The following is a 72,089-nucleotide window of genomic DNA, read 5'->3' as shown; positions in this document are numbered from 1 at the left end:
CTGGGGGTGGCCATTTTGCAGCCAGATCCCCCTCTAGCCCGCAGGGGGTGTTTGGATTGGATTCAGCAATATTTGGAAGGCCAACAGTCCCCAACGTCTTGTTTCTGTTTCGGTGGGGTGGTGTTTCTGTTTCGGTGGTCTTGAACATTCTTGAAGCAATGAATCTCTCCATAGCAACGAATCAGAAAACTCCCTGGGGAAAGTTGCTGGCTCATGTAACATCCAGCATGGGATTTAGAAAGGTCTAATAACCAAGGAGCAGCTTTAAAAACTGGGCATGTGGTGGGGGCACGAATCTTCAGGATGTTTCCCTTCTTTCCCATGACTTCCAACTCTACAATTATCTGGTGCAGGCTTGTGCAGAGTTTTAGGTATAAGTTGGATGCAAGGGGTGCATAGGATTGCAGTCCTATTGAGTAGTGGCTTTTTATGTGGCAGAGAACGAACAGAGAACTCACGAAGTAGTGAGACTAGACTTTAACAAGGTTTTATTACAGTAAGTGTAAATCAAGTCAGACTTGTCTCTCTGTATACAAAGGAACGTTCCATCAGCGCTCACGACAACCAAACAGAACACGGAACTTACCAGACACAGTTCTTAAAGCTATGAGCACTCCAATTGGAGAACAGCCTTTATCAAAGGTGTCATGGACTTTGGAGACACTAAAACTCAGGACGCAAGGGAGAAACGTGGAAGGCACACTTGGCAAACCCTCACCGTGATCAACTCCCACCCGGAAACCTATGTCTCCACTGTGGAAGGACGCATGGATCCAGAATTGGCCACCACAGTCACTTATGGACTCACTGTTAAAACCGTGTTCATAGAAGACAATCTTACTTGGCTACAAGTGATCGCCAAAGAAGAAGGGCAGGAACATTGTTGTCATGGCTCCTATGGGAGACGTTTCCATTGTTATATCGAAGACTGTTTTGTGCTGACAGGCCTATTCAGTTGTTTAATTCTCCCCTTTTTGATGAAATAGTCATTCTTGTGATTATTTTGTATTTCTTAACAATATTTTATATTTTATTGTGTTTCCATATTTTGCTGTATACCACCTTGATATTTTATGTGAATATATAGACATTTATGAATGAATGAATGAATGAATATTAGCTGACTTTTCCGATCCTAGAACCGTCCTTTTTACTTTGCTGTTGGGGAGCACAGATCCTTCAAGTGTCTATTTTCCAGGGACATCCCTGATTTATAGAAGCCGTCCCGGTTTCTGATTTGATCCTAGAATGACCCACTTTTCCTCAGGATGTCCCTTATTTTCATTGGAGAAATGTTGGAGGGTATGGAGTTATCTGACCCCTGAGCCGTCTAAAGGCAATCCTGTATAGGGAAGGTTTTTTTTAACGTTTAATGTTTTATTATGTTTTTATTTATGTTGGAAGCTGCCCAGAGTGGCTGGGGCAATCCAGTAAGATGTGTGGGATATAAATAGTAAAATTATCATTATGGAATGGGACATCCCTATTTTCATCAGAGAAATGTTGGCGGGTATGGGACCATAGGAATCTGACCACATTATTTGCTGGTATAAGCTGCAGCCATTATAGCTGGAACATATGATTGCAACCTTTCTGTTCACTCTAAAATAGCTAATCTACCATAAAAACAGTTGCTCGATTTGCTTTTTGTATAATGGAAGCCAAGTTTAGTAACATTTTCCTCTGCCTAGAGTTAATTGCTTTAATTTTAGGCACAATACAGTCTGGTGGATTATTATATAACTTGTGGCATTAAGTCCGTTAAGTAAACGGGCGCTAGAAATAGAACAATTAAACAAAATTACACAAAAGGAATTTGCAATGTGTCATTCAATAGAAGGGATTTACGTTTCTTAATAGCTAAAGTGCAGAATTTGGCCACATCATATGACACTGGGCTTGAGGAATCTTCCAGAAGGAATTTTCGTAAGATTTCGGGGGGGAATTCCAAATAATATTGTAAGGGTGTAAATTTTGATAAAATAAGTCGAGCTCGTTCTTCACTATAAAATTCACAAAATAAAAGAATGTGTGTGACAGATTCTATCTTGTTAGACATGTTAGGCAAAGGCGCTCATGAATTGGTACCCGCATAAATTTGCCGTACAGCACCACTGAGGGCATTGCCTCAAAGCGGGCTCTAGAGAAGGCCCATCTATAAGCTTCGTTAGTGATGTTAGATAAGTAAGGGGCAGCTGTAAAATTAGGCCACGATTTTAGACATCTATATTTCTCCGGGAGTAAGGCATCTTCTTCTTGTAATTCGACATCGTAAAGTCTCTGAGTAATAATTATTTTTGCCTTGTTCAGAGTTCCATTAAAAAGATCTTCAGGATTTAGGCCAATTTGTTTGATCTTGTTAGTTATTTGCATAAGCCAGGGTGGATAGGGAACTGCGGCCAGGAAATGAGGTAACATTCCCTTTGGATTGTACATAATGGATTTTCAACCAGAGGGAAATTGCTTGCTCCCAGACTTCTGTAGTATTCTAACTATGTATAATTTTAACTACTTCAAAGACCTAAGGCTGCAATCTTAGGCATACTTTTCTGTAGGGTTGCCATATTTCAAAAAGTAAAAACCAGGATACCCCGAAGGTGTCCTTTTTTTTTGGAAGACCCCAAAATTGTTGACTTAAAAAAATAATGAAAGTGTTTTTTTCGGTTTACTTGCCAAAGACACAGGCCTTCCATAAATTCCACCGGACGTCACTTGTGCATTTGAAATCCCAATAGTGTCCAGCAAATCCCGGACGTATGGCAGCCCTCATTTCTGGAAATCAGGGTTGGACTAGATGACCCTCAGGATCCCTTCCAGCTCTACATTTCTATGATTCTAACACTTCTTTATTCTCCCAGGGCTAAAATATATTATGTTAATGTTGAACCACTGTTTAGAGCAGGCATCCCCAAACTCCGCCCTCCAGCTGTTTTGGGACTACAATTCCCATCATCCTTGACCACTGTTCCTGTTAACTAGGGATGATGGGAGTTGTAGTCCCAAAACAGCTGGAGGGCCGAGTTTGGGGGTGCCTGGTTTAGAGTCTATTTTTTTGTTATTTTAGTAATTTTTATGCTGCAATATATTGTTTTGTGATAATAAAAAGTACAATGGCCAATACCACTCGTTTTCGCTTGTGTAATTTCCATTCCTTTTCCTCAGATGAACACATGACTTGCAGCAATTTCCACTATGCTCCAAAGACTGGAATTTGCATTTCCTTCTCCAAACAGAATCTTGGAACTGTAGTAAAGGTTTGTCTAGTCCTTGAGGAGGAAAGAGAAGCTAGCTCTTGCAGACTTATAGCACATTGGTTATGATGTTTTATTTATGATTTGTGTTTTTATAGTTTCTTTAATGTTGCTCTGGGCTCCCTTAGGAGAAAGTGATCTAGAAATGTAACCAATAAATAATAAGGGTTGTATCCCTTGTCAGGCATACTTAAGAGTAGACCCATTGGAATTAATTGGTGAGAAAAAGTGGGGGTCTCTTAGTTTCCGTGGTTCTATTCTTCGTAGAACTTAGCAGGCTACATCCAAACCACTTTAACAGGAATGACTTCCCTCAAAGAATCCTGGGAGTTGTAGTTGAACCCTCACAGAACTACAATTCCCTTGATTCCTTTGGGAAAGCAGTGTGCTTTAAATGTATGGTGGGTGTGACTGTAGTTAATAGTTATCTACTCGTAAGGCAGGTTTTACTTCCAGTTTCAGATCCCCATTTATGTTCTGGGACAGGGCCAAGCCCTCACAAAATTCCTTACATCCTGTCTCTGATGCAGAACACTTCCTTGGACTTAACTTGCACAGCTGGAAAATTTGCTCACATAATTTCAATAGTCCGGAAGCTTTGGGATGTTAGCACAGTAAGAAGCATCCCAGAGCATCCAGGGATGGTGTTGTCATGACAACCAGGCATTTTACTCTTCCCCCTTTGCATTATTCAGGCACCAGAGCACTTAAAGTGTTGATTCTTTCCCCTCCATTTCCTCGTCTTAATATTGACTGGCTCTTAACTCTTTGAAAAAGGTAGGTAAACTAGGGACAGCTACCACAGATTACCCTGCTGCATATTTACCACTGGCAAAAAAACAGCAGGGAGAATCATAGAATCATAGACTCATAGAGTTGGAAGAGACCACAGGGTCCATCCAGTTCAACCCCCTGCCAAGCAGGAAACACCATCAAAGCATTCCTGACATATGGCCATCAAGCCTCCGCTTAAAGACCTCCAAAGAAGGAGACTCCACCACACTCCTTGGTGGGGTACTGTCGAACAGCTGTTACTGTCAGGAAGTTCTTCCCAATGTTTAGGTGGAATCTTCTTTCTTGTAGTTTGAATGCATTGCTCCGTGTCCGCTTCTCTGGAGCAGCAGAAAACCACCTTTCTCCCTCCTCTATATGGCATCCTTTTATATATTTGAACATGGCTATCATATCACCCCTTAACCTTCTCTTCTCCAGGCTAAACATACCCAGCTCCCTAAGCCGTTCCTCATAAGGCATCGTTTCCAGGCCTTTGACCATTTTGGTTACCCTCCTCTGGACACATTCCAGCTTTTCAGTATCCTTCTTGAACTGTGGTGCCCAGAACTGGACACAGTACTCCAGGTGAGGTCTGACCAGAGCAGAATACAGTGGTACTATTACTTCCCTTGATCTAGATGCTATACTCCTATTGATGCAGCCCAGAATTGCATTGGCTTTTTTAGCTGCTGCATCACACTGTTGACTCATGTCAAGTCTGTGGTCTACCAAGACTCCTAGATCCTTTTCACGTGTACTGCTCTCATGGATCAGAGAATGGATCGGAGCTGTGTGGTCTTACTGGATATAAATACCGGTATGAATCTGGATATAAATATGAATCTGGATTTATACTTTCCTGTCATATATCTCTACATGCTCTTTGAACTTAAAGGCCTGTAATCTTCTGATCTGGCTGAACTGATTACAACTTTCAAAACAGATGACTCTCATTTTTTTCTGCCAGGATGCAAAACTTGGGAGCGTATGTTCAGCACACAAAATCTCTCGCCTGGGTGATCCATGTTTACTCTAGCTGTTTGCTAAGGACAGGTGGTTCTAGCTAACATGCTGTTGTTAAGAAACTGAAAAGCTCTCCTCGGGTCTTATACTGATCAAAGGTCTGTTTGGGGAGAGGCAACGTGAATCTGGACTAAGTAGTCTCTTAGGTGAAGAGCTGGAGACTCTTCTACCACATGCTCTAGTTAATAAATAAAGAGGCTGGTCAGCAGAAAACATAGTTCAAGCTTCTTGCAGAAAAATATGCTTATTGTTATTTCAGTGGCAAAGTACTCCTCTCTTTGCTGCCACCTTTTTTTTTTGGAGAAGAGCAAAAGCCATCTTGGGACTCCTAAGGACTCTCAATATTTCCTCTGCCTCCTTAATCCCCCTTCCCTGAGAACAGGTACGCAGGTAGCAATCAGGAAGTTCTTGAAGGGATCCCTCTCCTATATCTATGAACCTCCTTTGTATTAAATGTCATTGTTTGCCCAGATGCTCTGTCTGAAACTATTTACAGGTAGGTAGCCATGTTGGTCTGACGCAGTCAAAATAAAAATAAAAAAAATCCTCCCAGTAGCACCTTAGAGACCAACCAAGTTTGTCATAGGTATGAGCTTTCGTGTGCATGCACACTTCTTCAGAACTATGTAAAGCTTGCTAAATCCTCAGGAATATTACCCCTTGGCCTGCCTGAGCCACAGTAATCCCACTTGTGTGTTGTAATTTCTGACTGTTTGTGAAGCGGATTGTCCTTCTTCTCCGCGTGAAAATGGAAACCCTTAAAAAGAGATGTTTCTTCTTGGTTCTGGGTGACTCTTGCCTCCTTGCTAGGAGGGAGGGAACTCTGTTGCCACAGAAAAATAAAGACCTGCCTTGTTTTCACTGCATCCTGCCCTCATCCAATCATCTCTGACCGATCATGGACTTAGGGGATTCAGTCCCTTGGGGAGTTGGGCAGCAAAAGCCAACCACCCCTATTTTTCTGTATCAAGCTCAACTCCCCATCAAGGGACTTGGGATCCCTTGAGTTCCACTATTGGGCTGTGGGGGAAAAGCCAACCTCAATTTTCTTACAACACCTCTTACCAAAACACTCAGTCAACGAAGGCAGAATTAGAGGTGCAGCACAGTCCAAACACGCCAGGGTCAAGCGCAGAGAATTAGTCCTGGTCCAAAAAAATGATCCAGAGGCAAGGTTAGGCATCCATCCAAGGTTAATATCACAGAAAGGCCAGGCAAGGTGCAGCTCAGCAAGGTGACAAAAGCCAGAGAGGCATTTGCTATTTCCAGCAATTGCAATGCTCAAGACCAGGGCCGTCTCGAGCAGGTTGGGCGCCCTGGCGCTGAGGCGCAGAGATCACTCCGGCGCCCTCGCAGCGCGGCTGCAGCGCGGCTTCGTCGCGCAGCACCCCCCCCTGCTGGCCCGGCGCCCTGGCGCCCCGCGCCACCGGGAGTGCACCTAGAGCCGGGCCGGCTCAAGACCTTATATATTCTGGCCTCCTCAACAACGCCCTGCAGCCAAATACAGCCAGAATGTATCTATTTTATTTTTTGCCTTTATGTCCCACCTTTTTCTCCAAGGAGCTCCAGGTGGGGTACATGGTTCTCCCCCCCCCCCCATGATGCCTCACAATGAGGAGCAAGTGCTTGACTCTCGTTTTATCGATCTGCATTAAAATAACACATGTCTGATAGATGTATAAAATGATGCATGGAAAGAGAGGGCTCTTGTCAGGAGTATGGACAGGAGTCAGGCTCTGGGGCCTGTAGTGCTTTGCAGGACTGGGGCCTGCCTCAGCTTGTGCTGGAGAAGCAGGGAGTGGCCACTCAGGTGAGACCACTTGATATCTCACTGCACCTGGTGGCAGGAGCTGGGAGGGATAAAAGCTCAGCATTTCCCTTCAGCTTTTTGCCACAGCAACGCTATCACTGCCTGGTTGCATCTGGCCTCTTGCTCCTTGGACCCTTGCCTTGCCGACGCCTTGCTCCTTGGACCCTTGCCTTTGCTGACTCCTTGATCCTCGACCCTTGGACCTTTGCCTTGCTGACGTCTTGCTCCTTGACTCCCAGACCTTTGCCTCTGCCTTGCTCCTTGACCCTGCGACTTGCCTGCTGCTGGACCCTCAACCCTGCACCTGTTCCTGCTTCTACACCACCATCTTGCCTCTGGTCCTGACGTCCTCAGCCAGGGCTTCAACCACCCGCCGACCGGACTGTGACAGCTCTCTTCTGCTCCTTCCTCTCTTCTTATACTCAGACTCCAGGGTCACCCAGTTAAGCTGAGAAGTAGGAGATTTGAAGCAGGCAATTGCTCTTCACATAGCCCATAGCTGACCTTGAGAATTCACAGCTACATGATAGATTTTTAACCTCTGGGAGAAACTTTGGAAAATTTGCAGCATGTTATTCTTTGAAGGAGAACTAACTGAAAATGATTCACTGATGGTATTTAACTCCGAGTAGGCTTGCTAAGATTTACAAAACAGAATCAGATAAGTGCTGGAAGTGTAAAGAGGTGGAGGGAACGTTATTTCATATGTGGTGGACATGTAAAAGGGTAAAAGAGGATTGGGAAATGATTCATAATGAATTGAAAAAAATGTTTAAAATTACTTCCCCCCAAAAAACCAGAGTCCTTTCTCTCGGGGATAATTCAGACTGAAATTCCCAGGTGTCAGAAAAGGTTATTTATGTATGCAACAACTGCGGCCCATGTTTTGTTAGCCCCAAAATGGAAAATGAGTGAGCTCCCAACCAAAGAAGAATGGCAACTTAAATTGACAGAATATGCTCAACTTACAGACTTAACATAGAAAAAGAGAACAAGAAGAACATATGTTTAAAGAAGATTGGGAAACGTTTATTTAATATATGGGGAATAATTGTGTGCAGCTGAAAACTCTGGCAGCATTAAGATAAATTCAACTGTGTAAATAATTTTTGGTGGATGTAATGGAAAACCGATTGGTATAGTTGTTGTAAAATATGCAGGGATATATCCAATGCTTATGGCGAGACAAATTTGTAAATCCTTGGTCTAGTAAAATCCATGCCAAACTCTTATTCTATGGAATCTCACCATCAGGATTCCTAAACTTAGATCTTGCCGTAGCAAAAAGACTTATTAAACAAATACTGGATGATGTGGAGCTACAACAAAACTTTATAACGAGCCGGGGGGGGGGGTCTGTTCACCGATGAACATTGGCATTACAGTGGTACCTCTACTTACGAATAACTCTACTTACGAATATTTCTACTTACAAATGGAGCTCCGTCCGCCATCTTGGATGCAGTTTAGATAGGATTTTTTTCTACTTACGAATTTTTAGATAGGGTTGCTTCTACTTACGAATTTTTTCTCCCAATGCATTCCTATGGGATTCGACTTACAAATTTTTTAGACTTACAAATGTGTGTTCGGAATGCATTAAATTCGTAAGTAGAGGTACCACTGCACCTCTATTTACCAGGTTCCATCTTATCTAACCTCCCTTTCCGTGGCGTCACACAGATTTGCTTTTATTAAAGCGAGGTTTAATGTTTTTGCATCAAATGTGCTGAGACCCAGATTTACCAAGGGCCAAGTCTCTGTTTTGTGTGGTTGTGACAACAAGTCAACTGAATCCCTCCAGCATATAATGTTCAATTGCCCCATGTATAGAGCGGCTTGGGTTAGTATATTGAACCTGATAATCCAGAAACTAGCTGATAAGCCAGTTGAGTCTCGCCTTACATACGTGCTGCAAGACACGGATCTCTACAGAACCTTGCAGGTTGCAAGGCTTTTAACCTCAGTTCTCTCGCACAAGAGACGTTCTGGAATGCTGTTTGATTACTGAAAGTTTTTATTTCTATTAATCTTAATCGAAAATTTGACCCTCTTGTATATTCTTTGTCTCCCCCAATCGCCGTGATGCGTTTTATGATGTATTTTGTAAATGGTCTTGTGATTTTGTAATGGTTTTGTCTGGTTCTGTTATGGTCTTGTTTTATTTTGTTTTGTTTGTTTATATGGGTTTAAAGCCGTAATAAATATCTACCGGTATCTATCTATGCAGGGATATAAGATACGCCAAATGATGGAAAGAGAAGAAGGGAAGTCATTGATGAGTATGTAAAATGTTTATCTGAAACTGTAAAACAGAAAATTTAATAAAAATCATATTTTATTTTTAAAAAGAGAATTCACAGCTACAGGCTGTAGTAATGGCGGACAACTTGGATAGCTTTAAAAGGGAATTGGACAAATGCATGGAGGATAAAGCTCTCAATGGCTACTAGTTTTGATGACTCAATTCTGTTATGCCCAGGTTTAGAGACAGTATACTGGGGAACAATAGCTGGGGAACAACAGCAAGAGAGTGCTATTGCACTCATATCTTGCATATAGGCTTTCCACGACATTTGGTTGGGAAACAGGGTGCTGAATTAGATAGGGCTTTTATTCTGATCCATCAGGTCTCTTTATATTCTTATGAATGTTACTGATTTGATTAAGCTTATTTACATACCCTTTCCACAGTGAGCTGTGCCCAAAGGCTTAGAACAGCCACCCACTTATTTTCAAATACAAAACACTGAGGGACTAGAGGTTGGAGAAGAAAGCAATCAACAGAACCTATCAATACATTCAAAGACAACAAAATCAAAAAATTTGCAAACAGAGAGTAAATTCAGTATTACAAAAGGAAATAATCTAGACTTGATTACAAAAGTATGAAGCAATAAAGAAGCTAACAGCCAGTAAGGTTCCAGCTTCTACAGCTAGTTCAGAGGAGGCAGGTGGCCAATTATATTGTGGCAAATATAGCAAACTTTGTAAATGCCTGAAAACTCAAAAGATATACCAGTGAAAGCCAATAGTTGCCTAAAATACCATTGTCAGCATGCACTAGCAGGCTTTTGTTGCTATGTGCCAAAAGCAGGGAAATAGATATCTATTTTTGGACATGCATAAAATTCATCTGGGATTGTCAGCATTTACATATGAAGGTCGGTTTTCTTCATATTTTGTACAATCGTTGTAATATAAAATGCACTGGCTGGAAAAGGGCTGTTGCTCCCCCTAGTGGGACAAAGATTACACAAAGTGCATGAAATTAACTATTGTGGATTTTATTTTTTGCTAAACTGGAACATTTTTTTAAAAAAATTCCTGTTTTTGTGCCCAGCTTGGTGATGCGAAATGGAAGCTTAATGGACAAGAAGTTAAAGAGAATGACTTCTGTAAACCTAAATGTACAACTGGACTGCTGAAACATGCCTCCAAAGATAGGCTGGGAATTCCCAATGCAACATTTCATTGAGAAATGGCTAGAAAGGGAATTTAGATGTCATCTATGCTGCGTGTCATATTACAGACAAAGTACTAATCAAGTGTTATATTTAAAAAATTGACATGGGTTATTGGTTCATGTTTACAGCTTCCACGGACCTAAATTGATTGAGACTTTCCAAATGATTCATTAAGGGGTGAATGAAGCATGAAATGACAACCATCAAACAATCTCTAATTTGTTTTCATTGATAATTTAGTTTTACTCTACTGTGTCCGACATATTGAACATCTTTCTATGTAGGTCACAGATCCCATCCACTCTTTCCCCTCCTCACACAACCAGATCTGCCTCCCTCTGTTTTGTTCGCTGCCTCTCCTTCCTTCTCAGGTTAGTGACACCACTCCCACTTCGGGAAAAGCAGGCAATGATCATTTTACTCCACCAACACAATCTTTTAACAGCCCTTGAACAATCTGCACCCTTACTATGCCTTGGGCTACTCCCCCTTGTTATAAGAATTCTAAGGTATCAAATATAGAATAAATATTCATAAATTCACACATATCTAAATATATAAAGCACGTGTCTGAAATAGTATGGGAGAGCAATCCTGAAGCCATTTTGACTCTCCCAATGACCTCAGATATTCCTCTGCAGTAAGGGAGGCAAATGGGGAAAGCCCTCCCATTGTCTTTTCACTTACAAATCCTGTCTTAAGGGCGTATTTCTGTATGAATAGGGTGAGCCTGTGACCTGGATTCAGGAACTGAAGTATTAACCATCACAAAAGAATGGCCAGGTTGCCCAGGTAATGCAATCAGTGACCATTATCAGGTATCCAGGCAGACAGGATTTCTGCTGTAGATCGCCTCCTATGAAGTATGTATGATGATTTTGGGGTGGTCTTTGGCTAAGGGGGTTGGGCAATGTCAAAAGCCTTTAAAGGCTCCTGAACATTTTTGTTCATGGTCTCTCCCTCCTTGGAAGGAAGGGAGGCAACTCTGTTGCAACAGAAAAATAAAGATCTGCCTTGTTTTCCACTGGATCCTGCCTCCATCCATTCTTCTCTGACAAATCATGGACTTAGGGGACTTAGAGTTCCATGGGGAGTTTGGGAGCAAAAGCCAAAAGCCATTTTTTACATCACCCTCCAGACAACCCTCACTCCAGAAAATAAAAATAAAAAAATTCCTTCAGTAGCACCTTAAAGACCAACTAAGTTTTTAGTTTTTAGCTTCGACTCAGACCAACACGGCTACCTACCTGTATCTAGAAAAGAAGAATTTCTCATAGGAAGTTGCCTTATATGAAATCAGATGGTTGCTTCCTCAAGCTCAGTATTGCCAACCAACAGTGGCTGGGGTTTTTAGTCAGGGTTCTCTTCCAGCCTTAGACTATTTTCCTTATTGCATGGATATCCCACCTTTTTCTCCCCCTCATCATTTAATCCCTTCAAAAACACTGTGAGGTAGCATAGGCTGAGAGGTGGTGACTGGCCCAAGGTCACCCAGTGGGGATTTGAACTGATTTGAACCCCGGTCACCCCAATCCTAGTCTCAAACCCTAACCACTATACCACACTGGTTCCTGGACATGTCATGAATTAAACCAAGAACCTTCTGCAGAAAATGCTGGAGTTCTACCACAGAGCTATGGCGGCATAAATAAATGTTAGAACATTTCACATGGAAGAGGATCTTTTAAAATCTTTGTATACTTAATCTCTTCCAAATGGCTTACAGCAATTAAAACCATCTTTAAAAGTCTGCAGTTGTTTAAATTGCATGCTCTAGTTATCTCCCGCTTGGACTACTGCAATGCGCTCTACGTGGGGCTACCTTTGAAGGTGACCCAGAAACTACAACTAATCCAGAATGCAGCAGCTAGAGATTGGTGTCTGGGAGCGGCCACCAAGACCATATAACACCGGTCCTGAAAGACCTACATTGGCTCCCAGTACGTTTCCGAGCACAATTCAAAGTGTTGGTGCTGACCTTTAAAGCCCTAAACAGCCTCGGCCTAGTGTACCTGATGGAGCATCTCCACCCCCATCGTTCAGCCCAGACACTGAAGTCCAGCTCCGAGGGCCTTCTGGTGGTTCCCTCCCTGCGAGAAGTGAGGTTACAAGAAACCAGGCAGAGAGCCTTCTCGGTGGTGGCCCCCACCCTGTGGAACGCCCTCTCACCAGATGTCAAGGAAATCAACAACTATCTGACTTTTAGAAGACTTCTGAAGGCAGCCCTGTTTAGGGAAGTTTTTAATGTTTGATGTTTTATTGTGCTTTTACTATTCTGTTGGGACCCGCCCAGAGTGGCTGGAGAAACCCAGCCAGATGGGTGGGGTATTATTATTATTATTATTAAATATTGTTATTATAAATATAAAAAGCAATATGTACCACAGTGCTGCATAACAAGAGAAACTGTCCTATACAATTAGAGTCTGTTATGAAATTCCCATCTCCTTTGTTTTCCTGTTATTATTACTTCACAAGCTGCACTGCGAAAATAAAAAAGCAGAGTTGGTTCTGCCTCCAGACCTACAATCTAAAAATTGTACAATTTACATTCAAGCTTTCCCCCCCCCCTTACATTATACTCAATAACTCCAACCGTCCCTATAAGGGACAGACAGACAGACCCTCATTAAGACCAACTGTTGTTCTTTTGTTTGTGTTCAGCTACATTTCTGAAATGCACAAGAATGACAGGAACATTGAGGACATTCTCTTATGGCTTGCACAAGTAGCCCAAGCAGTATTCATCTTCACCTTTCCAGTCTCATCACACACTTTTCAGTGCATTTCTCCATCGCTTTCCTAATCGCAAGAAGTCCATTTTTAAAATAATAAAAAAATTAAAAATAGACCTGTTATGTCAACAGTGCTTTAATCAATTAAGCAATCTTACATTTCCAGTATGCACTCGAATCCCTCCTGCAAAATTCTGATAGAATGAGTTACGCTAGCCCAGCCCACTTCCCACAAAAGAGGAAGCCGTCTTGGGTGTGGAGGAGAACTGCAGTCTTGGCAGAGTTAAACGAAGCCTCCAGAATACTTAGCCACAACAACATGAAGCGTTCCTCAACTTTTTAACAAATGGTAAGGCTGATGGTTAAAGAAGGCAGGCGAGAGGAATTAAGCAGCCCTGGGTATGGATGTCAGGGTTTTTCAAGGGGAACCCATTAGAGGAGAGGAATGTGGCTGTCAAAGAGAAAAATTAAGTCGGCGGCATTCATTCTGTCATTTTGATTCTTGGCATACGTCAGGAAAAGTTATGTATTCTTTCCTAGAAGCAATTTCATCACGAAAATAAATCATAGAGCACATGTGTTTTCTTCAAGGTAAGGGGAAACAGAACATATTTTGTTTTTGGAAGAGGCATATCTCTTTGGTCATATAATGTCTTGGGGCTGCCTCTAGGAATGGCAACTGGGATCACAGAATCAAACCTGCTTTTGAGCAGGCATGTACAGGATTGTGCTATTGATCGGTTAGTTGGCTATATCTGCACGGGCTCGCATATAAACAAAGCAACACTTTTGAAGCAAAGCCATTCTTGGTTTTTAGGCAATCTATGCACGTTTCCTTGCATAACCATCTTAGAAAAGACATTCCCTCCTATGTGAGACAGAAACAGAAAGAACTGCTTGTCATGTGGAGTTTTTGGAAGTGCTTGAATTAAACCTTAATCAAGTAGTATTATTTAAATTTCTTACCTGCTTTTCACCACGAGGTCCCAGACTGGGATGCAACTATATTTAAAAATACAATATTAAAACAGCTGAAATGGATTATGTCGAATGCCAGGGTAAAGAGTTGCATCTTCATCAGCATACAATAAAAGGTACTTAATGAAGGTGCCGGAAACACCTCTGTGGAGAGGGAATGGCACAACTTGGGGGCTGTCACAGAGAAAACCTTCTCCGAGGTCGCCAACCTCCATAGTTCTAGGGGGGTGGAACTACCAACAGGGGCCCCTCTGTCTATCGTAATCCCCAAGAGAGTCTGTAGGGAAGGAGGCAGCCTTTCAGATACATTTTAGTCAACTAAAAGTTTTAGACTAAGCCAGAGATGGACGACTGAAGGCTCTCCAGATGTTGGATCTCCAGATGTTGGATTCCATCCCACCAAGATGGCCACTGGTCTGGAGTGATGGCAGTTGGGAGTCATAGAATCATAGAGTTGGAAGAGACCACAAGGGCCATCCAGTCCAACCCCCTGCCAAGCAGGAAACACCATCAAAGCATTCTTGACATATGCCTGTCAAGCCTCTGCTTAAAGACCTCCAAAGAAGGAGACTCCACCCCACTCCTTGGTAGCAAATTCCACTGCCGAACAGCTCTTACTGTCAGGAAGTTCTTCCTAATGTTTAGGTGGAATCTTCTTTCTTGTAGTTTGAATCCATTGCTCCGTGTCCGCTTCTCTGGAGCAGCAGAAAACCACCTTTCTCCCTCCTCTATATGACATCCTTTTATATATTTGAACATGGCTATCATGTCACCCCTTAACCTTCTCTTCTCCAGGCTAAACATACCCAGCTCCCTAAGCCGTTCGTCATAAGGCATCGTTTCCAGGCCTTTGACCATTTTGGTTGCCCTCCTCTGGACACGTTCCAGCTTGTATCCTTCTTGAACTGTGGTGCCCAGAACTGGACACAGTACTCCAGGTGAGGTCTGACCAGAGCAGAATACAGTGGTACTATTACTTCCCGTGATCTAGATGTTATACTCCTATTGATGCAGCCCAGAATTGCATTGGCTTTTTTAGCTGCTGCATCACACTGTTGACTCATGTCAAGTTTGTGGTCTACCAACTCCTAGATCCTTTTCACATGTACTGCTCTCAAGTTCAGTGGCCAAAGATGAACAGTCCCAGAATGACAGTCCTTCAGAGCAATGCAAGATTTGAAAAAGACTGCATACAGAAAAAATATGCTTTGAAAAAAAATATGCAACCTTACAACCCAGAGATTTTGCAAATTTGTCTTGGCTAAAGATTTGATCCCAAACAGTTGGAGACTGTTTTTCCCAACTTACGTTTTCTAGTGAAAACGTATTTTCAATACAGAACATTCTTGGGACAGCAACTGCGGCAGGCTATTATTTGGAGAAATGGGGCTTCTCTCTCAATGGCCTGCCGGAGATTTGATCTGTCACCTTTTCTGATGTGTTTTGCAAATCCCCTCTAAGAATTTGGCTGGGACGGAAGCATAAACTGGACAGTGGTAGGATTGAATAAAAATTGGTTGTTTTCACTGATTTAAGATGAGCCACTAGCTCTCAGAACAGAGACAATCCGTGTTTTAAGCACCTTGGGGGCTATGATCCCAGTCCCAGTCCCTGCCTGGAAATATAAGCCTCTCACCAAAGCAGCCACCAACACAAGCAGTGTTACAGTTGTAGCACAGGCCAAACAAAACCATGGTCTGAAAATAATCCAAGTTCAGTATCACAGGACGTTTAGGAAACCAGGTGACTCAAGAACAAGGAGGGGACCTGTGCCATTTCCAGCAACTGCAAGGCTCAAGAAATTGTATATATTTTGGTCTCCCAGACCACACCCTAACCACAGCTGCTGACGGTAATGGAGTCTCAGGGAGTGCTTACTCACAAATCACATCAATTCTGGGTCCATAGGTGCATGTTGTGTCATTGTTCTTCAGCCTGGGCCTGGACCTTTTGGTGTCCATGTTATGAGGCCTGAGGGGTTGTTCCAACTCCTCCTCTGACATCTCTGCAGGTTCTTCAGTAGGTCTTGCACCACAGCGCCCCTCAGATGGGTCCTCAGCACTGATTCCAGGACACCTTGCCTGCTCCTCAGGGTCCTTGACTTCTGGAGTGCTTGTTCTTTGAGGATTTTGTGTCTGCCCCCAGGCCATGGCTAGGCATGATACCCTGTACCCATTACTGCTATAGTCTAATTTGCTATTTCTCCCCTTGGGGCCAGGATCAGGAGCCTGTGTTTTTCCAGTTGCTGACAGACTACAACTTCCACCATCCTTTATCTTTGATGATACTGGCTGAAGCTGATGGGATTTGGGGTCTAGCGACATGTGGAGGGGCACAGGTTCCCCATCCCTGCATTAGGGAAAACTGAAGGGTAACTTATCACAGATCACGGGGGTTTAATCTACATTAGTCCTAAGTGTGCATGGAATTAGAGCCTAAGAATTGTCTTGCCAGATCAGGCCAAAGTCTTACCTAGCTTAGTACAGTGCAACCTCGGTTTATGAACACCTCGGTTTACGAATTTTCGGTTTACGAACGCCGCGGACCCATCTGGAACGGATTAATTCACTTTCCATTACTTTCAATGGGAAAGTTCGCTTCAGTTTATGAACGCTTTAGTTTAAGTACTCCGCGGACCGTCTGGAACAGATTAATTCACTTTCCATTACTTTCAATGGGAAAGTTCGCTTCAGTTTATGAATGCTTCAGTTTATGAACAGACTTCCGGAACCAATTGTGTTCATAAACCGAGGTACCACTGTATTCTGTTTCCTACAACAGCCCACCAGAAAGCTCACAAGCAAGACCCTCTTGTTTTGGGGATCTCAGTATCTGATACTCAGATATACTGCTTCTGTTTATAGAGGATTCAGTTAAGAGCCGTGGATGGACCTGCCAGCTACCCTTAATGAATTTTGCCTTATCCTTTTTGAAAGAGCCATCTGAGTTTTCAGCCATTAGCATCTCTTGTGGTAGTAAATTCCTTATGAATCTGCCTGGAGCAGGTCTCAGTTCCATAGTACGTACCAAGTAGCCACAGGAAACCAAATCATTATGAAAGTTTATTTTACAAAAACATCAAAACGATCAGAAGCCAATGTTGCATCTTCCAGTGATTCCCTTTGCTGCAAAGCTATGAAGCTGCAGCGTTGTTCGTTCCCCACCACCACCTAAACCAAACAGCACTTAACCAGTAGCATTTAACATGTGTATAGATTTTGCACACTATAAAAATACACAAACTTTGCACGTAATGGCCAACAGAGCACATGGAAAACTTTATTTAGAAACACACACACCAAATAACAGCAAAGTGCAAAAGAGAGAGAGACAAAAATGAAAACACCTGGCTAGCTAATTCCCAACCTTTGCAATGTTCTTTATTTTAAAAATAAAAATTCTAATTCATGCCTTAGTGTCCCATCATTCTTGTATTTGTGAGCTTCATATGCTTGGAAACTGACCTTAGAACAAAGCTAGATCCAATACTAATGCCCGAAAAAGAGCAGGTGAGTTTGCATTCAGCTGGACAATGGAGGCTGGTGCCCATTGGCAGGCAGTGGTGGAGCCAGAGCCAATGATAGGCAAAGCCAACAGATTTTAATTATGTCCTCATCCTCCTCCTCCCTTCTGAGTTCTACAAAGGGAACTGAAGCTGATAGCTAGTGGTACCTTCTGGACTGGATGTAAGAAGGCAGGCAGGTAGGGGCCGGCTGAGGGCAGATTGAGGGGGGCAGTGCCTCATTTTCCCTAATGGACCAGTATTTGGATGTGTTCCTGCTGGATCTCGCAAGAGGAGGCTAGGAATATCCCGTCCTGTGTAATACGTAGCATACCTCCCTTTGTTGGTTATCAACACAGCATGTGCTTCTGGAAAGTGTTACAGCCAGGGTGCAGAGGGTTTAAAGAGCCTTCTCCATATCTTGGGTGCAGCTGTGGCCCTTGGTGAGAAATAAATTTCGTCCCTATAGTGTTAAGAATATTCAGCTGAAGGTCAGTTGGGTGGCCTGGCCTGACCTGAAATGTTTAGTCAAGAGAGCAAGACACCTAAGGAAAGCTGTCTTTGGCAAAGAAATCACTGTAGAAAACCCTAAATTCTAAGAGCAGTGTTACACAATCAACAGTATGGTGCAATATTAGGGATGGGTGGACCTTATCAGTTTTGGTTTTTCTCCGTTTCTTTCTCCGCCCCCACGCCACCTTAAGTTAAATTCTCCACATTTCTCTATCAGTTTGTGATTTATTTTTTAAAATTCCTATGGAAATTCATGAGCATTTCATTGAGAATTCTTCCTGACATGGATTACATTTGTACAACACATTCTACCCCACCCCACCGCAACATGATGCATTTTTGGCATGTTATTTTAACTAATATATGTATTGCGATGCATGTTTTACTGTAGGGTACACAGTTTGGTACACATCACCAGGCTTTGGAGTTGTGTTGCAAAATTCAAAGACTTGTGGATTTCAAAGGATGGCTGTTCCTCTGCTCTCTCGTTGTTTTGTGAAGTGTGTATGAGGGTTAAGTTTGCATTTAAATGAGAACTCAGTGAAATTTATCGCTCATTTACTGGTTGCTGGATTGCTCCATTTCAGACTTCAGGTAGGAGGATGCATGTTTGAAACTGCTTGCACTTAACAAAACCAGCATGTCAGGCAGAAGGCTTCCTCTTCAGCCCCAACCTTAACTCTGTACATTGTTTACAGGTAGGTAGCCGTGTTGGTCTGACACAGTCAAAACAAAATAAAAAAATCCTTCCAGTAGCACCTTAGAGACCAACTGTCAATTTGCTGATTGTCTATCTTGGATCAGTGGTTGGTAAGCTCCTGGGAAACAGTGAGGGTTTTTTTTTTTAATAACCCTCTTCCTTGGGTGTCTGGGTAAGGGTGGATGTGTGGTAAAATTCCTACCATTTGGATGGATGTTACTTGGAGCCTATAAGGTAAAAAGGGTAAAGGGCCCCTGGATGGTTAAGTCCAGGCAAAGACGACTATGGGGTTGCAGCACTCATCTTGCTTTCAGGCCGAGGGAGCCGGCATTTGTCCACAGACAGCTTTCCGGGTCATGTGGCCAGCATGACTGAAATATACTCGGAGTCAAGAGTGAATTTCATGCTCTTTATTCAGCTCATAGTCATCAAGGAGGAGAAGAGAAGACGAATGGCTCTTTTCCCCAAACCGTCTGCTTATATACATTATTTACACAATGGGCCTTGCGTGATTGGCTACTTCAGGGCTACACCTGTGGGCCAATTATATTGTGGATTGACTTCTGCCTGCAGCCTGATTGGCTGCTCCTACAGGCCAATCAGGTAGCAGATTCACTTCTGCCAGCCGCCTGATTGGCTGCTCCAGCAGGCCAATCAGGTTGAGGATTCACTTCCACCTGGAGTTGGATTGGGTAGCTCCCGCTGATTCTGAATCCTATTGTTCTAGGATTCAGCTCAGTACATAACACCCCTCCCCTCTAAGTTCCAGTCCTGCCCGGGAAGTTGCATTCGTAGTCCCCAAGGTCTGCTGGCCGCCTCCGTGTGCATTGTGGCCTGGGGTGTTCCTTGGTCAGGGGTTCTGGTTCTGGCTCGTGTTCCGAGGCTGCTGGCTGTGCCAGGGCTGTCTGGTCTGGCGCCACTGAACCACTAGGTTGTAGCTCTGGTTCCGGTGTCCTTCCAGCCTCGGGGCGCCCCTCTGTGCCTACTGCTTCTGCTTCCCCTGCCCACCCCTCTCGCTCTACAGGCCTCACTGCCCTGCTGTCCCCTTGGGACCCCTCTGTCCCGCTCTCCTCCCGGGTTCCTCCTGGGAATCGTCGCCGTAGCTGGTCGCAGTGGCGGCGCCAACCTTGCCCCCCTTCCGTTAGTACCTCGTACGACACGGGACCGGTCACCTTGGTGACTGTGGCGGGTACCCATGCTGGGCCTGCCCCAAAATTCTTTGCATACACTGGGTCCTGGGCCACAAATGTCCGGGGGTTCCTGCCTTTCCCCACCACTACCTCATCCTGAGCTCTGTCGGGGTGAAGTCGGTCCAGTCTAGTTGCAAGGCGCCGGCCCATTAGTAATTCAGCTGGGCTCCGGCCCGTCGTTGTGCTTGGGGTGCTGTGCTGTGCTAGAAGAAATGCGGCAAGGCGGTATTCCCAGTCCCCTTGTGTCATGCGGCGGAGGCTGTCCTTGGTGGTCCGCACCATGCGCTCCGCTTGGCCATTGGTGGCAGGGTGGAATGGTGCTGAGCGGATGTGGCGGATGGCGTTCTGCGCTGTGAAGGTCTGGAACTCCTCTGACGTGAATGCGGTTCCATTGTCCGAGACGAGGGTGTCAGGGAGCCCGTGGGTCGCAAACAGCTTACGTAGTACCCGGATGGCCGCCGCCGTAGAAGTGGATGGTACCAGTGCGACCTCCAGCCATTTGGTGTAGGAATCCACCACTATGAAGAATGTTTTTCCCTGGAAGGGGCCAGCGAAGTCCACGTGCAAGCGTGACCATGGATGTCGGGCGGACTCCCAGGGCTGGACTGGGGCCCTTGGGGGATCCGGGCGGGATTCTTGGCAGGTCTGGCAGTGTTGGACCCAGGCCTCTATCTCTCTGTCAATCCCCGGCCACCACACATAACTCCTGGCAAGGGCCTTCATCCTCACTACCCCTGGGTGTGTCTCGTGTAGGGCTGTGAGGACCCTTTTGCGGAGGGGCTGGGGAACAACAACCCTGCTTCCCCATAACAGGCACCCCTTGTGGGCCGACAGTTCATGTTTGCGGTTTGTGTAGCCAGCGAATTCTGGCCCGGGGCTGCTGCTGGGCCATCCTCGCCACACCCAGTCCAGGACCCGGGAGATGACCCTATCTTTTGTGGAATGGTGCGCAACTTCTTGTGCCTGAATGGGTCGGTCGGGAAGCAGCTCCAGGGTCATAACCTCTTGCGCAGGCGCTGGGTCGGGGCCTGTTTCTGGTAGTGGTAGCCTGCTGAGGGCGTCTGCGTGGCCCATCGCCTTCCCAGGGCGGTGGATTAGTGCATACTGGTAGCCGGCAAGGAAAATTGACCACCTGAGGACACGTGGAGACAACACTTGGGGGGTCTGCTTCTCAGGAGCAAACAGGCCAAGCAACGGCTTGTGGTCAGTCACTATGGTAAAGGGCCGCCCGTACAAGAAATCATGGAATTTTTTTACGCCCTTCACGATTGCCAGACCCTCCTTGTCAATCTGTGAGTAGTTTCGTTCGGCTGCAGCAAGCGTCTGGGAGAAGTATGCCACCGGCACCTCTCTTCCATCCGGGAGTTGGTGTCCCAGGACAGCGCCGATGCCATAGGGAGAGGCGTCGCATGCCAGCACCACTGGCAGCCTCTCGTTGAAGTGTGCTAAGACCGAGTTCGAGACGAGCAAGTCCTTGACTGCCTGGAATGCGGCCCTTTGTCGCTGGCCCCACACCCAAGGGGCCCTTTTATCTAGGAGTCTGTGTAGGGGCTCCGCTACCGCTGCCTTATGGGGAAGGAAGGCATGGTAAAAGTTCAATAGTCCCAAGAATGACTGAAGTTCGGGCTTGCTCTTGGGCGCTGGGGCCTCACAAATGGCCCGTACCTTGTCACCGGTTGGATGGACCCCTTCTGCGTCCACCTTAAATCCCAGAAAGTCCACCTGCGGCACTCCCAGTAAACACTTTTCCCGCTTCACCTTGAGGCCCGCCGTCTGGAAACGGTGCAGGACGGAGCGGAGGCGGTCCTCAAATTCCTCTGGTGTGGGCCCGGCGATCAGTACATCATCGAAGAAGGGGGTGACGCCAGGAATCCCTTTAAGGAGAGAGTCCATTAGATTCTGGAATATGCCTGGTGCCACGCTAACGCCAAATTGCAGCCGCTTAACTCTGAATGCCCCTCTGTGCGTCACAATCGTCTGAGCCTCTGCTGTGGCTTCGTCCACAGGCAACTGTTGATACGCTTGGGCCAAGTCCAGTTTGCCAAAGATTTTTGACCCAGCCAGGGTGGCGAGGACATGGCTGACCACTGGCACTGGGTATGCATGGGCCGTGAGAGCCTTGTTTATGGTGCATTTGTAGTCTGCACAGATGCGGACCGAACCGTTAGGCTTGACGGGTGTGACAATTGGAGTTTCCCAGGGGGCGTTGGGCACCGGCTCCAGCACTCCTTGCTCCACGAGCCGGTCCAATTCCTCGTCTATGCGGGGTTTCAGGGCGAACGGGACCCGGCGGGCCTTGTGCCTGATGGGTCGTACAGCGGGGTCTAGCTGTAGGGCAATGGGGGGTCCTGTATATCGTCCCAATGCCCCATCGAAAACCCCTGGAAACTCTTTGCATATGGCGTCCACGTCCACTTGTAAGCTAGTGCGGTTCACCCCGGTAACGGCTAGCCCCAGAGGTCCAAACCATGCCAGTCCCAGTAAGCTAACGTAGGGGCCCTTAACTACCAGCAAGTCCAATTGTTGCTTTCGCCCTCGATATTGCACCCTGAAGGTCCCCACCCCCATAGTAGGGACCTTACGTTTCTGGAAGTCCCGGAGGGTGAATGGGGCCGGCCTTAGTTTGGGACCCCCATTAGGGCACAGTTCCCTTAATGTTCGGGCCGAGATTATGGATAGAGTTGAACCCGTGTCCAGCTCCATGCGGCATGGGGCTCCCTCTATCTGTACCTCTATATAAATTTTCTCTGTGCTGGGATGGGGCAACTGGAATACCTGGTAGTCCGTGATCTCCGTCGAGTTGCCTTGGTGCATGGTGCCGTGTGACCTGGGGCTCCTGGGTCGGTCATCTGATGCTTGTCGACGGGTGAGTCGAGCCCGACACACCCGGGCGATGTGTCCCAATTTTCTGCACTGCCTGCACTCTGCGTTGCGGAAACGACAGGTCCTCCTCTCGTGGTTCTCCCCGCAGCTTGCACAGTTCCCTCCTTCTCGTCGAGGCTGCTGTGGTGTGTGTGCTGCTTGAGTGCGCCGCTGTACTCGGTGTACTTCCTCCCTGTCAGATTCGGATTCGTCGGTGAGGTCTTCGTGGTAGACCCTTGGTTGGGATGGCGGGGCCGGTCGTGCCTCTTGCGTTGACCTCTCGGCGGCTTCGGTTGCCAGGGCTTCCTCCAGAGCAATCTGGAACGTGAGGTCTTTTTTGGCGTAGAGGCGTCGTTGCAACATCTCGTCCCTCAGGCCACCGACGAGGCGGTCACGAAGCATGTTCTCCAATTCTGAGAAGTTGCATAACCGGGCGGCTTGGCGGAGGGAGGTCACAAACCCAGTTATGGTTTCCCCCGGGGCTTGCCGCTTTGCGTAGAAGGCATTTCGGCAAGCTACCACCGAGGGCTGTGGTGAGAAGTGCTCCTTCAGCCGTTCCATTATTGTTTTGTAAGAGACGGTAGCGACATCTCTAGGTGCAAGGAGAGCCCGGGCGATTTCAAACGTCTCCTCTCCACAGACGCTGAAGAATGTTGCCCTCTTCATGGCATCGTTGGTGACTTCTTTCGCTTGCAGGAGGAAGTTGAAACGGGCGGCGTACCCTTCCCAGTCTCCTGATGCTGGTTTGAATGGCGAGAAGCTGCTGTCGGTTGCCATTCTGGGTTCCTTGGGTCCTGGAGCTGAAGCCTGGATGCACGGTGCGATGCAGCGGTGCAGCAGGTGGCGGTCAGCTCAGCAGGATCCCACCTTCGTCGCCAGTGAAATATACTCGGAGTCAAGAGTGAATTTCATGCTCTTTATTCAGCTCATAGTCATCAAGGAGGAGAAGAGAAGACGAATGGCTCTTTTCCCCAAACCGTCTGCTTATATACATTATTTACACAATGGGCCTTGCGTGATTGGCTACTTCAGGGCTACACCTGTGGGCCAATTATATTGTGGATTGACTTCTGCCTGCAGCCTGATTGGCTGCTCCTACAGGCCAATCAGGTAGCAGATTCACTTCTGCCAGCCGCCTGATTGGCTGCTCCAGCAGGCCAATCAGGTTGAGGATTCACTTCCACCTGGAGTTGGATTGGGTAGCTCCCGCTGATTCTGAATCCTATTGTTCTAGGATTCAGCTCAGTACATAACAATGACTAAATGGCTTCTGGCACAATGGAACACCATGGTGGAAGCCAGAGTGCACAGAAATGCCGTTTACCTTCCTGCCGCAGCGGTACCTATTTATCTACTTGCACTGGCTTGCTTTCGTACTGCTAGGCTGGCAGGAGCTGGGACAGAGCAAGGGCAGCTCACTCTGTCATGGGGATTCGAACCGCCGACCTTCTGATCGGCATGTCCAAGAGGCTCAGTGGTTTAGACCACAGTGCCACCTGCGTCCCTATCACTTGGAGCCTAATAGAGACAACCAAACAATACCAGGCTGAGCCCTCTCTCTCCAGAGGAGCTTGTCATCATTGACATCAAGCCAAAGTGATGATAAGAATCATGTATTCAGATATGTGGAGAAGCAGTCCCTTGTAACTACAGGCTACCAATTAGCTACATGTACCTACCAGCTAGTTGCAATATTTACTAGGGCTGATCTTTGTATGTTTGGTTGTACAACCCTCTATCAGCTCACCTGAGAGCAAGTCCCATTGTCGCCAGTAGAACTTACATCAGGGTAGACATGCATAGGATAGCACTGTTGGGTGATCATTTATTTTATTTATGTCATGAAATTTATACCCCGCTTGGTTGTTTTAAAACGTCAAAGCAGTTTACAAAGTGAATAAATAATAAAAATATGAAGAAAACAATAATTCTAAAGGGGAGAAAGCACACTTCCTTTGTTTTTAGGAGAGGCATACATGGGCTGTGGTATATTTAAACAGCATTCCCCTTTTAGTCATCATCTAAATTTTTTGATACATATTAAAAATTATTTTTAAATGCTGACTAACTGGAGGCACCTCCTACCGGGTAGTTGATCAAAATATTTCCAATCAAATAATCTAATGATGAATCACTTAAATCAGGCATCCCCAAACTTCGGCCCAGATGTTTTGGACTACAATTCCCATCATCCCTGACCACTGGTCCTGTTAGCTAGGGATCATTGGAGTTGTAGGCCAAAACATCTGGAGGGCCACAGTTTGGGGATGCCTGACTTAAATGCTCTGTCTCCTGTATTTCTTTTCCCGTGAGTGCAAAAAGTCTGCCAAGGAGAAATGAGAAGGAAGATGAATTGGGCCACAAGGCTGGGTTAAGCAACAAAGCAGAATCTTCCAAAATGTTGCTCACATGTGCATAATGATATACCCATTATATGGCTTGGATCAAAAGAGATACGCAACAGTGACATTTGACACAGAGTTTTAAAAAAATGCAGACAGGATGCCCAACAGAATGACCACATGCAAGCACAACATCATATATACAGAGGTTACAATTATAATCACACTCTTGGCATTCAGGTCACCCTTATCAAAGAAGAATCAATTAACACACTACCTTGCTTCATACATTTAAGGATGTCCCTCTCAGGGTGACCATAAGGAGAAAGCAATATATGAGCCAGGGCATCCTTGCTAAGGCCGGATCCCTATTCATGGAAGGTAGTAAGCTGCCTAAAACCAAGTCAAGCTCTTGATCCTTTTGCCTAATCAATGAAGAGGAAGCTTTTCAGCCTGGTGGGCTGGATCCTTCCCTCTCCCACTCGTACCTGTGGGCCACTTTGACAGGTGGGCAGGGCCGTCTCCAAAGAGAAGGACTATCACTTTGCAGCCACGGTATGCACCCCTACCACACCTGCAAATGGGCAACTTCAAAGCGACTTGCTGTCAGGGCTGATCAACTGGTTGTTAGTGAGCCCTGTTTGCCAAGCAGCAACCACGAGTGCAATGGAAGCACCCAAATGTGGCTCCTTCACAGCCACATGTTTGCCTGTCCTTTACCCGACTTCACACATATCAGGTGTGGGTGGTTAGGGGAAAACAATTCATTGAATTGCATCTTCCAAAGTGATTTTCCAGTTCTAAATATATCTCAAGATCCTGCCCTGCTTGGTCCAGACCTTGAACCTGAGGTCTCCTCTGCGGAGCAGCAAGACCCTCCAGCAGACCTTCACACTGCCAGTGAACCTGAAGAGGCAATGGATGCAGATATCTCTACCCAAGGATCCACAGGATCTGCTTGTGTTCCTGGCCAGCCTCAACTACCCCTGATCTCTCCCAGGGCCACAGGACAAAAGCAGAAGGAAGTGAGCCAGGCACAAACTCCAATTGCTGTGTCTGGCTAGCTGCAAAGGAGCTACTCAGGAGGAAGAAACACAAGGAAGCTGTTGATCAGATCAGGGTGGAGCCTCTCACTCCTGCATATGCTCCCAGTCTGAGTTCTCTCCCAAGCGCCCGTCTTCCTGACCTGGGGGAATGGACAGCATATTGCAGCTGATTCATTTCATGCATTTTACTGCCTTGAGCTTTCTTGGCTTGGGGTCAAGATAAAGGAACTTAAACTGAACACTGCTAACTGCAACACAACAGCAAGTGTGCAGGAAGGAGGGTTGGTAGATATCTCATGTGTACTTTGTTGAATGAAACTGATTTGCCAAGTAACCAACTTCCAGGAAGAGCCACATTTATTTAACTCATCTCCAATGTGCATAGAATTAAGAAAACAGCATGGAATTTTTCTCGAATCCAAACACTCATACCAAAACTTACGTGTGCCAGTCAAGGGCAAATAAGGATAAGAGTTGCTTTGCAAATAAATTCACACAGGTGACTAGACCACAAGATGAAGGTTTACTAGCAGCCTTCCCATACGCACACAAGTTAATCGCTTTTGGACTACAGTGGGATGCCAGAGAGCAAAATCATTTTTGTTAAAAATTTCCTGGCCTGGTCATGCAAGTGACAACTACTACCTGCCTCACAAAATCAGGTGTGTAAATAGTTACAAACCTGTCTAAAGAGTCCTGCTATTGTTATCTGAAATCTCATTTATCCAAACACAATCCTCACTACACAAACAGCTGATTCAGATATCTGAACAGCCAGAGTCTGCCCACCTCTTTACTTGTTTGTGTTTTGCTGGTCAGCGTCAGATATTTCAGGCAGAAACCAGGGAGGGAGGGGAGATTGGACAAACCAGTTTTTCCCGTGTTTGGCTTCCGCTGATTGGTTGCAGCAGTTTCAGGCAGAAAGACTGGCGAGAGAGAGCACAGATTGGAAATGTTCCCATAGGAAACAATGGAAATCATCTGCTCGTTATGTGAACGTTCGCATAACAGACAATTTCCTGGGAAGGCATTGTGTTCAGAAAGCGGTACCGGTGTGTAAGGTAAAAAGGTAAAGGACCCCTGGATGGTTAAGTCCAGTCAAAGGCGACTATGGAGTGCAGCGCTCATCTCACTTTCAGGCCAAGGGAGTCGGCGTTTGTCCACAGACAGCTTTCCGGGTCATGTGGCCAGCATGACAAAACCGCTTCTGGCACAATGGGACAACCTGACGGAAACCAGAGCGCATAGACCTTCCCACCACAGCGGTACCTATTTATCTACTTGCACTGGTGTGCTTTCGAACTGCTAGGTTGGCAGGAGCTGGGACAGAGCAAGGGAAGTGCACTCTGTCATGAGGATTCGAACCACCAACCTTCCAATCGGCAAGCCCAAGAGGCTCAGTGGTTCAGACCACAGCGCCATCCACACACCCCTGGGTGTATTAGAAAGCAACTCAACTATAGGGCTACTGCACTTTCAGAAACAGAAGCTGCATCCGTGGGAATGCTCAACAGAAGGCTGGTGTGCCACAGACACACAAATATTACTTTGCCAAGTTGCCACAGGCCAGGCAAATGTTATGAACGCACAGTGCTCAATTACCTTGCATAGCATGAATTCAGAGATACATGTTTGGAAATCAGTTGGCCCCAGAAGGAACATGGTAGATTAAGTGACCCAATGCCCACTGCTCTCTCCTTTCCCGATTCCACTATCCTGACAATCTTCCACCAGGCTATCCCCACAAGGGCCTTGCAGGAAGTATACTACATTGCCATCCTGTTTCTGCATGATTTCTGCTCATTACCCTTCCATGAGTGCAATTGGGCCCTGCAGCTCTTGCCCGGCTAAAAGGCAGCTTGCATTTTAAGAGCATTTTAGGTTAATGGGGAGAAAAGGCATTGACCCAGTTAAACCTGCTGGGTTCCATAAGAGCCTAAGGAGAGCCCTGGACTGGTGGAACACCCCAAGGGCTCCTCCTGGGCATCATCCTGTTCTCACACCAGCCAAGCAGATATTTATGGGAAGCCCACAAGCAGAACCTCAGCACAACAGCGCTTTTCCCCACTTAGGACTCCCAGACTGCCTGTGACACTGCATTCCAGAGATTACAAACACGGCCATGAGTCAGTCATAAGTTACTACCCTGAGGGTGAGCTCACAGATGCATATTCATTACTGGAGAACGGCAATATCAAGCGATCGTTTGCATGCAAGCGAAGACCTCGGCTGAAGCAAATGGGAGCTGCTTCACAGTGCCTGGACCACAGTTCCTATTCCTTCTCGCAGACTGCCTGGGAGCAGAAGGGAGCCTGGATTTCAGGACCCACCCCACCTGGAATACTGTGTACAGAGTTCTGGTCATCTCAGCCCCCCCAAAAGTGTATCGTAGAGCTAGAAAACCTGAAAGAAGTGGGGTGGGTGACAAAAAAGTGATCCACCAACCCCACTCTGAGGAAAGTATACGATGTTAGGGGGCTTTTAACTCAGGGAAAAGGTGAGCAAGGGGGGTAGGGGGACATAATGGAGGTACATAATAATATCCATTCTGAAAGCAGACAGGGAGATGTTTTTCTCCCTCATAATACTAGAACTTGGGGCCATTTGATAAAGCTACTTACTTACGCTTTAAGTGGTAAACAAATTTTGTTAAATAAAATAAATGTAGGAAGATTCAGGACGGACAAAATAAAGTGCTTCTTCACCTAACACTTAATCCCTTCCCACAAGAGGTAGTGACAGTCACCAGTTTGGGTGGTGGTAAATTAGGATTGGACCAATTGATGAAGAATGAGATTATCAAATGCTATTTATTAGCCACAGTAGCTGTGGTCTACCTGTTGGAGTCAGTTTGCTCCTGAAGACCCAAGAGCTAAGAATCACAAGAAGCGAGAGCACTGTTGTTTCAGGTCCTGCTTGCAGGTTTCCAAGAGGCATCTAGTTGGTCACTGTGAGAACAGGATGCTAGGCCAGGTGGGCCTCCAGCCTGATCTAGCAGAGGTCTTCTAATATTCTTAAGAATGGGTGGGGAGCAGAGAGAGGAAAGGGGTGCTGGGGGTGGATTCAGACCTGCAGCAATTTAAAAATGCCAGGCTGTGTGCTAGCTTTGGTTTTCTATTCCTATTTATTAAACTGAGTTTATAGCAGCAAATGGGTGATTACATTTCCTCTCCTTGTTTCCTTGCGGGGATCAAGAATAAGCTGCCATTCTTTCAAATAAAAGATGGGGGAATCTGGTACACAAGGTTATTTTGCAGACTATAAATTTCAGACTATAAATTTTGCAGACTATAAATTTCGTGCATGCACACAAAAGCTCATACCAAAATAAAAACTTAGTTGGTCTTTAAGGTGCTACTGAAGGAATTTTTTTTTATTTTGCTTCGACTCAGACCAACACGGCTACCTACCTGTAACTGCACACACAGAGACACACATATCTAAATTGCATTTGGAATTTAGAAAGCTTTTTTTTTCACAATCTCCCCACAGCCAAGGAAAGAGTTTTGTTACTTTCACTGCTGTGGCTCTGCCAGCTTTTTGCTGGACCATGGAAAATGTGCTGATTTCAGAGATTAAAAAGGTAAAGTGGGCAAATGCCCTTTTCTAGGCTTCTTCACACATTACGTTTGAAGCATCTTACCTATGTGCCTAAGATGTTTGTAAGGGTGCACCAACAGATGCGAAAAGTGAAAATGTTAGCAATGCGTTCTTGCAAACAGGTGGATCATACAAGATAGACACATCAGGCTTGGCTGCAGGTAGGGATGGAAGTGTGGAACCATCTCATTTTTCCAATCTTAAATTTAGTTCTCCGTATTTCTGTAGCAATCTGTTTTTTTTATTAAAAAATCCTCATGAAAATTCCTCAGCATTTTAGTGCGATTTTCTCCTAATAAACCCGTTCCTGTATGTAGTTTTCACTAATGAACACACTTTTTGCAAGCAATTTCTCCTAATCCCATGCATTTTTGTGCGTCATTTTCATTAACACATTCATTTTTAGATATACACTTTATAACCTAATTGATGCATTAGTTTGATAATTACACTACAGAATTCGGGTAAGGGCAAATCTGAAAGCATGCCTGTGTTTTGGTTCTCATTATTTTGGAAAGTGCCAAGGTGATAGATTGGCTTTTAAATGTGAACCAAACCAAATTTCTCCCCCTATAGCCCAGGATTCACCCAGTGTCAAACAGGAGTGCGCCCCCATGTAATTTGTGAAACAGCCCTTAGCTGTCTTCTAACTTCCGCCTTTTTCCATTCACTGGCAAGAACTGGCTTTTGCTGCATCAACTATTTCACAGTACAATCCTCTCTACTTGTCTCTTTAGCAAATGGCAGACTCTCCCCCATCCCAGGTAAAGGAATGTATGATTGCAGCCCTAAGGACATTTATGTAAAGCTTCTTAGAAGGGAGACTCATTGATAGAACTGTGTCTTGAGTCAGGCTTGCCTTTGAAGCGAGTGTACATTAACAAAAAAGGTAAAAAGGTAAAGGACCCCTGGAGGATCAGCTCCAGTCAAAGCCTGGGGTTGCATTGTTCTTCTCACTTTCAGGCCAAGGGAGCCGGCGTTTGTCCACAGACAGCTTTCTGGGTCATGTGGCCAGCATGACTAAACCGCTTCTGGTGCAACAGTACACCATGATGGAACCCGGAGCGCACGGAACCACCATTTACCTTCCCGCTGGAGCGGTACCTATTTATCTACTTGCACTGGCGTGCTTTCGAACTACTAGATTGGCAGGAGCTGGGACAGAGCAATGGGAGCTCACCCTGTCGCAGGGATTCGAACCTCTGACCTTCCGATCGGCAAGCCCAAAGGGCTCAGTGGTTTAGATCACAGCGCCACCCACGTCCCTACATTAGCAACAAACCTACCCCCCACCCCTTGCAATCTGGTATCTCACTCACTGCTCTTCTGCTACTCACAGATCAATCTACAGCCACTATTTGGGAATCTCTGCATCTCACCAGCCGGCAATAGCAATAAATGCAGGTGTCAGTAATTAAACACACACACACACACACACACACAACCACATACATGAAATGGCTTGAAAAACACAGCACCTTTGCTTGTTAGAACACTGCTCTAAATTAAGGAGACTGTTAGTGGCAACCCCGGCTTCCTGAAATAACAGCAATAATAATTTGTAAAAGTATTAAAGGTTTGGCAAAGCTAGTGTTTGTTACATGACATCACCCAACAGGACAAAACAGATTGGAACGCTAGCCCAACTTCCAACCTTTGTAAACAAAGTAGGCTTTGACAAGACAGATTGCACAGATGGGGTTCACACAACATAATGGTTATATGGGACAGGATGTTTTGGTGGTATGAAGATGTGCCCAATTCAATTTCTCTTCGCATTGGCTGGATGGAGGGATTTTCCCTTGTGCTCCGGGTTTGAATGACCATTGTTTGGGTTCTGGAAGGAATTGTCTCCAGGTGATGCCTAGGCTGGGCAGGTGGTGATCTCAGCCTTACAGCATGACTTAACGTTCAGAAAACACCAAACTTTGGTTAGCGGTGATGTCTGAATAAAGAATGGTTTGCAATCAGTCAGCAAACCAGGATCAGGAGCCAAGATTTGACAGAGATCTGCAAACCATAGTTTGAGCTAAGTATGTTTGTGTGATGCCTGAATACTTAGTCGAGCGGATGGAATGTGGTTTGCTGACAGATGGGAAATGAAAGCAGACTAGCTCCTCTGAACTGCGGTTTGTCTATATGTTTGGAAGCTCACACCAAACTTTGGACTCTAAACTATGGTTAGTGCAAACAACGTTGTCCTGTCCACATTGAGCCTTTGTGTGACTTAGCACAAACTCCTTTGTTCCGTAACCTCTTCTCTCCTCACTGTTTTTTGGCACGTTGTAGTCTGGATTTCAAAGGCCGATCTGTTTGGTGAGTGGGGGTTGCTGGTGGAGAGATGGTCCCATCCTAATGCGAGAGGTTGCTTTAAAAACGACCTCTTGGTCCCTTTTATGATCCACACAGAGCTCCGCTCAGGAAGGTAGCTAAGTGGATTGTATGGGAACAGACCAGATCCTGCTGTACTACGAGGCAAGATGAACTGGCAGGTTTCAGGAGCGGGAAATGGACAGTTCTGATCCACGAGGAACAATTCACCAGGCATCTCCCATTCATTTCAATGGGGAGACCTTCCTAGTGGACTGTGTGCCCTTGTTAATTTAATGGGGACAGAAGGTCGCCATTGGGCTTTTTCATCCCAGGCTCTCCCATTCTCGTCTTGGGCGGGGCCCAGGACCAGAGGCTCAGAACCACCTTAATTCAATGCATGGTTATAGATTGCTAGGGCGGAAGGAAAGAGGGCAGAGTGGCACTGCAGAGACCAGTCCTTACTTATGCAGAAAGAATTCAGCAGGACTGAGAAAGTGCCACACTCATTTGTGAGCCCTGGCCTTGTATGCGGCATCTTGTACAGTGGTACCTCGGTTTATGAACACAATTGGTTCCGGAAGTCTGTTCATAAACTGAAGCGTTCATAAACTGAAGCAAACTTTCCCATTGAAAGTAATGGAAAGTGGATTAATCCGTTCCAGACGGTCCACGGAGTAACCGTTCATAAACTGAAGCAAACTTTTCCATTGAAAGTAATGGAAAGTGAATTAATCCGTTCCAGACGGGTCCGTGAAGTACTTAAACTGAAGCGTTCATAAACTGAAACATGGGTGTAATTGGTTCCGGAAGTCTGTTCATAAACTGAAGCGTTCATAAACTGAAGCGAACTTTCCCATTAAAAGTAATGGAAAGTGAATTAATCCGTTCCAGATGGGTCCGCGGCGTTCATAAACCGAAAATTCATAAACCGAGGTGTTCATAAACCGAGGTTCCACTGTAACTGAAGTCAACGGAAGACTTCTAGTGGTTTCAGAAGATCCACATGAATGGCTATTTGGCCTCTATGGTGTATATTTTGGCTTTACATAATTGATTAAAAGAAGAAGAATAATATTTTTATGAAAAATCAGGCTGAATCATTTTGTTAATAAAAAAAAGGTGTGGGGGGAGAGGGATAGGAGAATGGAACACGAGGAGCTTCATTCTAAAGACTTTCCAGTGTCTTCCCTTAAGACCAGTGAATTCTCTGAGATGGGTGATAGAACAGCTCTCTTTGACATCTAGCTTGTTCACCTCCTGGCAAGACTAGTGGCGTCCTCCTTCCACACGCTTCTTGCGAACTAGAGAGAGAAGGGGGGGGGAGAGAAAGCACAGCTTGCTAAGTGTCACGGGGCGCTTTACTAATTTTTGCAACTTGGGGGGGGAGTTAATTAACTGTGTTGCGTTTATGTATCAGAGGTGTGTCTTGCCCTTCTTCCAAGGAGCTACAGTCACTCGCATCCAGGCTATGAACATAGGCATTAGAACTCATTTCCATTGCTATTGACTATACAGCTGGGGTTGAGAACCTGTGGCTCTTTGGGTGCTGCTCGGCTCCAATTCCAATCTGTCCCAGCCAATGTGGCCAGCAGGCATGGATGATGGGAGTTGTAGTCCAACAATATCTGGGAAAGCCACATTTCCCCCCAACCCTACTGTTTGGTACTGTTCTCAGCAGTGCCGGATTTACATATAAGCTAAACAAGCTATAGCTTAGGGCCCCACTCTCTTGGGGGCCCCAAAAAAATTAAAGGAAAAGAAACTGAAAAAAATATTTCCAAAATATAAAATAAAAAACAAATACAATAAAACCTACATACAGCAACAGTGTTTTGTGTTGTGTAGGCTCCTATGATGTAAGTAATGGGCCCTGCCTGCTAGCCTGCTCCCTAAAATATCACTGGTAATTATTTCACTATAAAAATTCTTCTTCTTAATTGTATTTCACTATTAATATACTTCTTAATTGTATTTCAGTTCAACAATTACTTTGATAAAACACATATTTTGTTATGTGCAAATGGCTTTAGATACCTATTAGGTCCATAAATGACCATATAGCATATATTCAACACAAAAAACAGTGACAATTTGTTCTTGACAAAGGACAGCTGGACAGATAAAGGCCCCCATTACCTTCAGTAGCTTAGGGCCTCATCAAACCTAAATCTGGCCCCGGTTCTCAGACTAGTGAGGAAATGTTACCCAGGGATCTTAAGGCTGGGAAATGTTACCTTGGCAACTGAAGGATGCCCCAGAGGTCTTGCTAGGACCAGCAAGTCTTACCTAGGTCATTATTTTTAGTGATGGCTGCTGCTACCCTGGTTCTTGGGCCTTGCTTTGTAAACTGGTACCCAAATTTGAGGATCTGTGAATTCTCCTCCAACATCTGAGCAATCTCCATCTCAACCGCTGTGCCGAGTTGTTGTCTCTGGGAAAGGAGGTGGAAAGGTTGACTTTCTTAGCACAAAGAAACAGACACACAGATTTCTCCCAACACTTAATATAGCACATCAACATACATGGCACTTTACAGGAAAAAGCAAGTCCTTGGCGTCAAAGAGCTTCCAGTCAAGGGTAGGCAGGGACACTAAACAGAGGGAGGAGGGAGGAACAAGGGACGGATCTGTGCAAATCTTAAGTGTGTGCATGTGTGTGTTGGGTGGGGGGAGTTTAGATGAGCCCCTTATAGAACATCTGAAGGCGGTTGCAGAGCCATGTCGACAAACAATGACCCCCAAATACACAGTGACCAATCCTTCCCACAGTCCACAAGTATGGACAGGATAGAAAGGAATGCTCTGTCTGCATATGAGTTGTGTGCCCATAGATCCCCTCCACACACCAAATGAACAGATGGGTGGGGTGGGCATGGTCACTGTGCCCAAGGGCAAGGCTAGCCTCTGCAGCAGTTGTGGGGGACATCCGGTTCCCAAGGTGGTCAATATCCCCAAGGCTGCTTCCCCATATGTCAGGGACTGTGCTGAGGAGGGCTGTACTGAGGAGGAATGGTGGGAGCCACTCCCTCCCCGATCACAAATCTTCCCAGGAATAGGAGGACAGCGTAGATTTGGAATAGTGGTTTGCGGAGGGGCATAGTTCAGAAGGCAGGAGCTGGGAAATACTGGATGGGGAACAACTAGAAGAAGAAGAAACACTGGGGGAGAGAGGGTTAACAGATTCACAGTCGTTGGACAGCATTTCTCTGCTCTCCCCAAGGTCATGAAGAGCTCAGAAATTCTCAGAACAGAAAGTGCAGACTGTACAAACTCAGATTACAAGACGTAGGAGTGACGCAGATTAATAGATAGGGAGGGGGGAGTAAGCCTTAATTGGGAGCACCGCCATTCTAGGGAGACGTGTTCTTTTCTCTCTCACTGTGATTATTAAAGAATCTAATTAGCAAGACATTTCTTTAGTTTGATCTTCTACTGCCATGGAGGGGGGAGCTGATTCCCCAAAGTCTGACACCATATGACATCAGCTGTGGGGCAAGTGAAGACGCAGCTTGCAAAAACCCTGCGCCGGTCACAGCGGCGCTTCCAAAGGCACATGGCTTCACCCGTGCCATCAGGTCTGGGCAAGCACACTGGCTTGCCCCCGCAATTGGGAGGGGCTGGGCAATGTGCGCACATGTGCTGGCATCATGCATGCATGCCACAGGGTGTGTTGACATCACTCGCGCATGCCGTGGGGCATGCTGAGGTGTTGTGTGCACGTTGCAGGACTTGCACGCATGATGCAAGCATGCCCTGTGGCACGCGTGCATGGCTGTCATGGAATTTTGATGGGGCCCAGACCCCTCCTTAAAATTTTTGGGAGATGCCCTCAGCCCCCTCTAGTTGGTGCCCCTGGGTGTGGGGCAGGTGACAACTCTGCAGATCGCCTTTGATCTTCCAGGTGGTGTCAGTCATCCCTGACCATCAGTCATGCTGCTGATGGGCACTGGGAGTCCAACAACACCTGGAGGGCCACAGGCTCCCCATCCTTGTACTTAGGAAAATCAAAAGCCTTGCCCTCCTACTGCTGAACACAAGACCTTGGACACTGCCTCCCAGCTAATTTTCATAGTCAAGCTGCAACTTTCAGATTCCAGCTAACCCTTAAGTTCCAGTATGCTGCCCTTTCCTTACCTGATTATCAATTTTTATCTCCGTCAATGTTTCATTCCCTTTCAGGGCTTCAACCAAGGCAAGGATGCCTGTCCCCGTGATGAAATTGGATTCTACATTTAGACTTTTCAGCGTCTTGTTCACTTTTAATGTATCTGCAAAAGCCTGAAGGGAGGAAAAGAGTGGTGTGAGTTCAGATCTCAGGATACCCCACAAAGCGCTGTAACCTGCCCCATACCAGCTGGTACGGGGTGGGTAGTAATAGGAACTGTAGGAATGTTCAGGGTGGCAGGAGAGAATATATTGTTCATTAACATCCTTCCTAACCTGCGCTAGCAAGTTTCTTTACTTAGCAGAGTTTACATTCCCCTTTTATATGCACAGCAGACAATCTTACTCAAAGTCAATAAAAGAAGTTTACTTACATCAGTTCACAGTTGGATCCCTGAAGGCAGACTTAGTTACAAATACTGTATGTATATGTGGATCTACCCCATATGGGGGAATAATTCCACTGCCTCTGCTAGCTGAGAGCTAGCAGAGCGGTCTAGCTAAAAGCTGGTCAAACGAAGGTGTCCAAAAAGAGGGAGGTGTGCTGCGTGACTCGTTCTTTTTTTACCTGGACAGGTTAGGTCATGCCCACCTTCTATCACATGCAAAAGGAAGGATGCTCCAGCCAGGAGGAACAAGGAATGTTGTACTTGACTGTCTCTTATGGATTACATCGCACAGGAACAACAACAATACCTACATATAATGGCCCCAGAAGAATATAGGCTCCTATCATTGGATATGTATGAAAGGATTTCCCAAGACTAACAATGTGACTTTTCCAGTTCCTGATTGTGGAAGTTTTGATACTGATGTTAATGACGTTAAGTTGCAACACCTGACATCAATTTGGCACAAGCTGCATTGCCTACAGATGTATTTCTGCACCCAATTCAAACTGCCAGTGTTAAGCTTTCAAGGCCCAAATGGTTCAGAATCCATTAGCTAAAGGACCACCATCACCCATGTGATTCTGCCTGGGTGTTAAGATCAGCTTTGCTTGAGGCCCAAACATGTATGCTTCCACCCAGTAAGTTCAATTACCGGTAGGTTAATGGGCACAAGACACAGGAACGCCCTCCCATCAGATGCCAAGGAGATAAGGAACTACACAACCTTTAGAAGACATCTGAAGGCAGCCCTGTTCAGGGAAGTTTTTAATGTTTAATGTCATATTGTGTTTTGACTTGTTGGAAACCGCCTACAGTGGCTCAGGTAACCCAGTCAGAAGGGTAGCTTCTCCCTCCTCCTCCTCCTCCCTCCTCCTCCTCCTCCTCCTCCTTCACCTCCACAGTTCTGGAACTCTCTTTCCATTGAACTATTCATGGTCCAAACCAGGCATAGGCAAACTCAGCCCTCCAGATGTTTTGGGACTCCAACTCCCATCATCCCTAGCTAACAGGACCAGCCGTCAGGGATGATGGGAATTGTAGTCTCAAAACATATGGAGGGCCGAGTTTGCCTATGCCTGGTCCAAACACACTGCCAAACCATGGTCTGTTAAATGCAAAGTCCTGTTTAATGTCATGACTTGCTTGGCCTTCAGAATAAAAATTGTGGGATGAGTTTTGTGAAACATCCCTAAAAGGGTGGCAGGAACGCTTAGCTCCAGTAAGTCTCTTCAGCTCTACAATCCCGGGGACCCAACTGAGAAGCCTCAGCTGTGCTCCATCCGTCCCCCCATGTAGCGTGGGGACTCCCCTGCTGATTCAAAGAAGAAGACCTCACGAGACATGAAGCAGTGGCCACAGCGGAAGGAGAATTTAGCATGCTGGAGCCTGGCCAGTATAAATAGCAGAATATTCTCATTTCTGTGATTGGTTCTGAGAAGCAAGGCATGCTGGGATGAAGAGGAAGGAAGGATGCTGTGTGTGTTTGTGCGGGCACGCACTTGCTCGGTTCCTCCATCTATGGATGCTGATGAGACAGCAACGCAGCTTACAAATCAGAGATGTTAGAGCTCTAAAATGGGACCTAATTTATTTTCTGGATAAAATGTGCTTGGATTGTTGTAACTCAGGAGTCACCAACAGGATGGTTCTGAGGTTCTTCCCAGGTGCCCATGAAGCCACTGAGCGGTGAGGGTGGTTACTTTTTTTTCTAAAACAGTTTGCGATCCCCGTAACCAGTACGGTATGCTGAATTGCCATTTTATTTCTTCTTCTGAGACTCTGGTGCATTTTAACAGAGGCACAGCTGTGCGGTCTTTTCTATCATAAGCAGAGATGAGGAGAGCTATGCCTGATTAGTTTCTGCTTGCTCAGCAGCTAGACACAAAATCTAGTTTTCCTATGTTCCCAAATCCAGCAATAAAGGAGAGAGAGTGAACTCTCGAACAGGGCAGAGGAAAGCCGTGGAGAGAACTTTCGCTGACAAAATCTCAAAAACGCTGTAGCCCCGGAGCTAGTTTTGAGTTTGAAAGCTTCTCGGCATTTGGAACGCTGCAGCTTAATTCAGCCAAAAATTAAGAGCTTTTTCTTTCTCTCCAAAGAATAGTATTCTCAAACTTACAATTGCAACAGGGTCGTTGCTCCGAGTAGCAGCCAGGCTGAATTTCGTCACGTGGGTGTTGGTTTCCAAAGCTTTTGCAAAGTCTTTCAAAGTTGGAATGGGGATATTCTGTATTAATCGAGAAAAATACAATATTTAAAAATGAGTATCTTTGAATCCAAATCATAGAGTTGGAAGGGTCGTTCCCTGGAATTCTAATGGAGAAGCAATATCCATAGCTGCCAAGTTTTCCCTTTTCTCACGAGGAAGCCTATTCAGCATAAGGGAATTTCCCTTTAAAAAAGGGAGAACTTGGCAGCTATGAATATCTGTTGGGGTGGTAATGCTATGGAAGACAATCTTACTCGGCCAAAGAAGAAGAAGAAGGTGTGAGCCCCTCCATCCTATGCTCAATTGTATATGTGTGTAAATAAAACCATATATCCTAAAGACGCCACAGTCTCTGCTGACCTTTATTCCAAGGTAACCAAACCCTGGGTGAAGCAGAGGCAGCCCTGAAGTCTCTCACCACTCAGAGATTGGGGTAGTGTCGTAACAATACTTTATAAAACAAAATTAAGACCATTTAGGAATACTTTGCAAATAATAAAAAATGGCACAATGGGGCAATCAGATAAACAGCAATGATATCCCTACCTTTATGTTGTTCAGATTGACTTCCAGGAGCGTGGGATCATTTGCCTTTATTCTTTGCAAAGAGGCTTCAACATTCGTTGGGTTAGGCGGTTCCTCGAAAACTGGCTTGACCTTCTCCCCTTTGACTACATCTAAAAAGAACATAAACCAGTTATGCATTGAGATGGCATCTCCACCCACATCGTTCAGCCCGGACACTTGAGGTCCACCTCTGAGGGCCTTCTGGCGGTTCCCTTCCTGCGAGAAGTGAGGTTACAGGGACCAGGCAGAGGGCCTTCTCGGAAGTGGCGCCCGCCCTGTGGAACGCCCTCCCATCAGAATTCAAGGAAATAAACAACTATCTGACTTTTAGAAGACATCTGAAGACAGCCCTGTTTAGGGAGGTTTTTAATGTTTGGTGTTTTATTGCGCCTTTAATTCTGTTGGGAGCCAGATTTTATTATTATTATTATCATCATCATTAAAAACACAGAGAAATTTAGGGAAGTTTGTAATGTTTGATATTCTGTTGGGAGCCGCCCAGAGTGGCTGGGGAAACCCAGCTGAATGGGCAGGGTATAAATACTGGTAAACTATTCTTATTCTTGTTCTTGTTCAGCTGCTGGGATTTGTAACTCTGTGAGAGGTAAACTTCAGTGCCCAGGATTCTCTGAGGAAAAGAAGGTGGGTCAGACGCTTGGAGTTGCCCAGTGGTGCCATAGGCCTGGCAGAGAGAGTGTTCCTGGAGCCCAGAGCCCATTGGCTCCAGTCCTTGGCCAGGCTCTGACCTCACAACCAGCTGTGGAATCCTGGGGAATGTTTTGTTTCCTAGGAGGCCAGGTGAGTTGTTTAAAAGGATCCCTGGTTGAGCTGAAAGCCCAGTCAGTTGGAGCAGTTAGCAGCCATTCAGATCGCCTCTTCTGTTCTTGTCTTGAAAGCTGTTCAGATGGATTGACTGACTTTCTGGACATCTTCGGTTTTCTACTCCCATGGAACAATGTGCCGCTGGTTGCGCAGAAGGTAAAGTCATGGGAAAGAAGGGAGACATCCTGAAGATTCATTCCCCCACCACATGCCCAGTTTTTAAAGATGCTCCTTGGTTATTTGACCTTTCTAAATCCCATGCTGGGTGCTACGCGAGCCAACGATTTTCCCAGGGAGTTTTCTGATGAATTTTGAGTTTCCTTTTTTGTCACCATCCAAATTGCAGCAGAATTACCATCTCTCCATCCCAAATATTCAGGAGAATGTTCCCCCCACACACACCAATTTCACCGCCCACAAACATAGCTGCCAAGTTTTCCCTTTTCTCGCGAGGAAGCCTATTCAGCATAAGGGAAAATTCCTTTAAAAAAGGGATAACTTGGCAGCTATGCCCACAAATAGGATGGGGAATTCTGGGAGAACGTTTTTACACAAGTTCCAGACTTGTCACTTTTTCGGGTGGGATTCCGGCAAGGGCCGAGGGCCTTCTGGCGGTTCCTTCATTGCGAGAAGTAAGGTTACAGGGAACCAGGCAGAGGGCCTTCTCAATGGTGTCGCCTGCCCTGTGGAACACCCTCCCATCACATGTCAAGGAAATAAACAACTATCTGACTTTTAGAAGACATCTCTGTTTAGGGAAGTTTTAATGTTTGATGTTTTATCATAGAATCGTGTTTTTAATATTCTGTTGGGAGCTGCCCAGAGTGGCTAGGGAAACCCAGTCATACGGGCGGGGTATAAATAATAAACCATTGTTGTTGTTCAGACAGTCATTCAGTCAGTTGCATTACAACCACCCTGAGACCTGCAGGTATAGGGCAGTATATAAATTTAATAAATAACAACCACAACAACCATATTCTGTCGTTTAAGATGACCCAACACCAGCGAACCTCATTAGGAAAGATAATATCCTAGAAAGAAATGAGGGGTGCCCCTATTGTGCTACAGAATTATGCTGGTCTGAACTAAGTTATGGACATCCTCTGCATGCTCCATCTGTGAATTCCATTGATGCTCGTGAAATTGCCACATCTGCACATCCTACAAGAGAAGAGCTGCTCACTTTGTCAAGTCTTGAGGAGCCTTGCTTGCACAACCATTCTCAATGCTGGCAGCCCTGAGCTATATAAAGCAGTACTGATTCCTGCAAGTGCTCCCCCCCCAAAAAAAATACAAAAAGCCCGAACTCATAGCTTTTTAAACTAATCTGCAATTGTAATTCTTAAATATTAGATAAATAGCAGGCTTAGACCACCCAAGCAGCTACCGTATGGAAAGCTATACTTCTAGCAACTAGCAAACTCCAAGCCAAATACAAATTAAAGAGAAATTTGAGATGGGGAGCTGCCTTAGACTGTTCCAGCAACCGCACAAGTTTTGTGGCACTTTAAAGAGTTGGGATGGGTGAATTTCTCAGCTTCTGCTCCTCATGCAAACCCATCAGCAATTCAAAATTTCTCCTCTTATATGCACATTTTAATGCAATTATTCCTACCTTTCCCCCCTAAAATAACACAGTTCTGCGGCAGGATTTGAATCCAGGTCTCTTTGACCCTAGTTTAACCAGGGTAACACAACAGCTCCTCTTCCCCCCCCCTCCTGTGCAGCCTCTCTTCGTTTAGTCTGCTTATAATCTTATTTCTTCAGGAGCTCCTGAAATGCATGCCTCACCCTTCCCCCCCCCCCAATTGAAAACAAAGCAACAAGCATCTGCTGGAGGGAAGGGAGTATTGTTTTTGGAATGAAGATGTCTGACAAAGCAAATTCCTAGCTGCTAAATATGTGACAGGAGTGCAGCTTAGCAGACCCACCAAGCTGGAATGGTGGAACTTTGCAAAAAAAGAGAGAGAAAATAATCACAGAGAGGGACACGAATTAGCAACATAAGGCCTTTGAGGGCTGCAGCAAACGAGCCTCTATCTGGGAGGGCTATACCATCCACCTCATTTTGGGTGGAATAAAAACTGCCCCGTTTCTTCCACATTTCCCAGGGGCACTTGCTTTACGAACGTGGGAAGACAACTGGAACCGCAGTTAATCTTAAAACAGCCCACACACAAAGGCCCGGATCCAAAGGTAGTTGGTTTAAAGTCGGTCAGAAGTACAATGTATACAAGTGAGAAACCATTAAAGGGCTTTAAATGAGCCTGGGTGCAGCCAGGGAGGCACATTTCCTGATAAATGTACCTGATATGTTGGTGGGATGCAGAGACGATGCTCTCCAGAAGAACTTAATATATGGACAGGTTTATACAGTACTAGCTGGCCCTACATGCGTTGCTGTGCGTTAGTCTGTGAAATGGAGGGTAATAGCCCCCCTTCAGATCCCCCTGAGCCTCAGAGTCCCCCTGAGCCGAGGCGAGATACTGTGGGGAGGGCAGGTTTCATCCCTGTGTCTCCCCCCACCCTGTTCTGAACCATTACGTATCCCTGCCCCCCATTCGGCCCCCAACCCCCACCCCCAGGCAGGCCCCTACCTCCACTTGGCAATGTTGGGCCTTGCGGCTGCAAAAGACCTGTTTTCAGTTGGTTTGGTCTTCGACACCTCTGCTGGATGGATGGATGTGAGTGGTGGATCTCGTGGTGGAGGCGGGGTTTGTGGGTGTGGTGTAGATTTCACAGGAAGGGAGGGGGTGTACTGTGGGAGGAAATCCACTTGAGGGCGCTGTTTTACTTTGTGGGAAAAGAGGTTTGTACCTGCGGAGGTGTGAGGATTTGAGGGATTTTTTTCTAACAACGCTCGGGGAGTGGCCTGGATCGTTGTGTCAAAATTTCAGGATGATCGGTCAAGCGGTTACGGAGAAAAGTGGATCCCGCACTTTCACGATTTTTACATTGTTATATATATAGATGGGAGAAGTAAGCCATAGTCCTAAGCCATTTAGGACTTTAAATTGCTTTGAAATGCTTGAAAAACAATGATTTTATCTTTTTATGTTGTGAGCTTTTGATGAAAGGCTGTATATACATTTAATAAATAATAAGTTTGTTGGTTAACTTTTCTAGTAGGGCAGTTTCTCATAAATTGGGGTACCAGCCATCAATTTCCATTCCTGAGAGGTCCTTTCAGTGTCTAGTTATCATGGTTCTTGCTGCTGAGAGGAGAGTTCCTTGTCATGGGAGTGTGCTTTGTTATCCTAGAAGATATTTAATGTATAAACCAGGTATAACTTAATGTGCTTCCATACAGCCCATTTATGCTGAGCATTCATCCTGATTTGACTGCACAGCGATTAGATGACCCTGGCAACTCAATGAGCATTCATTCCGATTCTGCAACCTGGATTTGCCTGTATGCGATTTAATAATAACAATAACAATAACAATAATTTATTTATACCCCCCCCCATCTGTCTGGGTTTCCCCAGCCACTCTGGGCGGCTCCCAACAGAATATTAAAAACACAATCAAACATTTAAAACTTCACTAAACAGGGCTGCCTTTCGATGTCTTCTAAAAGTCAGTTGTTTATTTTATTTCCTTGACATCTGATGGGAGGGCGTTCCACAGGGTGGGTGCCACTACCAAGAAGGCCCTCTGCCTGGTTCCCTGTAACCTCCCTTCTCGCAGTGAAGGAACTGCCAGAAAGCCCTCGGCCCTTGCCAGAATCCCACCCCAAAACAGCGACAGTCTGGAATTTCCCCTTTGGCTTCCATTGCCGGCTTGGATGCTTGCAAACCACCTGGGAGAAAGAAAAGTGCCTGCTTACTTTTCACGGTTTCTTTGCCATCTTTAGTGGTGGTTCCTTCATCAAACTTTGGGTTGTTGACCAGGTTGTGCACTCCTAGGACAGCTGTAAAAACCAGCAACAAGAGCACAGGTGTTAGCTTCAGCTATCATCATCATCATCATCATCATCATCATCACTATCATCATTTATTATTTATACCCCTCCCATCTGTCTGGGTTTCCCCAGCGACTCTGGGCGGCTCCCAACAGAATATTAAAAACACGATAAAACATCAAACATTGAAAACTTCCCTCAACAGGGTTGCCTTCAGATGTCTTCTAAAAGTTAGATAGTTGTTTATTTCCTTGACATCTGGGTGTTCCACGGGGCGGGTGCCACCACCGAGAAGGCCCAGCAATACAGTATAGGATTTCAATAGCCCAGCAGTGGAAAAACTTGGGGGGAAATCTACATTTGCCTTTGTGCTATAAGAACTTATGGACTTTGGCTACTGAGTCATAGCTATGCCTTTAAAGTACAGGGGTCCTAGCATCCAGGGGGCATTAACCCTCGATTGTAGTCCCAGTCCAGATTGGGAATCCCAAACCTGTAATCAGGGGCGAGTCTCCTTTGTTTCTTTTCTCTCTCTTTTTTTAAGGATAGTGAGGGGACAAAGGGTTAAAGCCCTCCTGTTCCCCATAATAAGGACACAATCCAGATCAGGAACCCCACAGTAGCCTCTTGTGTGCAGGGGGGAAAGGCACAGCTATGTAGCTAACAGAATGTGCGGTTTGGATGGATGGTTTAATGGAATACTGAATGCTTTAGTTTAGTTTATACAGTACAGGGGTACCTCGCAAGACAAATGCCTCGTGCAACGGAAAACTCGCTAGACGCTTTGTTGCCTCGCAAGACGAAGCTTTCTATGGCTGTGTCTCGCAAGATGATTTTTTTGCTGTTTGTTTCCGCAAGACGAAAATCTCGCTAGACGAAGCGACCCGCGGAACGAATTATTTTCATCTTGCGAGGTACCACTGTATAAAATATGCAGGGATTTCTGTTGTGCAAAATGAACCATGGAAAGAGGAGAAGGGAAGTTTTTTGATATTTTAAGGTTTTTTAAATGAATATTCTAAATTGTAAAACAGAAAATTATATATATCTATACAGTATAAATAAAAATGTAAAAAGGACATGGGGGTGGGTATCCACTTTTCACCGAAACCGCTTGACCGATTGCGCTCAAAATTTGACACAACATCACATGCAAATGTCCGAAGGACCTTAGAAAGTTACTAAAGACAGATGCCACACCTCCGCCCGGTGAAACCCCCCAAACCCGTTCCAGAACGCACCACTCAGCCAAAAGTGCATGCTGGGAAAAGAACCAGGCAGTAAACCAGCGCCCTCTAGCGGCGGCTACACTGGTACTGCACCTATAGAACCTTCCCTTTAAACAGCACCTCGGCTGCCGTTTACATACTAGGCCGAAGCCTTTACAGACTAGGCCGAATGGAGGTACTGACTCACCTGGGTGGGGGTGGGGGGCATACCTGCCAAGTTCCGGCCTGAGAAATAAGGGACTGAACCAGAAGTAGCAGACCGGAAGTAGCGCTGCCACCATTTTGGAACTGGGCGGAGCATGCTCAGAAGCGACTTTTGATGCTGCTCTGCCCTGTTCCAAAATGGCCACCGCACCAGAAGTCGCGCTGCAGCCATTTTGGAACTGGGCAAAGCAGCACCCAAAGTCGCTTCTGAGCATGCTCCGCCCAGTTCCAAAATGGCCGCCACACCAGAATAAAACGGGGGGGAATCCGTTTTTTCGGCTGGGGATAGCTGGAAAAACGGGGGTTTCCCGGGGAATACGGGAGACTTGGCAGCTATGGTTGGGGGGGCAGGGATAGGTCAGGACATGGTGGGGCCAGTCACAGGGATGGGCCGGGGGTAGGGGGGAAGAGGGGGCATGATACATCATGGGACGGGGCAGGTTGGGGGGAATCACAGGGGAAACCCGGGGGTGTGGGGAAGAGGGGGCGGAATACATCATGGATCGACACAGGGTGGTGGCAGTCACAGGGATTAGCCACCGCAACGCGTGGCAGAGCCAGCTAGTGTGTGTGTGTGTGTGTGTATTAAAAAACAAAAACAGAATGTGTAGTTTGGTCCTGTCAGCATATATTGCAGCATCATGGATGGCCCCTTTGAGAAGCATGGTAGGAGTTGCAAAAAAAATAATATGTAGGGCTGTTGCTGCCAGCTGTGTTAAGATACCTAGGCCCAGTTTGTGATAACCCAGCTGTTCAAAGACGGCAACAAACCTGCTAGATCGTACAGCTCAGTGTCAGAGGCACTGGCCAGGGCTTCTTCTAATTCTGGATCCAGCGTTACTTTCTCCTCTGCGCGAGTTTCTATTGGTCTTTCTTTAGGGATAAATGCTTTTCCTTTAAAAAGAAAAAAGGGGAAAGGAAGAGAAAGCAGATTAAACTGGATGGTGGTGATGTAATTGTCAGTAATGCTGGCAGGGTTCACCCGCTTAAGCATTTATTCAGAGAGAAGTTGTATGGATCTTTGTGTAGTCTGAATGCGCAGATTCTGGTAAATGCTGTCATGGAACACTTGACTGCTGACCATCCCGGGCAAAGGTTGGGAAAAGGACGCATTTTCACTTTCCAGACCCATGCTGTTGATGTTCTGAGTGTTCAGATATTCTCAACATATTATTATTATTATTATTTATTATTATTATTATTATTATTATATTACTATTATTTTAATTTCTATACCGACCTATACCCGGAGGTCTCAGGGTATACGGTTCACATAAAAGATCAAATCCATAAAATCAAAACAAAACCAACAACCCAATTTAAAAAAAAAACCCAAAGGGCCAGCTTTTTTTAAAAAAAAAAGGGTATAGGATGTAAATCAAGTCAGACAAAGGTCTGGTTGAAAAGGAACGTTTTTGCCTGGCACCTAAAAGTGTGTAGTGAAGGTGCCAAGAGAACTTCTCTGGGGAGAGCATTCCACAGATGGGGAGCCACTGCAGAGAAGGCCCCGTTCTTGTGTTGTCACCCTCCTGACCTCTCGCGGAGGAGGCACACAAAGAAGGGCCTCAGAAGGTGATCTCAGGGTCTGTCTGGTAGGTTCATATGGAAAGAGGCGATCCTTGAAGTACTGTGGTCCTGAGCCCTTTAAGGCTTTATAGGTCAAAACCAGCACTTTGAATTGGGCCCGGAAACTAATTGGTAGTTTGTCTAGGATTATCAGCACTTGATTTCAGATGCAGAGTGCCTCTATCTTTCACCGTCTAGATGTTACTGACATACAACTCCCCTCATCCCTGGCCTTTGGCCATGCCTGTCGGAGCTGATGGGAGTTCAGCAACATCTGGAGGGCCAAAGGGCCCCAACACCTGCTCAACTCCATCTTGCACCCCTGGTGGTGCCCACGGGTGTACACATGCCCACAGAGGCCTCCCCTGGCACCCACTGGGCCTCCTCTCCCTGCTGAAATTGGGTTTAATAGAAGCATCCTGCTGTGGTCAATAGAATAGGTTGCAGCTGGGGTGTGGTACCCGCAGTAATTTCTCCCGCCTGCCAATCTGTCCACCCGCTCCAAAAGGTTGGCGAACCCTGATGAAGAAGAGCTCCGGAGAACTGGAAAGCTTGCTTGATGTTTTGAGACCTTTTAGGTAGTCCCAATAAAGATGTTGTTCTACTGTTACTTTTGAACCGTAACGTTCCTTTTGCAAACTGCCTTGAGGGTTGTTGTTGTTTACACTCAAGCAGAATAGAAATTTTACAAAACGAATAAATAAAATTAAAATTAATGCTGCAAATTCAGTTGTTGAAGGAGCGTCTCCACCTCGATTATTCTGCCCGGACACTGAGGTCCAGCACCGAGGGCCTTCTGGCGGTTCCCTCGTTGCGAGAAGCCAAGTTGCAGGGAACTAGGCAGAGGGCCTTCTCGGTGGTGGCGCCTGCCCCGTGGAACGCCCTCCCAACAGATGTCGAAAAGGAAAACAACTACCAGACTTTTAGAAGACATCTGAAGGCAGCCCTGTTCAGGGAGGCTTTTAATGTTTAATAGATTATTGTGTTGTATTTTTCTATTGGAAGCCGCCCAGAGTGGCTGGGGAGACCCGGCCAGATGGGCGGGGCATAAATAATAAATTGTTGTTGTTGTTGTTGTTGCTCGTTTTAAAACATTGCCAGTGCCCAAGTATCTTTTTCTTTAAAATGAACGCTAAGCAGCTGGGTTTCATTACGAGGATTTTCCGAGACATTTGCATCCTGGCCTGGGTTTTCCCACCAGCCAACGTCATCTCATTTCCTACGGATTCCGATGAGAGCAGAGCTAGAACCTCAAGTGCATTCTCCTCTCATTTTATGAATCGGATTACAAAGGCAAAGCTGTCCAAGAATCTGACAACTCTCTAAGAAGCATTCCTCTGTGGGAACATCCCATCATACAGAAGCCTTCAGAAAGCCTCAAAGGCTCTGAAGAAGTGTTCCCACAAAGTTGCATTGCCTATTTGATTGCTACCATTCGATTTACTCCAGATATTACAAAGCACTTTCTGTAGGAATCAAAAGAACATGATTTCCCCCGCAAGTTACCAGAAGGCTGCCGGTACATTCTTTGAGGCAACCATGTCCCGGCAGCAGAAAACATTTGTCAGTAGAACAAGTTGGATGGCCATCTGTCAGAAATTTTTATTTATTTTATTTTTTGGCGTTGCAGGGGATTGGCCTTGAATTCATCTTGGAGGAACCTTCCAAGTCTACAACTATGATTCTTTAAGTGGCTTTATCTTAGCCCTGCATTCCCAGTCTTGCATGAGGCCTATTACTGCCACCTTCACTGATGCAACTGGTCCAACTCTTTGAGCTCAACATCTCTTTGCATTAGTTTAATAAAATGGTAAATTTATAGCTGTTCTCCATGTTTTTCCCCCACCAGACCTAGCAGTGTTTGTCTACTAATGTGAAGAAACCAGGCAATAAGTAAACTAGATGGGTCTGATTCAGTTTAAGGCTGCTTCATGCATTCGAGGAACAAGAGACAAATAATGCACGGAGTTGATTGATTTTGCCGTGTGATATTTAGTTGCTTGTATTATTTTTAGGGAGGTGATTCATAATTTCCAGACTTAGAAGCTAGCGATACTATGACAACTCCCAAAGGAATGCCTCCACACAAGTACATCTCCCCATATTAGCAATGCCCATTAAAACCTTATTTACCCCTGCAATATATTCATGATGATGATGATGATGGATGTCAGGGGGACCCTCCCCCAGTCATCCTGACCAGCACTTCGCCCAGTGACAGCACTAGCAGCGGGTCAGGAGGAGGGAATGAGGAATGGAGCGGAATGGAGAAGGGGCTCCAAGACGTATCAGAGCCTAGACACAGACCCAGCTGGCCAGAGGTGGAAGGACAGCGCAGCGAGGTGCCGGAGCCTCTGCAACGCTCCAGCCGAAGGACGGGAGAAGGAATGCAGCCCCTTCCGGCACCCGAATTGACACGCGCCCACACGCAGGGCTAGGGGGAGGCGCTTTGGGGTGCCCAGGCTTTTATGCTGGCCAAAGAGCCGGAAGCAGCCATTGCCGGGTTCTGAATTGGACTAGGCAGTCATGTTTTCCGATATCTCTGCCCTGTAAATAATATGCACAATAAAACTCTGAAAGACAGAGCGGACTGGGGCGTCTTTACTCGAGAGTAGCCGCAACAATCCCCTGACAATGATGATGATGATAATTGCTGCAATTTATTACCTGCCCTTCACCTTAAGGTCCCAGGGCATGTTGCAACAATTAAAACACAACATCAATATTAAAGCACAATATTTAAAAGTTTTAAACAACCTAAAATTAACACAAAGAAAGTGGGCCCTAAAAATATACATTTCAAGCATTTTAAATTTTAATACTGTATTTTAATCTGTATTTTAATTAATTGTTTTATGTTTTATTGTGGTTTTGTTGGTGTGAGCCGCCCTGAGCCCGATTTTTGACTGGGGAGGGCGGGGTAAAAATAAAAATTTATTATTATTATTAAGTGTCAAAGGTGAGGGTAAAGAGGTCCATTAAGTACAACCGCATAGTGGCAAATTCAGAAATGTAGGGTCCTTGCATGATAGTCACAGCCCTGCCCCTTCAAAGATTATACAACCTCCTAAGACTCCTAAGAAAATATGAGCAGTCACTCTATCAAATTCCTTCCCGATTCCACAGCCTCCCTATGAAGCTTTTGGAATTCTCTCCTCCCCCCAGCTTATTCCACAACATAATCAAAAGCATACAGCTGACTTTAAAGAACACACACACACACAACTGAACGTTCATCTTTTAACCAGATGGTTGACACTGGAGAGCTCTTTTTGCTCAAGTATTCCATAGCGAAGTCATCGGCTTCAAAGAAAGGGAAAAGTTGCTGAGCTAGAAAGAGAGAGAAATTACTAACTGCAGGGCTTTTCCAGGAAGAAGGATGGATTTTAAACTCTCGCCTCCGGCAGTGCTCTTTCTGTCCCTCTCCCTGATGTGGGGGGATATTGTTGTTCAGGTGCAGCTGAACCCTGATTCCAAAGTGAAACATTTGCGCATGGGATGGTGTTTTTCTTTTTTTAAAAAAAGCACCAATAGACTCACATGCACCACCTGCGCAATATCACACCTTGGCACTACGTGCGATCCGAAAGAACTCTCCACCTACTTTGCCCCAGACCAGGTCTCAAGGTAGAACTTTTTTGGGTGGGGCTTGAATCTGGAGGTTGCGGGGGAGGGTCCCCAAAGCTGGGAGTGGGGTTTTTTTTGTGGGGGGGGGCGTGTTTCAATAGGTCCATGGGGAGCAAACTCAGTGGTGAGGCAGCCATGCATTAGCCTGTCCTTTTTATTTTTAAACTGGTGCTGGCAAAATGTACAGTTTTGAAATATTATTTTTTAAAAGCAGGGAGTGGGCTCCGCTGTGCATCAGTGTGGAAGGACAAGGGAGCTAATGGATCAAGAACTGTGTGTGCACTAACAAGAAACCAGACTTATTTACCTATTTAAATCCCTGCACCAGGGGGGGAGGCGAGTTTGAATACTTAATTAACTTTCAATTGTTTTATTTAAGTTTTCTGACAATATGGCTACTGTTTGTGTTCTCTTTGCCAGATTTTTGGATACTGTACCTTTAAATTTCCTGAAATTTGATGTGATTCATTGCACCTGTGGGTAGCCTTTATAATGCTACCAGGGTTCTGCCAACAGTATCAGCTTACTACACTTTTAAGCCAGGCATAGGCAAACTTGGCCCGCCAGATGTTTTGGGACTACAACTCCCATCATCCCTGACCACTGGCCCTGTTAGCTAGGGATGATGGGAGTTGTAGTCCCAAAACATCTGGAGGGCCAAGTTTGGCCATGCCTGCTTTTAAGTGATTGCTGATCCATGGCCATTTACAATTAATTTGGTATGTATTTATTATTGGTTGTTTATATGCAGGCCTGTCATTTCAATCTCTGTATTGTATTTGAATGTACAGTTAATGGATTTCATTTTAGATTGTTGCCAGCTGATGAAGAATTATCATTGAAACAGTTCATCAGCCTGGAAGAACTGTTCTGTCTGCTGCTGTGCTTGGAGCACCCTATTGCTAAGTTCAGAGTACCAACCTATCACCTCACGTTTGTAGGATATTGACTGTGGAAAGGCATTCTGCCTCCATTTCAGTTATCTTTGACAGTGACTTACCAACCCTATCATTCCTGGTTATGGAACATTTATTTGATTCCTTTTATTTGTGACTCCATGCACATATTATACACCCTTGTGCAAATTAATTGAAACAAAGCATGTTTTCTATCTTACTCGTAATCCTGTACTAAAAAAAACCACGAAAAGTCAGTTGATCATTATGGTGTTGGAAGCCTGCAGCCAATACAGTACAAGGAATGATGCGCTCGCCACAATATATTGAGGTTCTATGAAAATGAGCTTTCCAGAGCTGGAAAAGAGGTATCCTGATAGTACTGGGATATTGCAGCAGGACCTAGCCCCCTGCCACACATCGAAAGTGGTGAAGAAATTCATGACAGAGCAGCAAATACAGGCACTTGATTGGCCAGGACTTAAATCCCATTGAGAATTTGTGGGCTATATGCAAAAGTCACCTCCGTGCTGTAGACTGTACGACTATGGAGAAGCTCATTCAGGCACTGATTCAAGCTGGTACAGGGATCCAAAAATCAACAGTGACTGTTCGAAACTAGTAGACTCCATGCCAAACCGTGTTCAAACGCTGCTTTAAAATAGTGGAGGTCATATCAGTTACTAATGTACATCTATGTGAGTTTTGTCCATGTATATGTGAGTTTTATACAATAAACTACATTGTTTGTTTCAATTAATTTGCACAAGGGTGTATGTCTTCTGTTTATGAATTTTGAAGCGGTATAATGTTATAAAATTTTTGTTAGTATATAATGGTGATGATGATGATGATAATTTATTTGTATCCAGCTGGGTTTCCCCAGCTACTCTGGGCGGCTTCCAACAAAGATTAAAATACATTAAAATATCACACATTAAAAACTTCCCTAAAAAGGGCTGCCTTCAGATGTTTGGTAAATGTCAGGTAGTTGTTTATCTCTTTGACATCTGATGGGAGGGCATTCCACAGGATGGGTGTCACCACCGAGAAGGCCCTCTGCCTGGTTCCCTGTAACTTCACTTCTCGCAATGAGGAAACTGCCAGAAGGCCCTCAGCGCTGAACCTGGTGGTGGAGACGCTCCTTCAGGTATACTGGGCCGAGGCTGTTTAGTCGATGTGTTGCTTGTTGTTGTTTAGTGTGTGAGTGGAGGCATTTCAGCAGTTGAGAAAGAAGTGTGGGGAAGAGTCTCGGTGCAATGTCATGCGATACAAATGCACAAGTGCCTCCATTTCCATAAATCGGGAAGGTGCGCTGCTCTGAGACTGGCTGTCACTCTGCTCTTAACTGCCAACTGGCTTGTCGCTGCCTCAAGGATGGGTAACCTCAGGTCTGATTCTCCAAGGCAGCCCCACACACCTTTGGTCATTGCCAGCTCTCACAACCACAGGCTGTTTCCCCTTTCCTAGGAGGCCCCTCTTCTTCCTTCTAAGAAGTGTAACTGGCAAACAGCTCAGTTCCAGCAAGGATCAGGCTACGAAAGCTTTCCAAACAATCGTCGCCCTGTCATTTATACAACAGGCTCTGCCAAAATAAATATTGTGGTCAGAAACACCACATAGATCACACGCCCTGCCCGCCTCGCTCGCGCCTGACTCTTACGCAACGACGATAATGTGTTGCCAGCTTTGAATCAGGAGGCGCATCTTGTGCAAGAGCCCGGAAGCCTCCCATAGGGCTCATTTGTACAGTGAAAGGTTATCGTAGCAAGACAGTTTCAGACAACCTGTCCTTAGATACAACGGTTCACATATACACCGTACATTTAAAGCACGCGCACCCCAGCTGAATAATCCTGGGAATTGTAGTTCACCCATCACAGAACTATAATTCCCAGCACCCTTGACTACAATTCTCAGGCTTCTTCTTTTTTTGGGGGGTATACAGCCTTAAGGAAGCTTGAAAACCAGCTTCCCCAGTTTGACCAGTTGTTGGACTCCAACTTGCATCAGCCCCAGCCAACATAAGCCTATAGTCAGGGGTGATGGGAGATGTAGTTCATGCAACACCTGGACGGCCATATCGTCCCCATCCTGTGTTCCAGGTGGAGACCTTATGGCTACACTACACCATGCCTATTTTTATGGGTTTTTGGTTTTTTTGTCGCTTTTGCATTACACCCACCATGAAAAGGAACTCTGCAAAACTAAAAAGCTGGCTGACTGTCTTGAAGGCAACCCTGTTTATGGAAGTTTTTAATGTTTGATTGTATTTTTAATATTCTGTTGGGAGCCGCCCAGAGTGGCTGGGGAAACCCAGCCAGATGGGCGGGGTATAAATAATAAACAAATATGGTGGTGATGATGATTATGATTATGATGATGATGTTTTGATTGGTCCTTTTAAAAAATGCACTGCCTAACTGTGGATTTAGGACAAAACAGCTTATGACTGACGGAACAGACCACAGACCAAATTTGCAATTTACCAGGGTTAAAAGTCTGCCACTTGACACTGAACTTCCATTGCTAGGTTGATTTTCAGTACGAGGCCACCCAGTTAGCACAGATGACTCTGAGCATCTGCCCTGCCATTTTGACTCTCCACAAAGATGAAGGCTTATGTGGCAGAATAGTGCCTGATGATGATTCCGGTTCATCATGGGTTAATCTATCACTCCCATTCTAGGCAGGTGTTCCCTGGGAGGCGGAGCTAGATGGCATTCTAAATGGAGGGGCAACAACCGTTGAAAGGCAGTTGGGGGTTGGCAGTTGAGAGAGGGAAGAAGAGGGACGAGGGAGTGAGAGAGTTATAGTGAGAAAATGAGAGGTTTCGGTTGTATACTACGGTAGGATCAATCGAATGTACTAGTTTTATGGATTAATCAAATATGGTGAACTAAGAGTTTAAACAAATGAAACCATAAAGAAATATACATGTTCTCCAGTTAAATAAAGCTTTCATCTGTGTTGTGTCAAATTGGATGTTCCTCCTTATTCCAGCAACGTATCTAAACTCAAAAGGGTGGTGACCTTACCTTCCAAGTCCCGGACTGCAGAATCTGGGACCGGCAGCCATGTGACACCAGAAGTTGCGTTGACATAACTTCCGGTGTCGCTTTGCCCTTCTATGGGCACCAAAAATGGCCACCGCCGGTTTTGAAAGTCACTTGTACGCATGTCAGGAAGTGCGTCAACGCAACTTCCGGTGTCGCTCCACCCATCTATGGGCACCAAAAATGGCCGCAGACACCGGAAGTCGCTTCTATGCACTTACGGACATGCGTAGATGCGACTTTTGAAGCCGGCGGTGGCCATTTTTGGTGCCCATAGAAGGGCAAATCGGAAAGAAAAAAATGGCCGAAGGCAGGAGAAAATAAGGGAGAAAAACGGGAGACGAAGTGATACGGGGGACCACTGGAAAAAGGTAAGTAAAAACGGGGTTTTCCCGGGGGAAACGGGGTACTTGGCAGCTATGGTGGTGACTGAAGAGGGGAGATAAAACTAAGCCAGAGGAGCAGGTGGATAGTTTGTATCTCAAAGTCACGCACAGAGGAGGCAAGTGAAGGGAAAGAGTGCCTTGCAGTGGCTAAAGTGCTGAGGCAACAGCTGCTGAGGTGAACCTGAGTTGAGAGAGGGAACGCTTACTGAGGGCACAAGATTGTTCCTGTAAAATTTGCCTGGAGTTTTTAAGGATACAGAGCCACGTTAACTGGAAAGCTGGAATTGGACTCTATATACTAGCAAACCTATATAAACAGGGAGTTTATTTGGGAGGCAGAAGGAATAGTGGGTTGTTTGAACAACAACTGAATTCCTTTAGCACTCTGTTAGTAATAGAGACCAGGTGGCGCTGTGGGTTAAACCACAGAGTCTAGGGCTTGCTGATCAGAAGGTCGGCGGTTCGAATCCCTGCAACGGGGTGAGCTCCCGTTGCTCGGTCCCAGCTCCTGCCCACCTAGCAGTTCGAAAGCACATCAAAGTGCAAGTAGATAAATAGGGACCGCTCCGGCAGGAAGGTAAACGGCGTTTCCGTGCGCTGCTCTGGTTCGCTAGAAGCAGCTTTGTCATGCTGGCCACATGACCCGGAAGCTGTCTGCAGACAAACGCTGGCTCCCTCGGCCTATAGAGCGAGATGAGCGCCGCAACCCCAGAGTCGGACACGACTGGACCTGATGGTCAGGGGCCCCTTTACCTTTAGTGATAGAGAAGCGAGGTTCGTCACAGTTTACCTTTCTTTTCTCCGGTAAAGGGCACGACGTCCTCTATGTCTTGGTGTTCCAAGGCTTGTTTCTCCAAGTAGGACAACAACCGCTCTCTGTCAAAAGGTCCCGTGGCAGGTTTACTGGTCTGATCCTTCTGGCGGAAGCCTGCCGGCAGAAGCGCATTCTATCCAAGCAGACATGAGAGAGGAGAGCAGAGAGTCAGTAAGATGGCAAACTACTGTCTTTATTTAGAGCACTTCTTTAGCCACAAAGCCTCCCCGAGCAGCTAGAACAGGCATAGGCAAACTTGGCCCTCCAGATGTTTTGAGACTACAACTCCCATGATCCCTAGCTAACAGGACCAGTGGTTGGGGATGGTGGGAATTGTAGTCCCAAAACATCTGGAGGGCCGAGTTTGCCTATGCCTAAGCTAGAACAAGGCAGTCCCTGTGCGCAGGCTTACAATCTAAAAGACACGACACAAAAGGAAAAAGCGATGGGTAGGTAAGAGGAAAGGGGAGCGCAAACTCAGGTGCACATTTTTAAAGACTGGGACATACGTTCTTAAATAGTAGTCAAGTCCCTATCAGAGAAAAATGGCAGATTAAATTGGTGGATTATGCCGAAATGGCAAAAATGACCGGAAGAATCAGAAATCAGGGAGACCAGAATTTTAATAAGGAATGGGGGGGATTTATAATTTATCTTAAAAAATGATTGTAAACAGTTTAAAATCGTTAGTAGGATTGGAATAACACTTGTAGTTTAATCGTGAATTTTGGATATAATGGATATGTAAAAGGATTTGGATTTTTATAAAAGATGCAGGAGGAAATAGGACCCACAAAGGGGAGGAGGGAAGTTCAGGAGATTCTTTGGAATCTTGTTCTTATGATGTATGTTGGATATGTGAGTGTAAAACTTTCATTTGAATGAATGAATGAATGAATGAATGAATGAATGAATGAATGAATAGTTATCCTGATGACCAGCTTCGGGATGGAAGGAGCCAGAGCTAGTATTTGCCCTTGTTTTCCATCTCTCCCACTGTTGTAACTTGCTGCAATCACTGCTGCCAGACGATAGTGGAGAGGTGGTGGACTTTCAGCAAGTTTCCACATTATCTGTAATTTTACACCCAGATCTTGCATGTGCTCATTAGGGAGCAAAGAATGATGAGACAGGAGCTTCCAAAGGTGCATTGGAAACGCTTTTTAAGCCCAATGCCAACACATTTCAAGTCTTACAAGCCTTCTCCAAGGGCACCATGCAAGTGAAATTATATACCATCACTATCTACTGCCTATCCAATGGGTGGCATATCATTTTTTTCAGAAATGTTACTAAAAACAGGGCTGGTTACAGATTGGAGAGGAGCCATAGCAAAATAGTAGTAGTAGTAGTAGTAGTAGTAGTAGTAGTAGTAAAACTTCAAACATTAAAAACTTCCCTAAAAATGTCTCCCAGCCCCCCTCTTGAAAAACACTGTCACACTGAGGGGGGGAAATAGCAGCTACAGCACCTCAGTCAGTGATAAAAATGTTGTGAGAAATAAAATAAGGACCACTATGGCTGCCACCAAAAAAAGAAAAAGGAAAAAAAATCTTGCTTGAGTCTTTTCAAAAAATGTTGTTCCCCTTGAAATTGGCCCTTAGGAACGATCAAATTTTGGTAGTTCTTCCTACCAACTTGCCTTCATCCTCCATGGGTCGATTCTTACAATACATGTAACTCCGAGCTTTATAAAGATTCTGATATGTGATCCTTAAGGTTAAAATCCAATTATTCTTATTTATTGGACTTTTTACTTCTCCTTCACCAGAAGGTCCCTGGGCATCTTACAACATTGTAAAACTACAATATTAAAATCAGATGAAACAATTTACGATATGAGAAAAGAGTGGGTCCTAAATATATATCGGGTGTCAAGGTGAAAGGTGTGTCTTCATCATTATATGATGAAAGTTGTACAACAAAGGTACCAGACACACCTCTCTGGGAATGAAATTTCATAGCTTTAGGGGCTGCCACAGAGAAGGCCCTATCCGTACCCTCCAACATTTCTCGGATGAAAATAGGGGCATCCCATTCCATAATGATAATTTTACTATTTATACCCCACACATCTTACTGGGTTGCCCCAGCCACTCTGGGCAGCTTCCAACACATATAAAAACATAATTAAACATTTTTAAAAAAACAAAAAACCCTCCCCTATATAGGCTTGCCTTCAGATGGCTTGGGGGATCGGATAACTCTATACCCTCCCACATTTCTCCAATGAAAATAGGGACGTCCTAAGGAAAAGCAGGACATTCCAGGATCAAATCAGAAACTGCAGCGGATTCTCTATATCAGGGTAGTCCCTAGAAAATTGGAGGGTCTGCCTCTCCTGGCCTGGTTTGGCCAACCACCCCATGAAATTCCTAGGGCATTAAAACGACCAAGAGGGCCCTCTCTGCTGATCTTAAGAGAGTCTGTAGGGAAGATGGTGGTCTTTCAGAAATGAGGAGTCTAAGTTGTTTAGGCTTTTAAACACGAATGTCATGTTTGGTACACACCTCTGGATCCAGATCATCAAGAACACTTTCCAGCTGCTTCAGCTCATCCTCAGAGAGTTTGTTGAGAATTTCGTCTTCATTGATATTCTTGTATTTCTCCAGCTCTTTCCGGAACGGCACAGACATGGCTCTTTCTAAACAGGGTCCTTTGAAGGTTGCCTGTCAATCATTCAAGAGTCAGTCTTCCCGATCCCTGTGAAAAAAGGAGATCTCTTTGGGGGTTTTTTTTGCTTAATAATGTTTTTATTATTTATATGCCACCCATCAGACTGGGTTATTTTATTTTATTTATTAAATTGTATACTGCCCGTGGATCTCAGGGCAGTAGTTCGGTCCTCAGACTTCAACACTAGTTGCCTAAAAGAGAACAGCTTTTTCTTCTCACCCATTGATGGAATCCTAGAAGGCTGGCAACCCTAATAAATCTGAATAGATGAACAGGGTTATGTGAAACTAGGAGCCAAAGAGAATTAGTATAATCCGTTTTCTGCTACCAAATACTGGCATTAGTTTTACAAAAGCTGACTTGATCCACATTAGAACTCACACTCCACCCCATTTTAAAAATAAATGTCTCAGAAATATTACATGCAAACTGTTAACAGCTACTTTAAAAGATGGGCAAGGAACAGGGCTAAACCTTTAAGAAAACATCTAAATAGCAATTTTTAAAATAAAATATCAACAAAATGCTAGTACTCCAGCCAGCAGTAATTCACAAGACAGAAAATATTTTTTAGAACTGTATTAAGAGCACAGGAGGGTGGCAACATGAAAACAGGCCTTTTCGGTGGTGGCTTCCCAGCTTGTGAAATGCTCTCCCCTAGGAAGCTCACCTGGCACCATCATTATATATTCTTAGGCACCAGGCTAAACTCCTTTTTAGCACATGTAAAGTTCTGTTAGATGAGTGAGTTCATGGGGACAAAAAAGAGTGTATGAAAGAATACCACTGCAAATAGCTAAATTGAAAAAAACTGTCTCTCTTGTCTCTTGCAGCTGAGATGTTATGAGGTCCAAAACTGGGAAGTAAGGCTGCAATCGTAACTTCACTAACCTAGGAGTAAGCCTCACTGAATTTGGCTGTGAGTGCAGCTTTCTCCCAATTGAAGTGCAGAGTGTTTGAGGACCAGGACATTCGCGGGGGAACCAAAATGCTTGTTTACAAAGCTATTGTACTACCAACCTATTATACTACCAACCTATTGTTTACAAAGCTATTGTACTACCAACCTATGCTTGTGAAACGTGGACCACTTATAAACGCCATCCCCAACTCCTCAAAAGATTGTCTCCGAAATCAACGGTGTCTCCGAAAATTTTTGCACATCACTTGGGAAGACTAATGCCAGTGTACAGGAAGAAGCAAAAAGCACCAGTGTCAAAGCAATGATTCTTCAACATCAACTTTATTGGACTGGTCATGTTGTGCAGATGCCCGATGATCGTCTTCCAAAGCAACTACAGTACTCTATTCCAAACTTAAACATGGAAAGTGTAATGCTGGTGGTCAACAAAAGAGGTTTAAAGACTCTCTCAAGGCAAATCTAAAAAAATGTAATATAAACACCGACAACTGGGAAACCCCGGCCTGCGAGTGCACCAATTGAAGAACTGCCTTTACCAAAGGTGTCATGGGCTTTGAAGAAACTCAATCTCAGGACGCAAGGGAGAAACATGCTAAGAGGAAGGCACGCTTGGCAAATCCACACTGTGATCAACTCCCGCCTGGAAACCAAGGACGAAAGGGGGAAACATGCTAAGAGGAAGGCATGCTTGGCAAACTCCTGCCTGGAAACTTATGTCTCCACTGTGGAAAGACATGTTGATCCAGAATTGGCCTTCACAGTCACTTAAAGGTAAAGGGTAAAGGGACTCTCTTTACCATTAGGTCCAGTCGTGGACGACTCTGGGGTTGCGGCACCCATTTCGCTTTATTGGCCGAGGGAGCCATGTGGCCAGCATGACTAAGCCACTTCTGGTGAACCAGAGCAGCACACAGAAATGCTGTTTACCTTCTTGCTGGATTGGTACCTATTTATCTACTTGCACTTCATGCTTTCGAACTGCTAGGTTGGCAGGAGCAGGGACCGAGCAACGGGAGCTCACCCCATCACAGGTATTCGAACCGCCAACCTTCTGATCGTCAAGCCCTAGGCTCTGTGGTTTAACCCACAGCGCCACCCGTGTCCTTCACAGTCACTCAAGAACCCACTATTCAAACCGTGTTTATGGAAGACAATCTTACGTGGCTAGGAGTGATCGCCAAAGAAGAAGAAAGAAGACTTCTGATTAGTCATAGTTAGGACTGCACTCTTCAGGTTGTGTATCCTGTGTTCTATTCATAGTTGTCCCCTGATGTGAATGAACAGGACGATCATAGCTTTGTTGATTTTAATGGGTCTATTCTGAACAAAACAAGCATTCAATTCAACCCTAAGTCAGGAGTGGGAGCCAAAGATAAGAGCCAGGGACCAAGATAACCTGTTGTTTCAAATCTCATTCATTCAGATCTCATTCTCTCCAAAGGCATTACACTAGTATCCTTTTCTTCCACAGTTCAGGGCAAGAAAAGAAAAGAGATTCATTTCTGCACTAGTCAGCTGGGGAACGAAATGTTTACTTCTCCAGCTCTTAGGAAATTGCCATTTAATCATATGATTACCATCCTTTCCTTGCTAATTGGATTCTCCACCCTTAGCCTTATGCAAATAAACTGTGCCATGCCCTGTCTGAGAGCCTTATCTTGTCTGCAGCTTGAGGCTCTCAAAGAGTTCATTGGTCATATCCTCTGTTCTTCTCATTCCCTCCCCCACCCCTTCCTTGTATTTTTTGGCATGCTCTCCAAGCAACTCGCTCACTTGGGTAACGGGGCTCATTAGAGCGAAGCAGAGCTTGCCAAGGTACGCAGCAACGAAGCAACAACAACTCAGCAAAAAAGAAGAAGGATCTAATGCACATTTATGATCGGGTTGTACTTGCCCATACAAAATAATCAGATTATCCCACAAAAATATGAGTCACTGCTTCTCTTATATGGACTGAACTTTAGATAGGAGCCCAACTGCCTCCAGTCTGCAGATACAGCACAGCATTTACACACCAGAAAGCAGTATTTTATATAATACTTTTCTTAAGTCCTGGGTGGGGAGCCTCCATGATTGTCTTTTGGCTGCCTGGAATAGGCTGGGGAACTGTGATCATGCCTCTTGCTTGCCTGGAAGGAGGATGGAGAGGGGTGTGGCATTCAAGGCTCACCCTACCATTAGGCAGAGGGGGGCAGCTGGCTCAGGCGGCAGGGGTGGGGAGTCGGGCAGAGGTGGCGACAGGGCTAGGCCAACATTTTGCTGCCTGAGGGAGCCTATGGAACAGAGGAGAGGTGTCCATTTTCAGGTGGGATTGGGGCTGGTTCTGGAGTCTGAGGTTCTCCACAAGGGGATGCAGCTTGGAGGAGGCAGTCTGGAGACACAGGCTTCAAAGGCCCCCAGTCTGCTCCCAGCCTTTGTTGGAGCAAAACCCTCACCGGGAGGGAGCTATCCATGGTCTAGAATCTAGATACCCTCGCCTTGCTGCTTTTTCTCTGTCAGATTTGACATTGGGCCAGAACACAACAGCCAATGATAGACAGAGCCAACTCATGCTAGTTTTCGTCCTCATCCCCCCCTATTCCTCCCTGCTGAGGACAACGGGAAGCTGTCTCAGGCAGTGTCACCCCCTGGACTGGTTGCAAAGAAGGAGGCAGGGGGGCAGTTTAGGGCAGCGCCTCATTTCCCCTAAGGGACCAGCAGCTTCCACTGCCTCCTGCAATTGTCGCCTCATCCGCTTCTTCCTACTTGGGACTCCCTTTCTCTTGCCATCCATCTTCCTTCCTCTGTTCCCCCTCAAAATACTTCTTAAAACTTCCTCTCTTATTTCTCCTCGTTTTGAAGTCCATTTTCGTGTTGCTATGAAGCTCATCGGGCAACCTTGGGCTAGTCCAGGCATGCCCAATCTGCAGCCCTCCAGATGTTTTGGCCTACAACTCCCATGATCCCTAGCTAACAGGACCAGTGGTCAGGGATGGTGGGAATTGTAGTCCAAAACATCTGGAGGGCCAAAGGTTGGGCATGCCTGGGTGAGTCACTTTCAAACCAACCCGCCTCGCAGGGTTGGTTGTAAGGATTTATTTATTTATTTATGTACATGCATACTGTGCCATCCTGATCTTCTTGAAGCAAAAGCAGGGAAACTTAAAAATATATATATTATTATTTTTAAAAAGTACTATTCATTTGCATTTATACTCCACCTTTCCTCCAAGGAGTTCTCCTCCACCAACTTTTATTCTCACAACAACCTTGTCAGGTAGGTTGGACTGAGAGGGAGTGACTGGCCCAAGGTCACCCAGTGAGGCTTCATAGTCAAGTGGAGATTTGAACCCTGCTCTCCCAGGTCCTAGTCTGACACTCTACACCAGGCATAGGCAAACTTGGCCCTCCAGATGCTTTGGGACTACAACTCCCAGCATCCCTGGCCACTGGTCCTGTTAGCTAGGGATGATGGGAGTTGTAGTCCCAAAGCATCTGGAGGGCCGAGTTTGCCTAGGCCTGCTCTACACCGTATGGCTCTGTTGCTGCAAAAAAATTTTTTACATTCTCACACAAGGGCAACTATCTGCACACAGAACTTGGAGACGCACTGATACATTTTCCAGCGGTGTGATGCCCTCCCCTATCCTTAAAGTAGCTGTTTCTGTTCAGGAAAAATATATATCTTTGTTTCCAAACAAAAAACTGTGGTTATCTAAGGTCACAATTTTGCAATTATGAATCCCGCAGAGGAAGTTTCCCAGCCTGCTGTTTTAGGTTTTTCGTTTCCCCCCTGCAAACAGCGATAACAACATTCCGTGGGAACACAGACTAGCCTTGTTGAAAGGGAAACATCCTGCACAACCCTTTGGAAAAGATACAGCTAACAGCAGCAATCTTTCACATACGTAATTGCCCAGTTCTTCCAGACTGGTAGGCTCTTGACTACTTAAGAACAAGCCACTTCCTTGGTCTTTTCTCAATTCAGATGAATGAGAGATGGAAGGTCAGATCCAGACTTACAGAGCAACCCAAACACCCTTTATTCTGAGGGATCATAGAGTCGTAGAATTGTAGGGTTGGAAGGGACCCTGAGGATCATCTAGTCCAACCCCCTGCCTTGCAGAAATATGCAGCTGTGATGTTTGTGTCTTGGGTGGGAGAGTTAGAATTGCTCCAGTTTAGCTTGTCAAGGGTGCTGCGAGTTGTTGGGAGACCCCTATTTCCCTCCCAGATCTACAATTTCCAGAGTTCCCTGGTTAAGAGGGATTGATCGCTAAACACTGGGAATTGTAGCTCTGGTAGAGGTGTAGCACCCTTAACAAACTACAGTTCCCAGAATTCTTTGGAAAGTGGCATGATTCTTTGAGAACTGCAGCATGCGATTAAAATGTACAACCACATCTTCCTTCCTTCCTTCCTTCCTTCCTTCCTTCCTTCCTTCCTTCCTTCCTTCCTTCTCTCTCTTTCTCTCTTTCCCTCCTTCTTCACCTCCACACCCAGATCTCTCTGAACTCAGCCAGACTGCTGTTTGTCCTGCTGCTTTTCCACGGGGAAAACCTGATCCTTAGCGCTGTATCAGAGCAAACGTCAATCGGGTCTTCCAGAGATTGAAGTTTGCTCCAGTCCAGAATCCTGGAAACAGTGGTCTACCCTCCACCAAACTATAACTCCCAGCACCCTTAACAAACTACAATTCCCAGAACTCTCTGGGGGAAGGCATGTGCCTTAAATGTATGCTGTGTGCACATTTCAGCAGCCTAGTTTAGAAGAGGGTGTGTGTGCTTTTTCTTAGCGCTGTGGCTAAAGAACTGGAAGCCCCAAACACTTGCTGATCAACTGCAACTTGAGGATTAAAATGCCTAAAAATAGCTTTTATCCTCTGAACAACATCTAGAAAATCCAGTGATGGATGTTTTCATAAAAGCAGAAAAACCACTTTATTAGTTATTCAATAATGTTTGATGGTGCCGCCAAGACTGGCAGGCATCCTGTCCCACAGTGAATACTTTATTACAACACTCATTTTTATTTCATTTATTGATTTAAAGTATTTATAAACCTTTCTATTATTAACATTTCTAAGCACTGTACATAGAAATACAGAGAATAAAGCAATAAGACGTCATCAGATCCAACACTACATGGAGGTGCCTGGTGGAATAAGAAAGTCTTTGTCATGCACCAGAACTTTAGCAAGGAGGGTGCCTGTCAGATCTCAGCTGGGAGGGATTTCCATAGACTAGGGCAGGGCTTCCCAACAAAATTTTCTCGAGGACCCCTCATCAAGCCGCTATTGTGACAAGGACCCCCATTAATTCCTAATCCTAAATCTAATTCCTAATTCCTAATCTAATTTTTCCAGTAAGCTTAACACTGATCTTGGAAGGGTAAGGTTCAAGGGACGCCGACGATTTAGGTTCAATGGACACTGACAAGATCGGTTCGAGAGTCACTGACTTACTTGCTTGAACATCAAATGCATTATCTTCCTCTTCATCTGTAGGCCTTTGTCGTTTTAACGAACCACTTTTTAACCAACGGTCCATTTTTAACTACGCGAACTGTAGCTTCCGCGAAAAACAAAGCTTTGTTTACAAACACTACTGTTTTGCAAAGAGGCAGCGCGCGCCAGGGAGGAGGGAGGGGAATGGAGAAGACAGGGTACCTGCGCAGTAGCGCACAAATGAAGCCGACGCGCGCAAAGCATCTTGGGGAGGTGAGCGTTAGTAGAATGCGCACACTGCCTCTTTGCAAAACAGTAGTGTTTGTAAAGCGCCACCTAACGGCATACAGCAGAACTACTGCCTCTATCTAATTCTAGTTTTGCGCTAGACTCTGCTCATGCAGGAAGCGGCCAAAACAAAAAATCTGTTATCATACGAAATATATTTAATATATTTTTTATTCTAATAGCATCTTGCGTACCCCTCTGGCATAGCTCGCGGACCCCTGGGGGTCCTCGGACCACCTGTTGGGAACCACTGGACTAGGGACTCAGCTACATTAGTAAAAACAAAACAAAACCACAATGCCTTGAATGTGTTATAAACATGTAACACCAGATGGCAGCAGAGAGCAAAAGAAATTTCTATGCGATTTTTACAGTGTGTTTTTTTTTCTTTTGGTATAACGATTTAATTTCTTCCTTATTTATAGCGACCCCCCCCTGGTGTGTAGATCCACCCTTGGGCCACAACACTAAATGCATGGCTTATCTAATAGCTACTCTGAGCCACCGGGAACCTCCAAAAGAGATTTTCCCCATAATCTCAGTGATCAGGCAGGGCTGTGTTTTATTTATTGCTTTATTGCGTTTATATCCCATCTTTTTCTCCAAGGAGCTCAAGGGGGCATACATGGTTCTCCCCTTTCTCGTTTAACCCCCACAACAACCCTGTGAGGTAGGCAGGGCTGCGAGTGAATGACTGGCCCAAGGTCACCCAGTGAGTTTCATGGTCGAGTGGGGATTTGAGCCCTGGTCTCCCAGGTACAAGTCTGACTTGCTCACCACTAGACCATATGGCTCTGGATCAGGCTCACACCACACCCACCTGCATCCATTGTGGCTACTTCTACACAAATACAGTTGATGACCATTTCATGCAGGGGTTCCGTTTTCAGCCCCTGCACACCAGTGGAGCGCACAAAAACATGCACCACCCCATTACACTCCGCCCCATCCCGGTTCTGCACTTTTTAAAATCATTTTTGTCACATTTTCAGTCCCTTTCAGGTTCGGCCCTGTGTGCGAGTAAATGGTCATGCATCTTTTGGGACTCTAAGGATAGCATGTGGGATACAGTAGTGCTTTGTAAACAAGCATTTTGGTTTCCCTGCAAATGTCCCGGTCCTCAAACACTCTGCACTTCAATCAGGAGAAAGCTGCTTGTGAAACGTGGACCACTTATAAACGCCATCTCCAACTCCTTGAAAGATTCCATCAATGGTGTCTCCGAAAATTTTACAGATCACCTGGGAAGACAGGCAAATTAATGCCAGTGTACCGGAAGAAGCAAAGATCACCAGTGTCGAAGCAATGATTCTTCAACATCAACTTCATTGGACTGGTCATGTTGTGCAGATGCCTGATTATCATCTTCCAAAGCAACTATTCTATTCCAAACTTAAAAATGGAAAGCGTAATGCTGGTGGTCAACAAAAGAGGTTCAAAGACTCTCTCAAGGCAAATCTTTAAAAATGTAGTATAAACACCGACAATTGGGAAACACTGGCCTGCGAGATCTCCAATTGGAGAACAGCCTTTACCAAAGGTGTCATGGTCTTTGACGACGCCCAAACTCAGGAAGAAAGGGAGAAACGTGCTAAAAGGAAGGCATGCTTGGCAAACCCTCATTATGATCAATTCCCATCCAGAAACTTATGCCCCCACTGTGGAAGGACGTGTGGATCCAGAATTGACCTCCACAGTCACTTACAGACTCACTGATAAAAATCGTGTTTATGGAAGATAATCTTACTCGGCTACGAGTGATCGCCAAAGAAGAAAAAGAAAGAAGCAGGTGGGATAATGGATGATGCACGACCAAAAGAGGTCATGTATTAAAGGTGCTCTCAAAGACACATCACTCATGAGCTGGAAATATAAATCTGCCTTCCAGCCAGTTCCAGATCTTAATACATAATGAAAACTCTGGCACGTGATGTTCTGCTCTGTGCCAAAAGTGGTGCTAAAAGGCTGTCCGTACATCACCTGGCAACATGTGGAACTAACTTAGGTCACCTCCAGCCTGCCAGCATTTCATGAAAGAGATCCAAGCGCATACCGGAAATTTAGATTTGCGCAACTGAAGTAGATTAAAGTGCTGTGTTGCAACACACCCAGTGTTTCCGCTGTTAGGAAAATACAGTGGAGAACTTAGGACGAACACATGATGAACAGCAAGGCACATAAACACCCCAGAGGCAAGTCTGCCTGAGTGCTCATTATTGTATAACCTCCCCACCAGCAAATCAGAACAAACGCTCAACAAAGACCAGGCATAGTCTAAGCTCCGCAGAGGGGGGCGGATAGCTCAGTTGGTTAGAGCGTGGTGCTCATAACGCCAAAGTTGCAGGTTCAATCCCCATATGGGACCGCTGCATATTCCTCCATCGTGGGAGGGTGGACTAGATGATCCTAAGCATCCCTTCCAACTCTCCAGTTCTATGATTCTGTAAGCTTTGGGCCAGCAAATCAGGACGAACGCTCAGTAAACGGGATATCTGGAGGAGCCCACGTATTGTGTCAAGTTCCTCACTGATAAAAGGGCAGCATCTCTTCAGGGCTTCTTGTAGAATCATAGAGTTGAAAGATACCACGAGGGTCTTTTGCCCAACATGGGGCTCAAACCCACAACCCTGAGATTAAGAGCCTCATGCTCTATGGATTGAGCTATCCCAGCTTACTCCCACAGGGCTGATTTCCCAGTCTCTGCTAGCTGGGATCTAAAATGCGACTACAGATTCAAAGCATGTAGAACGAAGATAATTCAGCACTACTTTGCACTCAGGTCATCTCATCTGCACATCACTTCTCAAGAAAAAGGGGTTTTTGTTAGGTGGGGTGGGGAAGCCCCTATCTGGGGGGCCGGCCCGCAGGCCAGTGGCGAGTGTGGCAAAGACTGGCGTTGGCAAAAACCCAACCACTTCCCATCCTATGCCCAGGCAAAAAAGAGGAAGTGTCACAGTTCAATGACACTTTTCAGCCAAGTAAAAATCACTAGAGGAAGGTGGGGAGCAGGATCCGGGCTGGGTGTGACCTGGGAGGGAGGGGCAGCATGGTGTCAGCAGAGTCCCGAGGGCCAGGCAGAGCTGCCTGGGGGGCCACGACTCCCAGGTCCGAGGCTCACCACCCCCGCTTGACAGTTCCATTCTCAGGATCCAGCTGATTTGCCATGTTTAGGGTTTGTGGGGAAGAGAGAGGAAGGAGAGTTAGCTCTTGGGTCCAGGGGCTGATGATCCTAAAAGCTTCTTGCTTTTGTCCTGAAGCAAAGATGTGAAATGGTTTGTTGTATTATTTTTTTCCCTTATTGTGCTTCTTTTGGCATGAGCATTTGGCAAGACGCTCTTTCCTTGTTCTTAGCCTCTGCTGATTACACAACCACAGCTGGATTATAGGGAGGTCCTCTGCAGGGGATGCTCAGTCAAAGATCATGCGGGAGAAAGGCTGTTTTACTCGGGCAACTGGGTCCCTTTTAATCTCTCTTTTTTAAATGAACTATGTTATCTGGTGGTTGTTGTTGTTGTTGTTGTTGTATTTAAAAAATGCATATTAAGGGAAGAAAGGGACTCAGCAACCCTGCAGTCATTTTTGTTGAAAAATTGGGTCTTTCTATCACGTGTTGGCGCAAGAAATCCACCCACAGTGTTAGGAGCACTGTGAAATATTCACTGAAGGAATCTGTGCATTTTATCTGCTAGCGTACAAGAACATATTTTATTTATTTGTTCATATTTTTTACTTAATGTGCCATCCTGTCTCCCTGGTACTGTTTTATGTTGATGTATTTATCTTATTTTTATAAATCCCTGTCAAATCTATTTAAAAAATACAGGACACTAAAAGTAATATTTTAAATTGCTCTTCTTTTTAATGCCCCACCCATTCAGAACTAAATAGCACAACCACCTCCCTTTCTTCTTATCTATTACATCTACGGTGCTGGGGAGAATAAAGGCAATTCCAAAAGGTTAACTATGCTAGGTTGCAATTCCAAACACACTGACTAGGGCAGGCATCCCCAAACTGCGGCCCTCCAGATGTTTTGGCCTACAACTCCCATGACCCCTAGCTAAGAGGACCAGTGGTCGGGGATGATGGGAATTATAGTCCAAAACATCTGGAGGGCCGAAGTTTGGGGATGCCTGGACTAGGGTGTGTAAGCACCATTGAGCACAATGGGACTTTACTTCTGAGGAAACACACACGGGGGCTGTGCTGTTCGTCTCTTGCAGCAGCTGGGGAGGGGGCTGCAGCTCAGTTTGAATCACAGAATTGTAGAGTCGGAAGGGACCCCAAGAGTCATCAAGTCACCTGGTCTGCTTTGCAGGAATGAGGTCCCAGGTTCCATCCTCTCCAAATAAGGGCTGGGAATATTTCACAGCCTGAAACCCTGGAGAGCAGCTGCCAGTTAGTGGAGACAATACTGAGCTAGATGGACCAGTGGTCTGACTCAGTATAAGGCAGCTTTTTGGAAACCCACCTGAGGAATCCTAGAGCACCTTAAAATGCTTAAAGGGAAGGGAAAGTAGAGGCAGAACAGCCTCTTTCCATCATCTAGTTCTGCCTCTCCCACGCCACCAGAGAGCCTACTCAAGAACCATCTTGCCCTGAGCAGAGCAGAGAGATTTTTTTAAGCCCCCACCCTGTCCTTTGTAGCTTGTGTTTGCTATTTTTATACTATTTTAACACAGGTGCCTACTGTTTTAGCATTTCTATGTGAGCCATTTATTGAGGGCTTTATAAATATCTTAAATGCACGCACCCCTACAAAAGACTCGCACATGCCACGGAATTGTAAGAGTCAGAGAGGGCTCTCCAGATGCCATCTAGTCCAACCCCATCCTGGTCAGGGCAGGAAGTTCAGAGTTCGAGCAGCCCCTTGCTCACCAACAGACCGCCTGGTGCCCATTTCTCATGATTAAAACACACACAAGGTAGCAACACCAATCCATTATTATCCTAAAACACACACAAACACCAATGTACCAGTGCTGCAAGATCAAAGTGAAACCTCTTTGGGATGAGGACAATTATTACTATTAATAATAATTTATTATTATTATTACTATTACTATTATTTGTAGGTGTACCCATTCCCTCTGCACTTTTCTGACCGAGTCCCCTTTGGCAAAGCTCTAATCCGGATTCCTGCTCATAGGGGCCTTTGCACACACCCCATAAAATAATTGAGGGGGCCTGCCTCCCCCCAAGTTGATGGGCATTGCCAATCAAATGGTATGCGTGCGCTGCATCTTGTGATCGATTATGCGGGGGCGAGACTTACCTGGGGACCCCCCCCCCCATACATTTTATTCAGATTGGCATCCCTGGTCCTGCTCGTATTGAACGCGCTCGCCTCTGCCCCACTTCCCTTTTGCCCATTTCCCAGGCGAGCGGGTGGTCCCTTTTGGCAAAGACCTGCTGTATTATTGGAAACCCCTCCTCCGTGCCCTACCTCTGCTTCGCGGGCGAGTTCCCCCTGGGAAAAGATCCGGGAAGGCCCCACATCCAATACATCGCCCCTCCCCATAGCGACATCCCCCTCTCCCCCCACACACGGCCCGCACCGCCTGGCAACAGAGGCGGCAGAGACTCAATGGAGCATCATCCTAGCTTTAGAAGAAGATGTAATGCAAGCAGAAGGCAACGCCGGGGGACCATTCTGTCCCCTCCACGGCTCGAATATAGGAGTGGCTTCTCCCCAGACAGATCCAGGAGAAGCGGGGTGAGAATGCACCATTGCACCCCATTAGGGGTGCCAACCTGAATAAAATATTGGTGGGGGCAAGGTAGCCCCGCCCCGCAGAATCGATCACAAGATGCCATTTGGATGGCAATGCCCATCAACTTTGGAGATCCCTGGCCCCCTCGAATATTTTATTGGGGTGGGGGAGGGCGAAGGGACCTCGGCTCCCAGGAGTTGGCTGCTATGCACCCCATCCCATCATCTCCGGGCTCTGCCTGCAGAAGGGAGGCTGGCTGGTGAAGGATGCTCGGCTCCATCCTCCAGGGCAGGGCGGGTGGGGTGGCAGCGAGCGTGCATGCATGCACGCATCCCGAGTGGGAGATCTGGGGGTCGGGGTGGGGGGTATGACGACCGCAGGCTTACCCAGCTCCTGCACCGTTGGCCGCTGCTCCTGGGCGGACGCACGATTTATCCCGTCCGCCTGCCGGCCTTTCTCTGCATGGTGCGCTCCTCTCTCTACCGCGCGCTCCCACCCACCCCCCAAAAAGAGAAAAGCCCACCCCAGAGGGCTGTCAACAGGCAACGCGCTCTCTCCTCCTCTGCAGCCAAGCCAGGCAGGCGGTTGCGCAGCCTCAGCTCCGCTGCTGAGCACTCTGGGACTCGTAGTTCTTGGGACTCCGACGCATCCCTTTCCTGGCCGGGGTCTGCCTGGTCCAGAACCGCACCTAATGCATTAAAAAAAAATGCAATGCAGGCGTATATTTATCTACAGTACTGCATTTGCACCCCATCATTTCCTCTAAGGAGCTGGAGGTGGGGCGCACAGCAAAGGCGTCCTCCCCCCTCTCCATTTCATCCTCACAGCTTCTTTGGCGATCACTCGTAGCCGAGTAAGATTCTCTGCCATAAACACGCTTTTAAAAGTGAGTCTGTGGAGGCCAATTCTGGATCCACACGACCTTCCACAGTGGGGACATAGGTTTCCGGGCGGGAGTTGATCATGGTGAGGGTTTGCCAAGCGTGCCTTCCTCTCAGCACGATTCTCCCTTTCGTACTGAGTTCGAGTCTCTTCAAAACCCACATCACCTTTGATAAAGGTTGTTCTCCAACTGGAGTGCTGGCAGGCCAGTGTTTCCCAGTTGTCGGTGTTTATACTA

The 72,089-nt window shown here is 45.8% G+C and overlaps 1 protein-coding gene across 1 annotated transcript; it reads right to left on the bottom strand.

The window, feature by feature from the left end:
• Nucleotides 1–33,070: 33,070 nt before the first annotated feature.
• Nucleotides 33,071–71,521, bottom strand: LOC118093199 (tropomodulin-2). Its single transcript, XM_035132123.2, has 10 exons — nucleotides 71,356–71,521; nucleotides 58,455–58,647; nucleotides 55,921–56,077; nucleotides 46,371–46,493; nucleotides 44,092–44,175; nucleotides 39,417–39,547; nucleotides 38,781–38,888; nucleotides 36,240–36,383; nucleotides 34,393–34,537; nucleotides 33,071–33,407 (listed from the first exon to the last, which is right to left on the bottom strand). The coding sequence occupies exons 2-10, from the start codon at nucleotides 58,578–58,580 to the stop codon at nucleotides 33,373–33,375; spliced, it is 1,053 nt and encodes a 350-aa protein (XP_034988014.1). The 5' UTR covers nucleotides 58,581–58,647; nucleotides 71,356–71,521; the 3' UTR covers nucleotides 33,071–33,372.
• Nucleotides 71,522–72,089: the final 568 nt, after the last annotated feature.

This window comes from Zootoca vivipara, chromosome 14, assembly GCF_963506605.1.
Source record: "Zootoca vivipara chromosome 14, rZooViv1.1, whole genome shotgun sequence".
Classification (NCBI taxonomy): Eukaryota; Metazoa; Chordata; class Lepidosauria; order Squamata; family Lacertidae; genus Zootoca; species Zootoca vivipara.
The sequence above is the reverse complement of the archived record's forward strand: the minus strand, read 5'-3'. Positions and strand labels throughout refer to the sequence as shown.

Coding starts and splice junctions, on each gene's coding strand:
- LOC118093199 (XM_035132123.2), bottom strand. CDS start 58,580: ATGTCTGTGCCGTTCCGGAAAGAGCTGGAGAAATACAAGAATATCAAT. Junction 39,548..44,091: donor TGGCAAAGAAACCGTGAAAA/GTAAGCAGGCAC, acceptor TGTTCTTTTTAG/ATGTAGTCAAAGGGGAGAAG. Junction 38,889..39,416: donor TCAATCTGAACAACATAAAG/GTAGGGATATCA, acceptor CGATTAATACAG/AATATCCCCATTCCAACTTT.